Genomic DNA, 72089 nt, shown 5'->3' on the forward strand with positions numbered 1-72089 from the left:
GAGGTCACTATATAAATGTTCATATCTTGTTAATTTGCAAGTATGATTCAAAAAGACAAATGTTAATATTTCCTTTTCCTCCATATTTGTAGTTTTTACAATGAATCCATCAAATGCTACCGCACCTATAACTATTGAGTCATATCACCATGTTCTTGACGACGTATGCTCCAACAATAATTTCGATACAACTAGAGAACTTCATTTCGGGATAGGTTCGGATGGAAACCTTAATTTCATCACCACTTCTAAACCACCCACTACTACTAGACCTCGTGTGAGTCTGTCTCAGGAAGACTACCTCATACGATCTATAGGGTCTTTATCTCTGGAAGATAAGGATGCCAAAGCTAGTGGGAGCTCTAGCAATCAAGTTCTTGCTTCAAAGGGCAAGAGGTTCAAGAAGAGAGGAAAGAAAATCAAAAACTTCAAGCAAGTTAATGATGAGTGCCATTATTGCTATGGCATGGGACATTGGCTAAGGAATTGCCCTATGTATTTGCGAAATATAAGGGAAGGACTCATTACTCCAAAAGGTACAATTCCTAAAGAAATTTATGTTATTGATATAAATTATACTTCCACTACGACATGGGTACTAGATACCGGTTGTGGTTCTCACCTTTGTAATCATTTACAGGGTTTAAGAGATGTGGAGAGGCTTAGCAAGGGAGATGTGGATCTACGCCTTGGAAATGGAGCTCGGGTAGCGGCCGAATCCAAAGGAACTTATGTTCTAGCTTTGCCAAATGGATTTGAGTTGTATTTGCATAATTGTTTTTATGTGCCTACGCTCTCTAAAAACATTATTTCAATCGCCATGCTAGACATGGACGGTTTTTGTTTTGTCATTAAGAACAATCGTTGTACTATTTCTAGGAATGATTTGGTTATTGGCCAAGCTTCTTCCATTAATGGCATTTACATTTTAGAGACCTCAAATCCAACAAATGATATTTATAACATTCAATCAAAGAAACTCAAATCAAGTGACCCAAGTGAAGCGTTCATTTGGCATTGTCGATTAGGTCACATAAACGAGAATCGCATCAAAAGATTAGTTTCGACTAATGTGATTACACCTTTTGATTATCAATCATTTGGTACATGCGAATATTGCCTACTTGGCAAAATGACTCGTAATCCTTTTAGCGGTAAAGGGACACGAGCTAGTGAGCTATTGGGACTCATACACACCGATGTATGTGGACCAATGACTATCACCGCCCGTGGTAATTATGACTACTTCATAACCTTCACCGATGATTTAAGTAGATATGGGTATATCTATTTAATGAAACATAAGAGTGAAGCGTTTGAGAAATTCAAAGAATTTCAAAACGAAGTAGAGAACCAATTGAACAAAAGAATTAAGGCACTACGATCCGATCGTGGTGGTGAATACCTTAGTCTTGAATTTGATTCACACTTGAAAGGTTGTGGTATTATATCACAACTTTCTCCACCCGGAACACCACAACTGAATGGTGTTGCCGAAAGGAGAAATCGAACCCTACTTGATATGGTTCGATCCATGATGAGTCAAACCGAGTTACCTAACTCGTTTTGGGGATTTGCAATCCAAACCGCAATTCTATCTTTGAATAATAGTCCCACTAAAGCCACCGAAAAGACTCCATTTGAGACATGGAAAGGAAGAGTTCCTAATCTATCCTATATGAAAATTTGGGGATGTGATGCTTACGTCAAGGCTAAACCCGACAATCAGCTTGCCCCAAGATCCGAAAAATGCATCTTTGTAGGCTATCCTTTGACCTCTCGAGGTTACTATTTCTATAAACCTCAAGAGAACAAAGTGTTTGTGTCTTGCGAGGCTGTCTTCTTAGAACGAGAATTTATTTCTAAGAGACAGAGTGGGAGAAATTTTGAACTTGATGAAGTTCAAGAGCCACAAACCGAGGTAGAGACGCAGGAAGATGTTCCTTCGTCGTCTAACGCGGTTGTACCTCCTCCACTAAGAAGGACGGGCCGAGTTATTCGCCATCCCGATCGATATGTGGGACTTATCGAGGAAGATGGAACACTCGATGTGTTGCTTATGGAAAGTGACGAGCCCGCCACCTACAAGGCCGCAATCTCTAGTCCTAATTCCACCTTATGGCTTGAAGCCATGAAGTCCGAAATGGATTCTATGCTTGAAAACCAAGTTTGGGACTTGGTAGATTTGCCTAAAGGGGCAAGACCCCTTCAATGCAAATGGATATTCAAAGTCAAGAATGGCATAGAAGGACATGACGATGTCTACAAAGCTAGGCTAGTGGCAAAAGGATTTACCCAAGTCCAAGGTCTCCATTATGATGAGACCTTCGCCCCGTAGCCATGCTAAGATCCATACGGATTTTGTTAGCGATCGCCGCATTTCATGATTATGAAATTTGGCAAATGGATGTCAAAACCGCTTTTCTAAATGGGCATTTAGAAGAGGAGGTGTACATGATACAACCCGAAGGTTTTGTTGATTCTAAAAATCCTAACAAAGTGTGCAAGCTTAAGAGATCCATTTATGGTCTTAAGCAAGCATCTAGAAGTTGGAATCATCGATTCAATCATGTTATAAAGGAAAATGGTTTCACTCGAAATATTGAGGAACCATGTTTATACATGAAATTGAGTGGGAGCAATGTTGTGTTCCTAATCTTGTATGTCGATGACATACTACTCATTGGAAATGATATTCCAATGTTGTCTTGTGTTAAGAAGTGGTTAGGTAACCACTTCCAAATGAAGGATTTAGGAGAGGCACAACGCATATTAGGTATCCGGATCTATAGAGATAGACCCAAGAGGATATTGGCACTAAGTCAAGAGTCTTATGTCGATAAGATTCTTCGACGGTTCAGCATGGACAAATCCAAAAGGGGTTTGGTACCTATGGTAACCGGGACGATATTGAGCAAGACTCAATCTCCCTCCGAGCCCCATGATGTTGAACGCATGAAGTTGATCCCTTATGCTTCAGTTGTTGGATCAATCATGTATGCCATGATATGCACACGTCCCGATGTCTCATATGCCTTGAGCATGACGAGTAGATATCAAGGAAATCCAGGTGAGAGTCACTGGATTGTTGTCAAGAACATCCTTAAGTACTTGAGAAGAACTAAGGATTCTATCCTTGTGTTTGGAGGAGACACCGAGTTGCGTGTTCTTTGGATACACGGACTCAAGTTTTCAAACAGATAGAGATGACATGAAATCACAAGTTGGTTTTGTTTTCATGCTCAATGGTGGTGCCGTAAGCTGGAGAAGCTTCAAGGAAGTCAGAATGCGGATTCGACAACGGAGGTGAGTACATAGCAAAGATCGAAGTCGCCAAGGAAGCTATGTGGATCAAGCAATTCACGGAAGGTCTAAAAGTAGTACCTACCGCCAATGATCCCATCACTCTCTATTGTGATAATAGTGGGACGATCTTCCAAGCTAAGGAGCCAAAGTCTAGTAATAGATCTAGACATGTACTTAGAAAGTATCATGTAATAAGAGATTTCATTGAAAGAAAGGAAATTGCGATTTGTAAGGTTGGGACGGATGACAACATAGCCGATCCGCTCACCAAGCCTTTATCGCAGGCTAAGCATGATGGGCATGTTACGTCCATGGGACTTAAACGTGTACCAAATTTCTGTTAGATTTTGAAATGAAATAAAAGTGTTGTTTTTGTTCATGTTCATAATCACATTTGTCTTTTATCTTTAATATTATACTTTGTTACATCCATACGGGTTGTAGAGACAATTGAACCCCGTTAAAGTGAACACGGATTAACATAGTATTTGCCCATAGTCACTTGTATGAGGTGACGTCTCGAAGTGACTAGAGTGTGAGGCGATTGATGGCAAGTTCAAGTGCCATAGAGTCATGTGAGATGACTAGTCGATCACATAGGCAGACTGTTAGGAACATTTTGTCGGGCCTAATGACCGCTTATAGAGTTCTGGCAAATTTATATAGCTTGGTCGTGGCGAGAGCTACTATAGTATTCTAATGAGTCGATTCTTTTGACTAAAGACTATTCGCCTAAGATGGCACGATTTCAGAATAACTTTGATTTGTGTTACTACGACCTTCGTAAATGGGGTCAAATGGGCATATTTTGGGTTATGATGGTGTGGCTAGTCGAAGGGAATGAGTGCGATAGGAATTGTCCACCCCTTGTCAGGGTTATAACAATATCTCAGGGCCACTCGAGGAGTAATGAACTGGAAATGCGTGGCCACGCTCGGAAAGTATCTATGATAGATAAGTCCGGTCAATCAGTTATTCTCCAGATCGAGGAAACCACTCTCGATATGATCACTTGCAAGTACGACCTGAAAGACACCTTGCATTGAGTGGGAGATAGTAATAGGACAAGAGAATTGGTGACGCACACTTGTCGAGGACAAGTGGGAGATTGTTGGGAAATGTGTCATCAACAATAGTGCGATCACATGATTTAAATATCATTATTAAATCTCATTTTAAAGAATACAATTGGGAAGTAATTTTGTTACTGTCAACTGGTCAACATATATCGGTAATGATTGGCTGACTAGAGTTTGACATTACTGTCGTGTGACGGTGGTGATCAGTTGACCCCCTAGGTCATACCTATAGGGCAACACTCTTAATTGATTATTTAATTAATCGTATAACGTTACGAGTTAATTAAATTACTTGAAAATTGACGGACGATTTTGGAAGTAAAATTTACGTATCATATTGAAATGTGATTAAATAAGATACGGTCTGAGTAATTGAATTGTATCATTACTCGGATGAAATAATTGTTTAAAGTAACAATTAAATTGAATGAATTGTTATAAATACAATCAGTTGTGATTTATAAATTGGTAAAATTTTTGGTACAAGTAATTATGATATTACTAAGTCGATATTTGTATGTGACGTATTTTATTAATACGTTGATTTTTAATATGTTAAAAATTACATAACAAATTTATGTCACATATGACATGTGACATATTGACAAATTGACAAAAATAATATGGACTCTATATTATCCATTGTGCCGAAATTAGGGGAAGAAATAGGCTAATATTGTGTTTGATTAAGATAATGGTAAACACAATGATTACCTTATTTCCTAGCCATGCAAGCCTATTATGTATTGTAAAGAACAACACTTGCATGCATTGGCTCACCCTAAAGGCTCCTCTTACACGGTTTTGGGGAAGAAAAATGATCATTGTTTTCTCTATAATTTTACCTAATAATATACTAAATGTAGTGTATTATTATTCATTCCAATTTACTCATCAAAATACAAGTTCTAGTGAGAAGAAAAATCCTCTCTTCTTCTCTCTTAAAAACCGAAACATATAAGTGTTTTATAAAAGTTTTGGATCAATTTTCTACCTTGATTAATATTATACTAGTATTTGTAATATTAATTAAATTAAGAGAAGCCTTGGGTATAAAGCTTAGGGAGAGATCTTATACTTAGATCTTGTTCATCCATAAGGAAAAGCTCAAGATCAAAAGAGAAAGGTGATCTCTTTTGTGCCCTTAAATCCGAAATCAACAATGTAAGGACATTATTTCTCTTCTTTTATATTATTGTTTGCATGCATAAAATCCGTTTTAATTTTATGACAAATTATTTTAGACATATATGAGTATGTTAATATGTATATGAATCTACATTTCCTTCACAGTTTTCCCCAAAATGAAAATAATTAGGATTCTTCAATTTATTTCGGTTAATTAGTGAGAGGGAAGAGATGGTGCAGAGAAAAGGGAGTGAAACTACTGAATAGTTTTGTTATTAAATTTCGACCCATTACTCTTGAACATCCAAAGGTTGATTCTTTGTCGTTTCTTTCATTAATTCTTGGTATTATTAACTTAATTTGTGTTCTTAAGTTTAATTATTATGGGTTTTGTTTGATGGGTGATTTGTTGGTGTTTAGTATGAGTTGTATACTTGTATGAAATTACCCAGAAAAGAAAGAATTTTTTTTTGACCTATTTATATTATTGTTTTTGTGTCATTGCTTAATTGTGATAAAAAAAAAGGGAGGGAAATTTTGATGATGTTTTGATGTTGTTTGGGGTGATTAATTGGTTTGTGTTGAGGAGAGGTAAGAAATTTGGGCAAGTAGGCTCTCAAATAAGAAAGGGTATATCGGTCAGATTTTGACAAAATTCACCGGAATCCTCAAGTTGGTGCAATTTTAGAAGAAAAGTAATACTCCCTCCAATTTTGATTATCTTCCCTCTTTCCTTTGTTTGGTAAGTTTCATTCATTTTTTATTAATTTCTCTCTCCTAAAAAATCAACAACTCTCATTACTTTATCTATTCTTTATTCATCATTCATTTTTTATTATTTTCTCTCACCTATAAATTTCACAACTTACAATACTTGATTCTACTTTATTCCTTCTTTCTTCCCCTTTCTTAATTTTTGCACTCAAAAGAAAGGGGAAGATAAGGAAATAGGAGGGAGTATTCTGGATGTAATTTACAAAAAAAAAAATTATATAAGGCTGTAATTTTCAAAAAGTGGTTTTTAAAAAGCTGTAATCAACAATTTTCTTTTCTTGTAATTATGGTTTTAATACGAAGAAAATTAGTAAAAGAATAGTGGACGTAGGTCACGATCTATGGATCTGTTGCGTTGAACCAACTCAAAACCTATTGTGTATTTTATTGCTTACTTGTTTTACTCTTGTTGTGCGTGTTACCTATTCTATTTGAGATTAACCGACAAGTTAATTCATAAGTCAATACCTGTGATAGGGCGCCACCAGGTAACGCCCAAATTGGGTGCCACCTTCTCACAACCATTCTTAATTGAAGGGGTCTCCACTCACCTTATGTGAGAGGGTGGCGCCCAAACTAGATGTCACCCTTTCATTTTCCTTACAAGAATATATATCCTACAATAACTATTAATTGCACGATCTTAAATACCACTAAGTATATATTAACTTCCTTAAAGAATTAGAAAAAACAATTTAGAACCTCGCGAGAGTACTAAGAAAAGTTAATATCAATGATAAGGTTATTAAGATCATTGATAGAACAATTACAAAGTGAGAAATAAGAGTTTTCGACTTCCAATCTTCTAAATGCATCCTTCATTATTGAATAAATATAGTACAAAATCGAGAAACCTATTAAAAAAACTGGTAAATTAATTAGTGAATTTATGTATTGAATCTATATGAATTCGTTAATATTAATGAAATACAAAATTGGTAATATTAACGAATTTTTTTTAATACAAAATTGGTAATTTGCCCTCGAAAATCATCATAGCATTATTTTTCAACCATATGGTGCTATAAGAAAAGTTTCCATAATCAGGCACCCCTTTCCTTATTTAATTCAAATCCATGATTGGAATCCAACAAAACACATACCCTTCGCCGACTCAGATAAACCGACCTATATTTTGTGTATAAATACAAACCCACACCCCTCTCTTTATTATTTCAATCCACTTTCCCTCTTTCTTGGTACCCTAACTAATACAATAATACTCTCTCAATATAATCCATCCATCCAAAATTTATCAAGAATATCATATTATCATGGATATTATTTGTGGTGATTGCAATCGACCTACTGAAGTGGTTTTGGACCACGGTACCGGAGATACCATCTGTTCCGAGTGCGGTCTGGTTCTTGACTCCCACGCGATAGATGAATCCTCCGAGTGGCGTACTTTCGCCAATGACGACAACAACAACGACGACCCCAATCGTGTCGGTTTTGCGCATAACCCCTTATTCGACGACTTTGCCATCCTTAAAACCGATATCATCAACTCTAAGGAAACTAAATCAACCAATATGATGAACACCCGTACTATCTATCGAGCCACTGTTGCAGCTAACAAATCAATTCACCATCTCTCCGACGCGTACGACCGCCTCGCTGTCATATCCGACAGGTTAGGAATAATATCCCGTCCTATAATAGACCGCGGTTGCGAGATATTCAAGAATGTGTTTTACGATGACAATGCCAAAACTTGTCGAGCAAGAAACCTGGACGCGGTGGTGAGCGCGTGCGTGTTAGTCGCTTGTCAACAAGAGAATTATCCAAGAACGTTAAAGGAGGTTTGTGCGGTGGTGAAAGACTGCAATGTCTCGAAAAAGGAGGTGATGAAGGCAAAGAACTTGATTACGAAGCAGTTGAATGATCAAGGAGGCGATGCTATGGCTGGGTTAGGGAAGACGATTAGAGCGTGCGACTTAGTAAAGCGGTTTTGTTATAATTTGAATCTTAACGATGGTATGGTTACTAAGGCAGCGCTTGAGATTGCGGAAAAGTGTGAGGACCAAGTTGATGTAAGAAGGAGTCCAGTTTCGGTTGCAGCAGCGGTGATTTACGTAATTGTTCAGTTATCTGGCGGCGGTGGTGGTGGTGGTGCGGGTCTTAAAAGTGTTGCGAATGCGACGGAAGTAGCGGAGGGGACAATTAAGAATACTTACAGGGATATGTACCCTCATCTGAGCAAGATTGTTCCTAGTTGGTATGCTGCTGAGAGTGCGATTAACACCTTGTGTGTTCCTTGATTATTGATTTCCAGAATTTGATTTAGTATCGTTGCTAGCTTGGATGATTTTTGACATGGTTAATGGTATAATGTTGTTGATGTTTTAATTACTTCTAGCTTTGCTTTGGAGTGATTGGTGTCTGTAAGGACGATTATATTCCTTTACTGTTTGATCAACAAAAGTATTTGTATTACTCTTACATCTGTTTTGTAATAAAACCGTATTCTAGCTAACAACTTCATTCTCCGTAGTTCTGTAATAAAACCGCATTTTAGCTAACAATTAATCTTATTTAGAACCGTTACAAGTTACAACGCCTAGCTAATTATAGAGTACTCCTACATTATTACATTCATTTAATTATTTTCACCCTTTCGTATCCAAAAACCAACTTCCATTGCCTCGCAAATAACAAGGGTTTAAAGATGAAACTCTCCCACAAATCTTGATCAAATTATAGAGTACTCCTACATTATTACAATTCATGAACTAATTCGAACCCTTTTTCAAATATGACCAAATTACGTACGACTAAAGATGAAACTCTCCCACAAATCTTGATCGAATGCAAAGTTGTCTTACAAAACATTGTCAAATGCAAATTGTATCCCTCGTTATGCTTCATGTTCTTTCATTGGTGCACACTAATTTGCAATTCACTAGAGAAATTTGTCGCAAAACGCATTTAAAGATTGATATTTGTGATTAAAGTAACTCATTTTACAAAAAAAAAAAAAATCGTGTCAAACCGCCTTATATTTGCATTTTGTCATATTATTAAATTGTTCTTTTTTTTTCTTTAGGCTTCCTTTCGGTAACATGATCAAACTTTATGCACTAAAAGTTACTATCTATCTTTTGTGGTTATAATATATTATGACCCCACATTCTCTCTCTTATTTTCATTTACATCCACATATCATCCTCCCACTAAATTCTACCCAAAAACAATTGTAGAAGAACATAGAGAATAAGAGGGAGTATATAGTAGTAATAAAATTAGCACCATGACTAGCCTTGGTAAATGGGTGATCAGTCTGGAGTTTGGACGGGTTTTAAATTAGGCGAGTACGAGTGAATCTGAGCTTTTTCTGTCACTTTGGTTCAATCAGGTTATTTATTTTCGATTAAAATATTTTATTAGTTAATTTGACCAATAAAGTGTGTTTTGTCAATTTATTGCATGTTTGCAAATACGGTACATTAAGTTTAATGCTTGAATATTTTTTTAAAAAAAATTGAAGATAACAGTTGTATGGTTTCAAATTAGTTATTTCAATTCATTGTAAGTGGATAAATTCGAGTTATTTCTATGCTTGTCATTTTTAGGTTGATTGATTAGTTTTGTAGCGGGTTATTTTGAGTCTAATTAGTTACGGGCATCAAAGCTTGGATCAAGTTCGGTCATGTCAAGATAATTTGGCTAATGGAATTGAGAACAACATCGAGTCTCTAGTAAGTCTTTATAGGACGGGTGATTTTGCCAAGTTTTAGACATGTTACATGTATATTAATTAGCTGCCCAAAAAAAAAACCATGTATATTAATCAAGTTTGGATTGTATCAAGTACTCGTGAACTAAATCTGGTGAACCCAAATAGACTAAACTGTATCATGAATTTTATTTTCTAGATGTGTTGAACAAAGTAAAAATAACTTTATCAACAAATGAGGTTAGATAAATATATAAATATCAAAAACTTAAAACATAGTCATTCATCTTTCAATACACAAATTCTCATTGAAGACGGGCACTATCCGTTACAAGCTGAAGACGGATAGTACCCTTCTCACAATATCACGTGACACTTTGTTCTTTAATAACCACTTTTAACCCAAGACTACTCTTATAATGTATACACTTTGTTCTTTTTTTTTTTTGGATCGAAAGAACATTAATTAAAAAGAAGTCCAGTTCAAGAAAGATACATCAAGGGGGCGGGTCGGGGGGAAGCGGCTCAATGGCCGAAACAAAGTCTTTAGTACACAAATTACTAACAAAAGAAGGGACTAGGTCCCAAATAAAACATCCATTACAAGAGGTGGTATCATTTAAAGAAAACTTGGCAAGAGAATCCGCAACTTCATTAGCCGACCTCTTCTCAAACATTAGTTTCAAATGGGGAGAGCCTTCCAAAAGATCCCTACACTCAAGGACAATGTTAGTAAAAGGACCACACGGACGGGTACTACTCAAGATGTTAGTGACCGCAATAAGACAATCAGAGGCAATAATACACTTATCCAAAGATTGAGCGCAAAACCGGAGTCCCTCCCGAATGGCAAGGATCTCACAAACAAAAGGGTTAGGGCCAAACAAACGAGACGACCAACCCTTAACCCAAGACCCAAAATCATTCCTAACAACACACCCAATACCAGCTAAGGAAGAGAAAGGGGAGAAGGCCGCATCCACGTTGACCTTAAGCCAACTATGCGGAGGGAGAGCCCAGCTACAAGGGTAGAAAAAGGCGGAAGGAGGGGCACAAATAGGGACAGGCGGGCCAGAGTTGGCCACGGTCCAGGCAGCAGATAGGGCGGAAGTGGATCCACAGAAAACGTGGCAAGGGGTGGGCGAGGGGGTCGAGAACAGGAAATCACATCTTCTGGTCCAAAGACGCCAAAGAAGGAAAGAAAAGTTTGTGGGCCAGGAGGGGTTAGAAGAAGTACAGTTCGAATGAATCCAAGGCTGGAGGTCAAGGGAAAAGAAGGAGGGTAAGACATCAAACTGAGCCCAAACAGACGAGGCAAAACTACAATCGCGAAGGAGATGGAGAGTAGATTCCTCAAGAGAAGGGCTAGAGCAGATGGAGCAGGAATGAGAGAGGATAATACCACGTTTGAAGAGGTTAAGGTTTTGAGGTAGTTTATCCCACCAAGTAAGCCAGAGGAAGAACTTGATTTTTGGGAGAGTTGGGAGGTCCCAGAGCCATCCCAGATCAGGTGTGACAGAGGGCGGGCAAGGGGTTTGGCTGCAAAGGGAGGAGTATGTGGAACCAATAGAAAATTTATTTTTGGGGGCGAGAGAGGTAGTTAAGATGTCCAGTCGACCGGGGGAGGGGAGGGGGATGGCTAAAATGGAATTAATGATATCACAGGGAAGGACAAAATCGAGGTTCTCAAAGCTCCACGACCCATTGGAGATAATGGAGCAAAGATTGGCATCACTAGAACTTTCATTAAGGGTCAGTTTGGATACAATTTTAGGAGGGAAGGGGAGGGGAGGGGGAGTGAGGGGAGGTGAAGGGAGGGGAGAGAAGGGGAGGGCAAATGGGAGGTGGGTGTTTGGATAACAAAAATTATAAAGGGAAATGGAAGGGGAGGAAGGAGGGAGATGAAGAATGGATGGAGGATTGAAGGATGTTGGTGGTATAATTAGAGTCTAAATAATGTTTTCTTTCCAAATCTTGCCACCCTTGGAAAGATTATAGTTTGTTCTATAGAAGGGAAAATAAGTCCTCTCATTTCTCTCCCCTTCCATTTCCTTTCTCCCATATTTTTTATCCAAACGAAGAAAATTAAATCCCTCCCTTTCCCTCCCCTCCCCTTCTCTCAATTCCTTCAATCCAAACGGACCCTAAGGGGGCCATGGATGACACTCCTTAAAGGTCCAAGAGGAGACCACCTATCGGTCCAGAGAGAGATAGAAGTCCCATCTCCAATGGACCACATGATATGGCTTTGGAGAATAGGAGCACCAATGCCCACGTTTTTCCAAATGTGGGACCCGGTCCTAAAGGAGGTCAGGAAGGGGAAGTTGTATTTACTACACAAGGCTCTAGAGGCGAGGGAAGTTTTTTCATAAAGGACTTTCCAAGTCAGTTTGGTGGAGTAAGCATCATTGAGGGGGCGGGCAGCTTTAATCCCAAGGCCTCCCAGAATCAAAGGTTTGGTAACCAGATCCCAATTAGAAAGGTGAAGCTTTCGAGAGGAAGTGCCCGACCAGAGGAAGGTGCGAACACACTTATCAATTTCAGTAAGGGTGAGGGCGGGGAGGCGGATACATTGCATGATATGAGAGGGGATAGCATTTAAAGTAGATTTAATAAGGCAAAGTCTACCCGCCTTGGAAAGGAAGCGGGTTTTCCAATTTGCTAACTTGGAATGGATATTATCTAAGATGAACCGGAGATCAGCCTTCTTGGGTTTGGTTCCTTTAAGGGGAAAACCAAGGTAATTACCGAGGTTGGAGGTAGTCTTGATTCCAAGGGAAGTCTCAAACATGTTAATATTCTCCACAGAAGTGTGTTTAGAAAAAAATGAGTTTGCTTTTAGAACAGTTAATTTTCTGTCCCGAGGAGGAACAGAAGCTCAGGAGAGTGTCTTGGAGGGCGCAAAGGTTGTTCTCAGAAGCACGCCCAAACAGCAGAATGTCGTCCGCAAAAAGAATATGAGAGAAAGAAGCACCCCCCTTGCCAAGGGGAAACGGGGTCCAGTCAAGGTCAGAGCAGGACTGATGGATGAGGGTGGAAAGGGCCTCCATACAAATAATGAAGAGGTAAGGAGAAAGAGGGTCACCTTGTCTAATGCCTCTAGAGGGGGAGAAGCTAGGCAGAAGCGACCCATTGAAGGAGACATGGGTGGAGGGGGAGGAGATACAACTCATGATAAGGGAGATCGTGTCTCTATCAATCTGAGCCTCAGAGAGGCAAGAGAGGATAAAATCCCATTCAAGACGATCAAAGGCTTTTTCAAGGTCAAGTTTGAGAGCGAACCAACCTAGTTTATTTTTAGAGGTGTGCATAGAGTGAAGAATTTCAGTAGCAACGATATAGTTAGTATCCGTTCCTCTTCCAGGGATAGAACTACCTTGGTTGGGAGAAATTATCTTGTGCATCAAAGGTTTCAGGCGGTTGACAATGATTTTGGTGACGGTTTTATAGGTGGTGTTACAAAGGCTGATGGGCCGGAAGTTGGTAATGGTTTGGGGGGAGGGGATTTTAGGGATGAGAGTAATGGCAGTTTTATTAATGGCTCCTGGCATACACTTGGTGTATACACTTTGTTCTTTAATAACCACTTTTAACCCAAGACTACTTTTATAATGTATATACTCATCCACAATAATCAAAATCAAAATTCAAAATCTAAAAACGGTTAGGGTTTGAACGATTACCCCAAAAACAGTTTTATACCTGCATTTGAGATTCATTTTGACAACCAAAGTGAAATAATGGCAGTACTACCAATGGTGTTGATCACAGAGATACTCTCAAGGCTCCCTGTCAAATCCCTGGTACGTTTTGGTTGTGTTTCCAAACCATGGGATTCCTTAATCAAAGACCCAATATTTATCAAACTTCATCTCAAACATTCCTTGGAAACTGACACTAATCAAACCCTAATTATCAGAGATGGTTGCCTTTATTCTTTAGATTTCCCTGTTCTCAATTCACTCACTTTAATTGACCATCCTTTAAAAACTGATAGATTTGAAACTGAACTTCAGGGTTCTTGTAATGGCCCACTCTGTCTCTATAATGATGATGAAGAGGGAATGAATGGTACCATTTTCTACAACCCTGCTACTAGAAAGCACATTGACGTACCCGTTTCCGAAATCGAATTGCCCGGGGATCAGAATTGTTTTACATGGTGGGATAGTGAAGAGACCCAATTTGATTAAGTTAACTAGTTTTAGAGCCCGTGAAAATCACGGAATCGTTAATAATTTATTGTTTTAATTGGCTTAAAGATTATGCAATACAAATATTTTTCTTAACCAACAAATATTTAAGCGTTAGTTTATTAAATGAATTAGAGTTTTTACACCTGTACTTATAGATAGATAGTGAAAATAATTGCATATTTGATAAAAAAAAGTTGCTTAAGGTAACATTTTAAAATTATTGTGTATGTGTTGCAAGTACAAACTAAATTTTCAGTACCTAATAATGGATATACTTGTATATTACAACAATTTTATATTCCCTCAATTTCAATGGATTTTATACTTTAAAAAAAATTTCTGTCATGTTTTAAAAATATGTAGAATGCTCTGTAACACCAAATAAGCAAAAAATTTGTGTCACAAATTATTTTCGCGTACAATAGATTTATGGAAAATAGTAAGAGAGTGAAGTAAAAGAGTATAACTTTAGAATTTCGAACAATTATTGGTAAAAATGAGCAAAATTAGTTATGCATCTTATGAATGACACACATAACAAATATTTAGTCTATACAATATGTCACATAGGCGCTTCCACTTTGTTCAACCAAAAATATAAATAAATAAACATTCTTATACATTGTAAAAATAATTAGCTACAACTTAAAAATATCTCCTTAAACTATATTGGCAAAATGTCTAAGCTTATTGACTTACTCGTATAATCTTTTACACACTTTGAGTTATTTGATTTGTGACTAATTGAAGTCTTAACAAAAAAAATTAAGGAAAAAAAGGTGTTACGTGCAACATTAGTGCAACAAAGATAAATTGGGTAGAATTCACAAACTTTTGACAAAAAATCTTCCAAGAATTGGCGGATGTAATGTCTTATGTGGCTTCATTGAGATTTATACTACTATATGTAATTATAAATACTACATAGTATAAAAGGAGTACCTGTCAAAAAATAAAAAGTTAATCAAACTATAATAATGAAATGTAAACTGAAACAATTAATTTAATTCTGTAGAATGAGCTGCAATTAAATAAGAATATAAAATATATTGTAGCTACGTAAAGTTGTTATAAAGTCAAGTTGAAATGATTATTTCAATTAGGATTTTATGTGAACCAAATAATTTTGAATTGAGTGTGGAAGCTTAAAGATGACAAAATAAAATCTCAAAATTGTTTAAGGTAGAGAAGTCGAAACATTGTGGTAATGCAAATGATGATAATTGTAGACAAAAATAAGACAATGTGTATAGGTAGTATAAATGAGGAGAGGGAAGCCAAAAAATCAACTAAGAAAGGATTTAGATGTCAAATTAATAGAGTAAATTAATTATTAATTATTAATAGCTATAAATATGAGAGGAAACTAAAAAATTTATTGACATTTACATTCTTTTGTACAACATAAATTTTATTTTTATTTTCACTAATTATATTCATGTGACACATCACAATTCAAGATGACTTTTGATAGGAGACATTACTTAGTGAAATGCTTAGTTTTATCTTTTTAAAATATTGTATAGATTTTCCGTGAAAATCACGTGACTTTTCTAGCTCGTCATTAATAATTATTTGCTCACGTAATCATTTTTTTTTTTCTTATAGTGTCTTGATACTTACATCATTCTTTATTGTTTATTTGTTATTGCATCATGTTTATATTATTCTTATTTGTTATCTATAGCCAAATGATATTGTATTTATTCGACATTTAAATGATATTTTTTCTAGTTTATAACTTTATTAAAATGATGATATCATACAAATAGTAAGTAACATCAACCATAGTTATATTTTATGTTTGAAAATAATAATTATATTGAAAAACTTAACTATTCTTCACTCATTTTCACTTAACCGTTGTAAAAATTAATCAAATAAAAAAATTAAATGAGATGGATATAATAGATCGAGATAAAAAAAAACATCGACATTACTGCAATATTCTCACTTCAAAAATTCAAAAATAAAAAAAAACGTTACTATTTGATAGTAGTCAAAGTACGAGCAAAATATAAATTTTATTCAATACATATGTAATATGTTGTTAATCCCAACAAATTAACTACACATTATTAATTAATGAATACATTAAAAAATAATTCAAAACATTACATTGTTCTTAAGAATGTGTGAGACAAAAAAGTTAAGGGTACAATTTGGTCAAGCTAGACTTTCATTCACCAAAGTTGGACATTCTTTCGCCACAATGGATGGTGATATATATTCGATCATCGATCATCAATAATCTCAAGTGTCATCATCAACATTCAACAACACCAAAAACGAACAATACGATATAAATGCTTGTTAATTATACATTCTCTTTTCTTCTCTTTTTCTCTTATCTCTTCATTTCTCGTTCATTTCACCATAAAAGAAAGATAGTTTTTTTTTTAAAGTTCAATCAAATGAAAACAAATAGGTAAGCTAGATTCTCATCTACTAATCTTATTTTATAGGTAAAATTTGTTGATGGTTTCATAATTATGGAATATGAAAAGTGTGTCATAATTATGGAATATGAAAAGTTTGGTATTAAAGAGGAATAAATTGTAATTATGAAATAGAGTAATGTTTGGAAGATGAAAGTTTACGTAGGATAAATGATTATAATATATTGATTACTACTTTGTCTTTTTGTCTTTTGTTTTTAATTTATTTTTTCATTAATTTTTTATCTAACATATAATTGTAACTACTCAATCTAGCAGTTTTATGTTATTGTATAACTTGTATTACGTCATGTGTCTTTCTATTAGCTACTCAATCTAGGCTTTTTATATTATTGTATAGATTTCGAAAAAACAATTAATTTGGAATAAATTTTAAAGGATAATTAAACAATAAAAGTGGGATGGAGAAGGTCTCGTTTAAATTCACCATGAACACAAAATTATAAATATAATTATTTTAGTTTACTTACTAAATATATTGTTAAACAACGCAATTTGTGTTTTTTTTATAAAACCTTATCCTTTACGTGAAATAATTTCATGAACTAAATACATGATATTACTACCCTTTTAAAATTATATTATTAGTATATAATTTCAGTTAAGTATTTACAAAATTTGTATGTAAATTACTTAAATTAAATAAATATTTATTTTCCAAATATTTTATATTTTCCTAAGAAAATATTCGATATGATCTTTAATACTCATTTGTTGATTAATTAATTCTGTAAAACATCTTCTATATACAACAAAGTTATGGTATATTATTGTTTTTTTCTAGTAATAACAATAGTGAATTAATGCCCTTCAAAAAAAAAAAATAGCGAATTAGTGACAATACAATTTTTTTTTAACTTCATTTATTCTTTTTCGTTCTTAATTTCTTATATATTCAGTTTTTTTTTTATTTCGAATACATATAATACTACTCCATATGAAATATCTTGAAATTATTAACTTATAGTTAATGCGTATTTTTTTATTTTAGTTTTTTTTAGTTAATTAAATTTAAAACTAATGGAATATGGATGAATTTTTAAAGAAAATAAGTGAATTAAATTAATGCAATATAATAATAAATTGATAATGCATGTCATATTAGTTTGCCAAGTCATATTGTTATTGTGTATGTGGCTTTTTTTTTCATCCTATGTGGCATTATCTATGTGACATTTTTAGGCTAGCCTTTTAATAATATTTTATAGATGTTGATGATGCCTTAATACAAACTAATCTCATTGTTATTTAATTGTGTGCCTCTTAAGTTTAACCATGTAGCATGAAGCTCCAATTGTCAATTCAAGGTTATCAAGAATGTCATCATGAAGATCAAAAGATGTAGAGTGTCATTAGTGCTAAAGTCATGTGTTGTAAGGAGATCCTTAACTCGAATTTACGTTTAGGTGCAAAAACAACAGTTCAGTCAACTGTTAATTAAGGCTTGTCTTTGAAAGAAATATTTCAAAATTATTTGAATCTTTGTTAAAAAGCTTTCAAATATAACAAATGATTTCTGGAAATATTTTGAAGACTTTTAAAGAAAATTAAGCTTTCAATGCCTTGATAAGGAGTTTACTTGCACAATAAGACACTTTTTATAAATGGGTTGTTTGCTTTTTACATTTATGGAAATATTTATGGTTGCCATAAACACAACCATTTATGTTTGTTTCTTGTTGAAAAACTCAACCCATATTTATATGTGTGCACAATTTGATTTCTTGCAATCTTAGGCATCGATTTCTTGAGGAAGAATACTCGGTTTCTTGGAGAGAAATTCGGTTGACTTGTGCATGTTGCCCAAGCAAACTACTTACATTATTTTATTCACTTGTGCTTATGAGTGTAAGATATTTTAATGTGTAAAGTATACTACTTGGACATTATAAATAGTTTGCTTAATTCATTTTTATAAGTGTGCAATAACGAGTTTTAAAACTGAAAAAGACTTAAGCTTTCAATCGAGTAAATTAACTTTTCAAAATCGTGTATCATTTCAAAATCTTTAAATCATTTTGCAAGTTTGTTTATTTATCTTTTGATTCTTTTATTGAGTTATTGTATTGCACCTAGTCGTTTAGTCGTGTTCAAGGATCCCGTGTTTTGTAATTAAACTTTATCTCCTCCGTTCAATTAAGGAACAACATTGAGATAAGTGGAGTCTTGGAACAACCGGGTAAACCAAATCAAAGTCTTAGAATAGAGTTATCCTTAAGCATGAAGTCTTCGAAGCGGAGTAGCTTTTGAGCATGAAGTCTTTCGGCGGAGTAGCCCAAAGCAAAAGTCTTATTGCGGAGTAGCTTTAAGCAAGGAGTCTTTCAGCGGAGTATTCCAAAGCAACAGTCTTGGAAGCGGAGTAGCTTTTAAGCATTAGCAAACGGAGTAGGTTGGGGAGTTGTTTTATTCTTCGGGGGTGGTCTTATTTTGTATGAGTTTACTTCTGAGACGTTTAATAAAATAGCGCTGGACGTAGGTCGCGGAGTAGTGACCGAACCAGATTTAAAAACATCGTTTATCGTGTCTATTTCATTTTATTTCCGCTGCACACTCTACTCACGTTTTTATCTACAGAATCAACAGTTGAGTACACTGTAACTTCTGCTTGCTGAATCATTGTTGGTTACTTCTAACTCTCTAGTTCTAAGTATCGACTTCTCCTTTCATCTAAGCATTGTTTAAAGTGTTTAAGAGTTTTAAAAGAAGCTTTCATTAAGCTTAAATTTTAAATAGACACCTAATTCACCCTCTCCCCCTCTTAGATGCTCTCGCCCGTGACTCTTCAGATAGAACTGTATATGGGTTTGGATATGATCATGTTACTGATGATTATAAACTTGTCAGGGTAATTCAGTTTATGGGAGGTGATGAATTTGATAGTGAAGTTAAGGTTTATAGCTTAAATTCAGGTTCTTGGGGAGGAATTTGCTACTTTCTTCGCGAGTATTATCTTACGTACAAGAGGTTATGGGGGTATTATGTTAATGGGTGTTTGCATTGAGTTGTGAAACGAAACCCCGTATCTGATGGGACCAAGTTGATCATTGCATTTAATTTAGGGTCTGAAGAGTATAAAATTGTGTCGCAGCCCGAATATTCTGATACTGAGTTTCATATAGATGTGGGTGTTTTGAAGGGCTGTTTGTGTGTGCTGTGCAATTATGTGGACGTGAAGAGTGAATTTTGGGTAATGGAGGAGTATGATGCGCAGAATTCTTGGACAAAAATGTTCTCTATTGCACAAAGGGATATAATTGGGGTGTATGAGTATGTGAGACCATTGGCTCGTTCAAAAGAGGGTTCGAGGGTGCTGGTTGAACAAGATGGCAAGAGCTTGTTTTGGTTTGATTTGGAAATACAAACAATCGACAATGTTGAGGTTGCTGGCTTGAGACGCATGTTAGATGCTGAAATGATGGTGGAGAGTCTTGTTCCTCTTGAATGCAGTCAGAGAAAGGTGAAGCCAAAAGTAAAGAAAGTTCACCCTAAACTAAAGGAAAAGAAGTCTAAACAAAAGAGTTATAGCATTGAGAATTTATACTTAGGATTTAGCTATCTCAAATTCGCTTTCAATTTCAGATAGCCAAAGTTTCACGCTTTCAATGGGAAAACAATTAGTCGATACAATTCTCGTTGCAACATATAAGATGAGAAATGTTATGTGCATTGAATGTGTTTAATTATAGTAGAATATCATCTTATATATACGAGGAGATGGACCCTTATGCAAGAAATTTTAACCTAATATTTACAAGATATTTGTGTGGTTAATTTGAGTAAATAGAATGCTAAGAGATACATTGCAGATTATGTGACGATTTGCTTGATTGAGGAAGATATGGGAGATATATTGCTGATACGCCCCCGCAAGATGGACGTCAGAGGTAGGAGTCCTATCTTGTCTCGTAGTTCATGAAAGCGAGGCTTGGGAAGTGGCTTAGTGAGAGCATCTACCAGCTGATCTTTACTAGCAATGTGTTGTATACGAATGTGGCCAAGCTGAAGTTGCTCACGGACGAAGTGAAAGGACAGAGCCATGTGTTTCATTCTTGAGTGAAAGACGGGATTCTTAGCATATAGAGTTTCGGACATATTGTCACAGTATAGAGCTGGTGATTTGAGGATATCGATGTGCAGTTCAGTAAGGAGATTTCGTAACCATAGAGTCTCGGTGGTGACAGCTGCAACAGCTCTAAATTCGGCTTCTGTAGTTGAGAGCGCAAGTCCGCGTTGCTTTTTTGAGGACCAGGAGATCGGATTGAGACCAAAGTAGATAATGTAGCCGGTGGTGGAGAGATAGTTGTCTTTGTCGCCTGCAAAATCAGCATCACAGAAGGCATGTAAGCACATGGGTGAGTTACGGTGAAGCTGGATGCCATGCATTTGTATTCCTTGGAGATAGCGTAGTAATGTTTTTAATGCGGACCAATGGTTGGTGGCTGGATGGTGAATAAATTAGGTCAGTCTATTGACAGTAAAAGCGATATCTGGTCGAGTAAGGGAAATGTAGTGGAGACTACCTACAATTGCTCGATAGTCGGAGTGGTTTTCGATTGGTTTGTTATCTTCACGTACTAGATGATTGTCGATGGCCATGGGAGTTGTATTTGGTTTAGCTTCAGACATTCGAAATTTATAGAGAAGATCATGGACATATTTCGATTGGTTGAGATGAAGTCCAAGACTATTGGGGGTTACTTCAATGTCGAGAAAATAGGAGAGCGGTCCAAGGTCTTTAATGGAGAAACGAGTTGCCAATTTGTCGATAAATTATTGTAAATGATGGTGATTTGGTCCTGTGATGATGATATCATTGACATAAACAAGCATGTAAATACATATAGTTTTATTTTTGTAGATAAATAATGAAGAATCTGAAAGCGATTATTTGAACCCGTATTGTAAAAGATAGGTTTTAAGCTCCGTATGTCATGCTCTTGGAGCTTGTTTGATACCATAGATTGCTTTATTTAATTTGAAAACATAGTCAGGTTTGAATTCGTCAATAAAGCTTTGAGGTTGGGCCATATACACATCATCGGTTAGAGTGCCTTGTAAGAGCGCATTATTGGCGCCGAGTTGTCGGAGAGACCATGAGTGTGTGACTGCGAGAGAGAGAATGAGAGGTATAGTTGTGAGTTTTACGACTGGGCTAAAGGTTTTATTGAAGTCGATGCTAGGTCGTTGATGAAAGCCTTTAGCTACTAGTCGAGCTTTGTGTTGTTTTAGGGAGCCATCGGGATTGTATTTAATCCGAAAGACCCATTTACATCCAACGATATTTTGGGATGGCTGACGAGGAACGAGAGGCCATGTTTTGTTACGGTCAAGGGCGTGAAATTCATCTTGCATTACTTGTCGCCATTGCGGGGAGACCAGTGCTTGTTTGACTGTTTTGGGTAAGGATGTGGAAGTGGCGGAAGCTTGACCAAGGTACGCATATTTGGGATTGGGTTTGCGAATGTTGTGATCAAGTCGAGTTTGAATGGTACGTGGAGGAGGAGGTTGGGTGGGTGGGTCGTGAAATGGGGATGGCCGTGGCTGTGTGAGTGGGCGAGGAAGGGGTTGTGGTAGAGACATTGGAGGATGTTGCAGGGATGGGAGGTGAGGTAGTCGTGGGTTGAGTCGTAGGTGTAGAGGCGGGTTGCTCAATGGGTTTACGACGAGATTAGACTTGTGTAATGGGATGTCTAGACTGAGTAGTAGTGTGGGTAGGATTGGTAATAGGTGTTTTCACAGGAGGAGGAAGAATGGGAATAACGAGTGGACACCACTCGTCAATGTTGATGATCGTGGAGGAGGATGAAGAATGGGTTAGAAGCTGCTGATACGGGAATTCATTTTCAATGAATTTAACATGTCTAGAGGTGTAGAGACGATTGGTTTTAGGTTCAAGATAATGAAAGGCACTTTGGGTAGAGGAGTATCCAACGAAGATACACGGAGTGGAACGGTATTCAAGTGTATGTTTGGCATACGGGCGTACCCAAGGGTAGCAGAAGCATCCAAAGTTATGTAGTTTAGTGTAATCAGGTTTCAAATTGTGCAGTCGGAAATATAGTGTTAGACCATTGAGGGTGACGGTGGGAAGGCGGTTTATTAAATATGTGGCCGTACTAAATGAGAATGGCCAAAGAGTGGTAGGAAGGTGAGCATGAGCGAGTAGTGCAAGACCTGTCTCGACAATGTGACGGTGTCGTCTTTCAGCATAACCATTATGCTCCGGAGTATGTGGAGGAGAGGTAAAGTGACTAATGTCGTTATCGAGGAGGTGGTGTGTCAATTTTTGGAATTCGCCGCCATTATCAGAAAAGAATCGACGAATCGGTTTTTTGAAGAATTTTTCAACGAGTGCTTTGAATCGAATAAAAATTCTGGTTGTCTCGGATTTTTGTTTAAGCGGGAATAGCCATATATACTTACTAAAATGATCAACGAAAATTACGTAATATTTGTATTTCTCTCGTGATAGGACATGGCTTGTCCATAGGTCGGAAAAGACGAGGTCTAGCGGTGCATTTGTTCAAAATGAGGATGTTGCAAAAGGAAGTTTGGTGCTTTTGCTAATTAGACAAGAATCACAGTAAGAAAAATTCGATAGTTTAAATGGTAAATCTTTATTAATAAGTTTCATTACATCATTAGTAGGATGGCCTAGTTTGCGATGCCATGAGAGTGGAGATGAGCCGGTTTGTGATGAGTAGACGCTTTTGATTGATGGGCTCAACTCATACACGCCATTCTTAACCGGTCCCTTGAGAAGGGTCTTTCCCGTCGCTCGTGCCTTCACAAAAAAATTAGAGGAAGAAAACAGTACATAAGCATCATTGTCTTTACACAATTGCGAGATTGAAATGATATTACGAGATATTTTCGGAACATGTAAGGCATTCAATAATTTAATAGAAGAAGAAGGTAAAGTAAGTGAACCTACGCTTACAATTTGGAGCGCGGACCCATCTCAAATTAGGAGGTCATCAGAACCGAGAGAAGGCGAGTGAAGTGCGAGTGTATCAATGTCGTATGTGACATGATTTGATGCACCGCTGTCGAGAAGGTAGTTGGGGTTTGGGTCAGAGACGTCGTGGGTTGTGACGGTGTGGGCTTGAGGCGCCTGTTGGTGTTGACGGGTTGGAGGCGCAGGAAATATGATGGTGGGGAAGAGCTTTCGAAACAGAGGGCAGTCGGCTATGACATGGCCTACTTGTCTACACCATTGGCAGCGTCCCTTGAAGGGTCTAGGGTTTGGGTTGGTTGAGGGGGACGGGTTTCCATGGTGGTTTGTATAAGAGTTATTTGAAGAGGTGTTGTTGCGGAAATTTCCACGAAACTGGTTGTTGTGATGATAGTTGATGTTGGTTGTGGGTTAAAATGGATCAGTTGTGGGGTTTTGTTTGAGGAGAAGTTCATGTTGCAGTAACTTCTCGTGAAGGGCTTCGAATGAAATCGGGGTATCGCGGGCTCGGACTTCATCGATTACTGGTTTAAAAAGGTTGTAGTCAAGGCCTTTAAGGAACTTGAAAACGACATCTTCGGGGTCGAGGACTTTGCCCATTAAGGCTAATTGGTCGATACATGCTTTAATAGCGTGCATATATTCAGTGATCGATTGGTCAGCGGTTTTCATGATCGAATCGAGGTGATCTTTGAGTTGTAAGATGTGAGTGCGAGATGGGTTGGCATATGTTTGAGCGAGAATGTCGCACGCCTCTTTCGAGGTGGTTGCGCGGACGATTAACGCTTGAATTGTGGTGGATAAGGTACCCATTAAGGCACCTAAGATAAGACCGTCTTGCTTGAGCCACGTGAAATACGCGGGGTTTGGACGGTCAATTTTATCATCAAAGACAAGGGTTTTTAACGGTGGTGGATTGGTGCCGTCAATGAATCCTAATAGGCTGAAGCGCAATAGGATGTGTGTCAATTGAAATCACCAGGAGGTGTAGTTGGTGGAGGTAAGTTTCACACAATGGCTTAGGTTGAGTGAGGTGAGAGGAGAGGTGGCATCATGAGGGTTTGTGACGGTGTTCTCGGTGGTAGACATGGTGACATGTGGTGAAATTGTTTTGACAGTGGCGGGTTTGGTGTGTTTGAAAGAGGCAGAGCGTGGACAGAGGTGGGAAGCGGGTGTTTTTAGGGATCGTTTGTGGCTTCTCGATACCATATAAGATGAGAAATGTTATGTGTATTGAATGTGTTTAATTACAGTAGAATAGCATCCTATTTACAAGGAGATGGGCCCTTATGCAAGAAAGTTTAACCTAATATTTACAAGATATTTGTGTGGTTAATTTGAGTAAATATAATGCTAAGAGATACATTGCAGATTATGTGACGATTTGCTTGATTGAGGAAGATATGGGAGATATATTGCTGATACAACATTGGGTAACTATGAAACATTTTCGTTGTGTTTGCAACATAGGGGATGGTGATGTATGTATGTTTGGCCGTTTTTACTTAGCCATTGTGGTAGTCTATCCGGCACTAGGTTAATGCTGTAGATAATAATGATTTGAATGAATTGATTAGAGCCAACGATAATTACATTAATGTCGTGACATACATACATGTTCGTTGACTTAGATTTCTCTGTTTGTTGTTACCTTGGGTTTTTGATGTATTCAGTGATCGATCCGAGTAGTATCCGACTAAGCTTATACTTCTGTATTGGTTCTTGATTTGAATAGTTAATCTATTTGGCAAGTAGAGTTGAGTGCTCTCTTATAGGCTTCGGATTTCGAAGCCATTCAGGTGAAATGGTTTAGTTACGTATATGTATTTTTTTCCTGTATGAAATATATATTTCTGCATTTCCATTCAACCAGACAAGGGGTGTTACTTCCTTCCCCTAACTATTGAATTATTTAGCGTCTGTTTCACACTAATACATAGATGTAGTGACTAGTATGTCGTAGCTAAGAACTTGGTCATACTAGTAGAATGCCCAAAATTTTCAGCTTTCTGTTTTCCTGGCAAAAGGATTCAAGCTGAAGCTGTAAGGGCACTCTACAAGTCGATAGCTTCAGATGTGCATACACGCAGGTTAGAATTTCTTGTCTTTGGTAAACTTCAAATGTGGAGGCTAAAATTTCTTTTATCTGACATAAAGTTCTTTTAGTGTCCATTTATTTTTGATAGAGCCAAACATATATATGCGTTTTTGTTCTTAAATATGTGGCCGTACTAAATGTGAATGGTCAAAGAGTGGTAGGAAGGTGAGCATGAACGAGTAGTGCAAGACCTGTCTCGACAATGTGACGGTGTCGTCTTTCAGCATAGCCATTATGCTCCGGAGTATGTGGAGGAGAGGTAAAGTGACTAATGCCGTTATCGAGGAGGTGGTGTGTCAATTTTTGGAATTCGCCGCCATTATCAGAAAAGAATCGACGAATCGACTTTTTGAAGAATTTTTCAACGAGTGCTTTGAATCGAATAAATACTTGGGTTGTCTCAGATTTTTGTTTAAGCGGGAATAGCAATATATACTTACTAAAAAGATCAACGAAAATTACGTAATATTTGTATTTCTCTCGTGATAGGACAGGGCTTGTCCATAGGTCGGAAAAGACAAGGTCTAGCGGTGCATTTGTTCGTTTAGATACCTCATTTCTGCACCTCCCGCAAACCAACCGGTGATGATTGGGCCGCATGTATGGTACACGGAACGATTTATGACAATTCTTAAGTTTATCGTTAAGTGATAGCTCAAATACTTGTGTCTACCCCTTGGTCGTCATCTACGCGCCGTTACGGTCGTTTTGACAGTAATTAGAGTACATTTGGAGTCCGGGTCAAAAACCGTCTTCATTTTCTAATAACCGTTTAAAATGTCGAGTCGGAATATTCTGGAATGTTCCGGATATTTCTATTCCATATTTCAATCTTTTAATCTTTTCGCAAAGTATTTTCCGAAATTATATTTTAAATAATAAGGAAATTGAGATCAACCGCAATTCCATAATAGAAACGCAGAAAATCTTTCTTCCGCAGGAGGAAACCCTTGGGGAAAGGACGCAGCAGACTCTTTGCGCCTCTTCCAAGAGCGCGATGGGCTGCTGCGCCTCTTCCCCAACTCCTTTCTGCGTATTTTAAGATCTTTTCGAGATTTACTTCCAAAGTTTTACCGAAACCCTAATGCCTTCGTGTGATTAGTATAAATAGGGACCTTCGTTCCTCATATTCCTCATGCGAGTGTCTGCCCTTCTCTTCTCCCTTTGCATTCTAAGACCGTGCTCTTTGCTTATTGGCGTCTACGTGCTTGAACTTTCGACCACGTGAGCTTGGATCCTTCTGAGTACCAGCCTCGTTTTGCATGACCGACCAATTTGACCAATTCTACTCAATCAACTTAATCAATTTAGTTTAAATCCTCTTACAAGGGCATTTTTGTCGTACATTCGAGTCGAGCAATCACTAATCGTCAACTTAGTTAATCTCGTTTTGTCAAATGTAAGTCTGAGGGTGTAAATCCCATTTTTTATTATTGTATCTTATTTTTGTATTAATTATTGTAAGATTTACGTCGAAAGCACGTTTAAAACCGATTTATAAAACCTTTTATTCAAACCTTTTTACAAATTAACGGGAGATTGATGTCGAGAAGGAATGCAGCAACTGCTGCGCCTCTTCGAAGGGCCACAGCATCTGTTGCGCCTCTTTCTGAGGCTGCCGTAGTTCCTGCTTTCCTTTTTCTTCCTTCGCCTTCTGTCAATTCGTCTACGTTCTTTCATATTTTCTTGTTTATTTCTTATTTTATCCGTATGATAATTATAATATATAATTCATTAATAATTTATCACTTTAAATTCCCGACTTAAATCCCAAGTAATTAATATTTGCGGGTTTTCGTCATTAAATCAAATTTGGGTTTTAGATTCGATTCATCAATATCAAATCTCTAAAATTCGACTTTTGTATATTTTTCATCTGTTTACCGTCGTCATCATCCATAGTTTAACATTAATTAAACCTAATTAGTTAGTTTTAATAAATTTAATTCATAATTAATCTTGTAACTAGTATAAATCCCGCGCGAAAACGCGGTTTTTAAATAGGAATATTAAAGAATGTAACAATTATATAACTGGTATCAACTCAATTTGAAATTTACTTGTAAAATTTATTATTATTAATGTTTTGTATTAATCGGTGGAAAAGGAAAAGTTTATAATCCAGTTGTACATACAATACAATGAAAGCCCAGTTACAAATAGGATATAATAAAAGCCCAATTATGGACAAATTCATTTAGGCGGGAAAATTTGGAGATCTCTTATTCTTTTAGTATAAGGGGATTAGCCTCTAACTTGTTCTAATTAATTTGAGTCCGTCTTTTATTGTTTTTATGACCCAATCATATGTAAATAATCCATTAAATCACTTCCATATGAGTCAAATATCAATAATCGATCATTAAATTCACCGACGAATATGCAATTCCGGCTTCATAGCCAGAACTCACCTCAGAAATAGACGCAGTGACCACTACGCCTCTTCCAAGAGACGCAGCTCTGCTGCGCCTGTTCCGGGTTGAGTTCTGTCTCTGAACTTCCGTTGTTGCTTTGACCTAGTTTATGTTTACGTATTAAGCAACTATTACTCGTATTATCACCCTTTAATCTGTTCTTTAATTTATTTTCCTTTTCTTTCTCCAAATTATCCGTTTTAAATGTGTTTTCGACGTAAATCAATCAAACCAATGTAATTATTGTAATTTTAATTATTGTATTTTCTCGTATTCTTTATTATCGTTTATTTGTATGTTTTCACATGTAATCAACCTTAAACCCTACTTCGACCTAATGCATGCTAAATTACATGTTCACCGACTTAGTTAATTCTCACATTCTAGGATTAATTTATTGGATGTTGCATTGCATGCATATAATCGACAACATATCGAGTATAGATGATTTCCCTAATCATTAGTAGAGGCCTATATCGAGGCGGGCGGGATTAGGTGTTCGATTAAAAGAGCTTCCTAATACGTACCTTCACCCCTTACTCCAGATCTCTGTGAACATCCGTGTTCATTGGCATCCACGAGAGTCATTCTAGACATAGAATGTTAAGGGTAACGAGTTCTTGGTGTTCATGTCACTACTTTGTGTCTTGACATGGCACGAGGTATTCGAACGGTTTCCAATTTTCCACAATAAATTGGTGGCGACTCCACAAATGCAAACTCTTGTTTCCCAAGCGACCCCGTGGACCCGCATCCACGGTTTGGCGACTCCGCTGGGGAGTAATACACTTACGTGTTGCCAAGGGTGAAACTTGAACAAGGTTAGGGAATAGTTTATACGAGACAGTTGTCGGTTTTCATAACTCGGTTTTCCTAGATCGTTTTATTCGGCCATCCTAGGCCCAACCCAACCCATTCGACCAATTATCCCGTCTATATGGTCCGAATTCTTATCTAGGCCTAAGGATGGATAGCGATTGACGTCAACCATACCATGATGCTTACTCCTGTTTGTGCCAAGGGCTTTCACTACTCGAGGAAATAGACTAGGAATCGGCCTTACCCCTGTTTGGTACGAGCCTCTCCACAGACCCCGTGTTTGATTGCTCGGTATGGCAACCCACCCTTCAAACCAAAACCCTTTAAATGCACTCAGCATACTGTAATAATGCATGTATGAATGTTTGTACCATATGTGATCACCATTTTTTAAACAAAACCATGACGAATTTTGTAAAAATCCAAAACCTCTTTTAAAACGTAAGTATTTTCGAAAAAGGCCTAATTAGCGCAAAATCAGTCGAAACTCTGTCCGAAAATCGAGTCAAAACTCGGGCCTTTAAGCCCATTTCAAAACCTCACTTCGAGTCCACTCCTACAACTACACTATAGGTGACTAGGACCAACATTTCAAAGCTTTGCTGTCTTTTCAAACCTCACTTGACACAAGTGGCACTCTCCCACTTCATAAGTCGAGTCTTTTCTTTGAGTAAGTGTGCTAGAGTGGTCTATCGTGTTTTGATTCGTCGTCGATCTCTTGTCCAGTTTCCACGATGCCTGAAACTAGCACCACAAGCGACAGTCAACCCTAGAATGGTAATGATCAAATCCTAGCTGCGCCTGCTCGTCTCCAAACTAGCCAAGACCAAGTGTATGATCGCCTCAACACGATCGAAGGCCGAATTATTGCTGTAGAAACTAGGTTACCTCCTTCATAAAATGAAGTGTCTAATGAATTTGTGAATGACTTTGTGAATGACAACCCTCCACCTTATGTGGGACCACAAGAAGGCAACCCTCCCGTAGGTCTTACTGAAGCTGAAAAGCTACTCAAATACTTGGAGGATCAACTAATATACCTCAAGGGAGATGATATCTATAGGGAAAACAATCGCAAATATGAGGTCGTGAGTGCCAAATTGCCAACCAACTTCAATATGACGGATATCTCGAAATTCAAGGGGCATGATAACCCTTTGAACCATATCCGTGGTTTCAAAGACTACATGTCTATCAAAGGCATCAAACCCGAGATGTTCTTAAGGATCTTTCCCTCATCTATTGACACATCCCTAAGCAATGGTTCTATTCCCTAGAGCACAAGAAGATTGCCACCCGGGATGACGCCGCAATTGAGTTCGCTAAACAATACGCGGATAATGCCGAGATCCAAGTCAATATGCGCACTTTAGAGGTTCTTACCCAAAATGAGAAAGAAGGTTTCACCGACTTCCTAAGTAGGTAGAAGAAGACTAGTACCCAACTTGTCGAACGTCTAGATGAAGCTACCCTCGTGAAAAAATTCGTGGATAACTTGAAGCCCATTTATGTAAGTCACTTGAGGTACCAAAACATTAAGACCTTCAAGGATTTAATTGTACTACGGACAAGAATTGAAGATGACATACGTAAAAGACTCTTGTCCAAAATGGTAGGTCGTGGATATCAAGGCTCAACGAGTCGTTCCTACGGCTCTACTAGCAAGAATGATGAGGTTAACCTCCTTGAATCATCAAAGAAGAATAACCCACAAAGTAAATTCACGAACATTGGCGATACGTACTCCAATGTATTAAAGAGGTTGATGAAACAGGGTAAACTCCAACCCATAGGGCCTACACCTGATCCAGAAAAGAAATCCAAGTTCTGGGACGAAAATTCATACTGTGAATATCATAGAGGTAAGGTACACGATACAGAGAAATGTTACAAGCTAAACATGTCCTTCAGGACATGATTGAAGATGGTCGCCTACCCATACCGCCTGGAGGTAAGCCTAACAATACTCAGAATCCTCTTGCAATTCTGATGATCACAACTGAAGAATCTACCTTAGATTGTTCACACCTCATTTCTCCAGTCGAATAAGAGATCCATGCAATAGAAAGTGAAGGGAGTTACTCCACCATTTCCCCTACTATCACCGACTTTATTGCATGGGCAAAGAGTGTGAATAGACAAGTCTCGGAACTAGAAAGTGTAATGTCATCCCTACGTAATCCAAGTACAACACCTAAGGAACACGCGCCACTAAATCACTCTTAAAATTCTACCATGCAAGAAGTAGTAGCCGTGGTTGATGAGCTAATCGACCAAATCATCCACTTGGAAGCCGAAATCATAAGGTTGAGAGAGCTTGCTACTATCAATGGAGTATGGGCCGATGACGATGAAGATGAATACCTCACCGAACACTACCTAGTCAAAATCAGTGAGGAAATAGTCAAAAACAGTGAGGAGCAAGATATAGATAACCTTACTCGTTCAGGGCGTCCATATCAAAACACTTCTAAAAATGGTCTCATAGCTAATGGTCCAATTACCAACACCAACATCGTCACACCAAATGATGGCGAGGATACCTCTACTGATCATTTACTAAAGCAACTACAGAAGACAAAGGCTGATCTTTCAGTCTGGCAACTAGTTGCAAGTTCATTCCCTCATCGCCAAGCATAGCTGCAAGCATTGGCTAAATTAAACATGGCACATAACTCTATACCTGATGACGTAGTCAACTTGGTCTTCCAAGATTCAACTAAGCTAAGTAACCCAGTTACTTTCTCGGATGAAGATTTGCCACATTTCGGCGCTAGTCACAACTTGGCTCTATACATTACTGTTGTTTGTTTAAAGAAGAATGTGCCAATGACTTTGGTAGATGATGGCTCGGCAGTCAACGTCATACCATGAAAACGGCATACAAATTGGGCATGAAAGAGTCCAATTGGACCCTTACCAACCAAGGTATTCGCGCATATGATGGTACACGACGAAAAGTGATAGGATTAGTCAACCTTACCATAGCCACAGGGCCGATCGAGCGAAAGGTTAGCTTTCAAATAGCGGACATCGAAGTATCCTTCAACATGGGAAGACCTTGGATTCACGCTTCCAAAGCGGTAACATCCACCCTCCACTAGAAAATCAAGATCCCACTGGATGGCAAAGTGGTGACGATCACTTCGTCGCCTATCAAAGCAGTAATAGAAAAGATGTCAAGCAACCAAGTAATTGCAGATCCAGTATATGAGCTTGGGGGCTTCTATAGCGTAAACCTTGTAGAGAGCGAGTTGGCACCTTTGTACTTCAATCCTTACTCTAATTTAGTGGTCAACCACATACTCAAATCTCAGGGATACTTCCCGGGAATGCCATTGAATCCTATCCGAAGAAATACCTTCGCACCTTACAAAGAAGGAAACTCTCAAAGGATACTACTAGGATTAGGATACAAACTTACCAAAGAAGAAGCTCTAGAGATGCTCACACAGTTCCAAAATCGCAAGAACGTGGGAATCCAAATGCGACCCTACCTCCTTACCCTAAATGGGTACTTCGTTAGAGAAGGGAGTCAAGAATACTTTCATGGGTTCCCCGAACCTTGGCACTACAAAGGAAAGCAACTAGCTGGAATCGAGATCTTTCACGATTGCTTCTTCATTACTTCAGAAACGGTTCCTACAGTCAAGACTCGTCAAGCACCTTGCTTGGACGAACAAGCTGTTAGCTTATTGTTTGGAGAATATCGATTTGTTAGAGCCGCGCAGGACGAGATCATTACCATGATACTTCAGGATGACCACTTCAACCCTACCGCGTTGATCACAGAAACCAGTTAGAATCAGCAGAAAGGATGGAGGAAATCAATCAAATGGACAAACAACAAAGGAAGACTCTTCAAGCTCACCACTGGAGAAGGAGAGATGTTCAAAGGAGAACCAGAAGATAACGAAATCGAGTCAGAGTCAGAGTCGGAGTCTAGAGAAGTCCCTAGAGAGTCTCCTCCTGTCGTCACTCCCACTCCCTCTGTTTCTCCTAGCTTAGCATCAAGTAGTAACAGTAGTTCGGGAAATGTCCCGACAGCTGTCCCTTTGCCGCCACTGACTACTAAACATATGGCTTCCTTGTTTCAACTCTTTTCAAATTTTAATATGAATAAATCAGATTCTGCTTACTCTTTGTGTTATTTTGAATGCAATTCTATTTACGATGATAATGAGGATGACCCAAATCCAGACTCAATCGAACTACCTCCCTATATAGCTAAAGAAATACTACAAGAGGGATAAGGGACACCAGTTATAGAGAACACCGAACCCATCAAAGTAGGAACTGAACTAGAAGCCCAAGAACTTAGGATAGGGACAACCTTGAGCCCCACTGAAAGGGCCAATTTTATAGACCTCCTGCACGAGTTCAAAGACGTTTTTGCTTGGTCCTACAAAGACATGCCCAGGATCGACAGGGATATTGCCGAACACAGAATTTTGATCAAACCAGGTTTCAAACCTATAAAGCAGAAGCTTCATCGAATGAGGACAGAATAGGCTCTTAAAATAAAGAAGAACTCGATAAACAATTCAAAGCCGGGTTCGTCAAAGTTTTCGAGTACTCAGACTGGGTAGCCAACATAGTACCCGTGCCCAAAAAGGATGGAGAATCCGTGTTTGTGTTGATTTCAGAGACTTGAACAAAGCGAGTCCCAAAGATGATTTTCCTCTACCACATATCGACATATTGGTGGATAATACAGCAGGTCACGCGTTTTTGTCCTTCATGGATGGGTATGCCGGGTATAATCAGATCAAGATGGCCATAGAAGACATGCACAAGACCGCCTTCGTCACTCAGTGGGGTACCTATTGCTACACAGTTATGCCATTTGGGTTAATCAATGTTGGAGCTACGTATCTGTTGGAATATGTGTCCTCCGACAATAATGCGATCACAATTGTCGATCATATTGATCACATGTTTAAATCTCATTTTTAAGAATACATGTGGGATCACTACTACAGAAATCATGAAGGACATCGGACTTCTAGACACATGGACATCGGATTATAGGCCGATGTAGAGTTCAGTCCCGTCCATATGGGGTGTAATGGACATGGGACTTTAAACCGATGTCCATTAATATATGCACATCGGATTTTTAAATATATCCGATGTCCATATGAGTAATGAACATCAGATTTTAACATTAATCCGATGTCCATATGTGTAATGTACATCAGATTTTTATAGAAAGCCCATGTCCTTTGAAGCTAGAATTACATCGAACTTTTATAAATCCGTTGTCCTTTATATTGTTTTTTTTTTTTTTTTAAATTTGAAAAGAGCAGGCCAATTCATATTGCATTACACCAATTTGAATGCCAAAACATTAATACAAAACATGCCAACTGTCATTCAACCAAAATGATCGATTTCAATTAATAAAAACCGATCCCAATCAACATACAACGCAACCGTCTCCGTCATCCGAATTCAACAACTAACGAACAACAACAAAGGGCATAACAAATCCCAGCCAACATAACATATGGTCTTGCAGATCATGTAATAAGTTTTTCAAAATGCAACTACCTAATACATTACTACGCTAGCTAGCTATCTACAGCTAGATATTGAGAAAATAGTTCGCCCACAAGTCCCGAACCTCATCTAATTCTTCTTGTGAATATGGCGTGGTGTCTTGAAAAACCTGTAATGCATATTAATGACAATGGGGCAGTCAGACATGGCCTCACAAGGGCAGCTTCATATAAGCTAATAATTAAGGGAAGAGGGTGCAGCAGCTAGCTCATTGAATTGGCAAAGCAGTTCGCCCACAATGCGTATAGGCAGCAGGTCAAAGTAGGATAATTACTTGAAAAAATACCGAGTTTTGCTATAATGTCGAAACTGACCTCATTGATAGCTTTTGTTGGATTAGAACGCGTGACGATTTCAAAGCATGTACCTCATGACGTAGTACCCGCATTCTACAACACCTTGTTGACGAGCACACTAAAACAACAACTCGACAAGAATTAAACCAATAACATGACTTTGTCAATTAAAAGTGATTGATGATCAGACATTGAATTTGTCGTCATAATAAGCAACAACTTACATTATGTTGCAGCCATTGCGGTGCTTGAGAACGCATTCTTTCCCCACCATTGTAGCCGTATACTCTTACCGATCTAAATATAAACATGGTTTCAAATAAATGATTGTCAGCCAATAATAGTTGCCATTTTTAATGTTCTAATCAGTTGAACATTTATTTATGTGCATATCAATAAATGAACTATTAAGATGAACTTACGCATTAATTAAAGATCTCAACTTTTGGATCTCGACTTTCCTAGTGAGTCGAACTAATGCACTTGATTATGATCAGCAACGTCAGTCACAACGAGCATCCAATGATCACTGTAAATAATTTGTAACTTATTTACATGATAATCAATAATAAATGGTGACAGTTTTGTTTATTTAAAAGGCAAGGTTGATCAACACTTACTCATCGTAATATGGAGCGATGTACAATTTCCTTTTCAAGTCTTTCATCCTTTTAGAAAGTATGGTTACTGCTTTATCTGAGGCATAGCCTATTTGTGAAATAATTTCTGGACATAAGAACCCGTACATTTGCTGGTCACAGATGTTATCCAAGTACCTATAACAATATACGTATAAGTATAACCAACATTTACGGTAAATAATCAACCTTTTCCATGGAAGCAGATTAAAAGTTAAAGGAACGAGCGTAACGAGTAGCTTCGCAAACCTACTCGACGTGGTGGGTAGATGTTGCGTTTGAATAACCAATACAAGTAGATGTTCTTTGATTGAATAACCAATGCAAAACTAAATAATGAGATGCAATAATTGTAGTATACATACCCAAGAAAAGTGTCAATGACTCCAAGGGAGATCTTATTCATGTTCAACAATGAAGCTATGTCTTCCTTAGCGAGGAGCAACCTTTTCTTGGATCCTAGGACATTCTCGATCAAATTAACATCGGTCACTTGATTATCGCGCATCACACTAACTACCCTTGCCAGTAATCGTCTACAATCGTAATTTTGGTCCAAAAGCGCTTTCAACTGGTTGTTTGATCTTGTCACTGATCCACCACCACTTATCTTACTTTTACCACTTTCTACTTTTTGGGAATTAGAAGTTCCAGATGTCTTCCGTCTTTTGGGTTTAGGTGTCGTCGCAGTCTTTTCCGTAATCTTTTCCCCAGTCTTTTCCCCCATCTTCTCCCCTGTCTTCTCCCCTCTCTCTGATTCCAGGTTTTTCCGACATTCCTGGGAAAAAAGAATTACACCTATAATTATTAGAGCTTGCTTTCAGTGGCAAGAACTAAAAAAAGACGGTTAACTGTATGGCTTTCATACCTTTACGTAGCGTAAAGTGATTCCATTTTTTCGGCCAAAGTACAAAGGAACCAAGGGCATCACCAACAGTAGCAAATTCCTCAGTTGGTATAGGTAATGGTGTGTCATCCTTACCTTCCATGAGAACGTAAATGCATACCCTGAACGTTTCTGCTCCAATTTTTTTACCGTGACAAACTGATGCCTGACTTGTGGTCTTGAATACTCGTCCAAGTGCCACCTTAGTGAAGTCATCGGTATCTTGCACAGCTAGCTCACATTCAAATCCCCTGCGGAGCGATGGACAAGCAAGCAAGCAACCAGAAAGATAAGTAAAATATTTATTATCAATTCAGAAATATATATATGATCACTAACATAGTCAATTGTTGCTAGATTTAATTACCTTCTCAGGTATGGCATCAAATGGATCAGAAATATGATCACTAACATTCCCACTGTTGCAATTCATCTCGACCTCAGCTGCGTCTTTCTCATTGTGAACGGAATAACTAACATTCCCATTTGTCTGTTTCTCCCCCATCATTTTTTCAAAGTCTTTATAAACCTCTGACCTCACTTGTTCTGTGATCTGCTTTGTAAGCTTCTCTAAAAACTCTGGTGAAATGACAGTAGTACTCTCATCTCGAGTTCGTTTGCATCTGCCAAAGTACTGCTTATGCCCGACTCGACCCCCAACACCTCTAACACGACCATAATGCTCAGCAGTTCCAAGCGCTTTTGTCAATTCATCAACTTTTCCGCTAGGTACAAATTCTCCTTTCTTGACCTTTTCCTTCAACACTTCTTGTTTGCAATTATTTTCATTAAATTGTAGCACATGGCATGGAGTATTATATATGATTTTTACTGAGTAGTGATAAACAGAAATGGAGTACTCACCAGCTCTTCAACTATTTTTTCAGTCTCTGAATTTATACATGCTCCGTCATTGCCTACTCTTCCCTCTATCCATAAGTCACCTCGTTTTATGATAGTTGGGGTTTGACTACTTTCTTCTGCTGAGTCGTCTATCCCCGTTCCTTTCTCTTTTTCTTGTTCTTTGATCTTCAATTTTGCTTTCAATTTTTCTTCCAATTTCTGCTTGGCTTTTCGATATCCTCCACGAGACATTCTGTGAGGGTACTTGTTCTTACTCCGCTCTCTGCAAAGCAACCTTACTTATAGCCTGCAAAAATAAAAGAGAACGACTTATTAGCAGAATACGAACTTATTTATTACTACCAAAGATGATACTAAAATATAAACGAATCGAATCTAAGTACTTACTTTAAATTCTTTCGACAATCGAGACTCTTTAAACTCCTTCCATACTTGATTTGATGTAAGGATACTTCTTTACCGGATCAGTCTCAACAGGCAACTTTCGACCTTTAGGGGGTTTTCGATAAACATACACTGCAGTCAATTTTGACTTAAAGTTTGTCCACGTGGTATTTGCAATTTTGATAACTTGCTAGTACTTTGTCTTTGGAATGTCAAAAACTGACTACAAATGCCAAAACATCATATGTGATTTCGAATGTCCAAAATTTGTCATTAATAATAAGCGGGAAAATTAATTAGTATCTTACCAAAACCTCATCCCAAATCTTCAGCTTAAGCTCCTCTCCCACATGCTTCTATGTACGAATGGTAATTGGCACTTTCGAGCGTCCAAGTAGACCAACATAACTCGTATACTTAGCACCAATCTTCTCAATTGGCTCACCATCAGAATCAAATTCTACTTTAAGCTTTTTACCTTGATCACGTAATGCTGTCAACTCCTTCATAAGCACCACGCTTTTGATCTTTCTTGGACGAGTTGTACTACTACATGGTACTGATGAAGCCATGATGACCTGCATCAAAATAAATTAAAACAGATCAGAAAATGGACAAAATACAGCGAACATGTACAGCAAGAAAACTATTTTACTGAAACAAGGTAAACTTAATTACCTCCTAGCAGCTAGATGTATGCAATTGCTCTCATAGATATAAAAATCATAAGTAATTGAACATAAGGAAGACATTAGGTCAGATGTTAAAGTAAGGAACAGGTGAAAATAAGTACAGATTGAGAGACGACTATTACTTAAAATAACGACCCGTGCTCTGCAGGATGCTTTTTAGGGTGAATTGACTCTCCAAATCAAATTACTCCAAAATACAGCTCTAATGATAAATGATAAGTACAGTGACTTAAACAACTAAAAATAGGAAAGACATTAAAATGAAAATACTGTCTTAAAATAAAAACATAACAAACAAACAGAAAAATGAGTGAGAGCAATTGTCTTAACATAAAAGTCAACCCATAAAGTTGCAAACAAAAACTAGCTACTGATTTTTTCTAGGTCAACCCATAACCCTTCTTCATGGTCATCTCGTAGATAAAAGTCATCTACATCATCAGTAGTCGTAGGCGGCAATCCAGAAGAAAAAGGAGGCAATTCGTCATCCACTTCATCCATTGCTTCTTTACCCACAAATTGCTTCTTACCATGAAGGACAATCGACCACTTCTCATCCGCTGGATCTTTAATATAAAAGATTTGTCTTGCCTGATTAGCCATAATGAACGGCTCTGATTTGTATCCTTCACGTGAGAAATCTACCAACGTGAAACCCATCCTATCAACTCGAACGCCCTTATTATGCTCAACCCACATACAACGGAAAACAGGTATCCAAATCGAACGTAGTCTAACTCCCAAATTTCTTTGATGACCCCAAAGTATGGCTGAGCATCATAAGGTGTCTAGTATCTTTAGCACTAGCAACACTCATTGACATAGCCATCAAAGCTACTCCACTATTTTGCATAGTACTTCTATCATCTTGATCCTTAGTGTAAAAGGAGTACCCATTGACGTCATAACCTTGATAAGTTAACACATGAAAACTAGGTCCATGTGCTAACCACCTTACCTCATCAGAGAGTTTCTCACGCTCAAGTAACAGCTCGTTATCTACTTCATCAGAGAACCATTTACGAAATAACCGATTATGCTCCATTGCTAACCACCTTTCTCCTTTAGAAGGATTTTGAGCACTTAGAAGGGTTTGATGCTTCTCTAAATATGGATGCACATCCACCATGTGTTGGAGAATATACAAGTGTGCCTGATCAAGGGTTTCTGGATTAGCAGTTACTACTTTTTTCCCAAGAGTACCTTGTCTCTGTAGTCTTCCTTCATGTCGAGATGTCGGAAGCCCAATAGGTTCAACATTGGACATGTACTCATTGACAAACTGTAGGGCCTCTTCTGCAATATAACCCTGAATCATACAACCTTCTGGCCTGTTTTGGTTTCTTACAGAGGCGGCTAAAGGCTTCATATATCGCTCAAATGGATACATATTTCTTAAAAATACCGGTCCACAAATCTTAATTTCCCTCACCAAATGTACTACTAAGTGCTGCATTATATCGAAAAAGGAAGGAGGGAAACATCTCAAGTTCACACATAGTAGTAATAACATCTCGTTGTAATGTATTCAACGTATCTGAGTCAACAACTTTGCTAAATATTGCATTGAAAAAATAGCAAAGTCGAATAATAGCTCCCCGAACATGATTAGGCAGAACTCCACGAAGCGCAACGGGTAGTAATTGTTGCATTAAAGTGTGACAATCATGTGATTTCAAACCCACCAGTTTTAAGTCTTTCATAGACACAAGATTTCTTATGTTCGATGAATAGCGTTGCGGAACCTTCACCCCATGTAAACATTCACACACACTTTTTTTTTCATTTCGTGACAAAGTATAACAAGTTGGGGGTAAATAGGTCCTTGACCCTCTAATTTGTGGTGCTAGTTCTGGTCGTATATTTTGAGCAGCCATATCTTGTCTTGCTTTGACACCATCCTTTGTTTTACCAGGGATGTTGAGAAGTGTGCCAATAAGGCTCTCACACACATTTTTCTCCACGTGCATGACATCAATACAATGTCTCACGGACAAATGTTTCCAATATGGTAAATCCTAAAATATAGACCTCTTTTTATATAAGGTCCCATCACTTCTCTTATAAGGTTTTCCAAAATTATTTTCAATGTTTTTCACTTTCTCATAAACCTCTTTCCCACTAAAAATTTTTGGAGGGTTTCTAAGTTCTTGTTTTCCATTAAATGGCTTCATTTTTTTCCTATAAGGGTGTGAGCGGTGGAGCAACCTTCTGCTACAAAGGTACACATTCTTTCCTCCATGAACTAAACGATCAGAAATTGTATCCTCCTCACAAATTGGGCAAGCTTTAGCCCTTTTCACAGTATAACCAGATAGGTTGCCATATGCCGGGAAGTCATTAATGGTGCGAAATATCATGGCACGTAGTTTAAAAGTCTCACCACGATAAGCATCATATACCTCTACCCCTTCATCCCATAATAACTTTAAATCATCCATCAATGGTTCCAAGTAAACATCTATGTCATTTCCAGGTTGCTTAGGCCCGGAAATTAGTAGTGACAACATAAGATATTTACGTTTCATGCATAACCAAGGAGGCAAATTATAAATTGTTAGCAAAACAGCCACGTACACCATGACTACTTAGATTACCAAATGGATTCATACCATCAGTACATAGTCCAAGCCTTAAATTTCTAGCATCAGACCCAAATTCAGGAAACAAATGATCTATGCTTTTCCACTGAGTTGAATCAGCAGGATGACGAATTTTGTCATCTAAAATTCTACCATCACCACCAGCATGCCAAATTAAGTTTCTCGCCTCTTTTAAATTTGCAAACATTCTTTTAAATCTTGGGATAATGGGAAGATACCACAAGACTTTAACTGGGACACCTTTACTATTTGTGGAATTCTTTTTCGGCAACTTATAACGTGAACTCCCACACTTTGGACATTTGTCTAATTCTTTATAATCTTTCCGAAACAAAATGCAATCGTTACGACATGCATGTATTTTTACATAATCAACTCCCATTGGACACAAAATTTTCTTAGCATCATACGTACGCCTAGGGAGTTCATTGCCTTCCGGTAACATCTGACCCAAAAACTCAAGCAAAGTTGTGAAACTTTTATCACTCCATCCATTTTTAGCCTTTAAACTATACAATTTTAAAGTTCCTGATAGGCGTGTGAAAGTTGAACCAGGGTACAAGGGTTTTATTGCATCACCAAACAGCCTATCAAACATCTCAATTTCACTTGGGTCTACAGTGGATTTTTTCAAATCATTTATAAGATTGTCTATTCGATCAACATTTTCATCAAAATCCTCTCCCTCAAAGTCGCTATCATCCCCTAAATTACTACACAAAGTGGGCAGCACATCCTCCCCATGCCAAATCCACCTTGTATAACTCTTGTCAATACCATTAATTAGGAGGTGACTTTCCAATTCTACCGCATCAACATACTCATTATTCCCACATTTAACACATGGATGAGAAAAGTTGTTCCACATTCTCTCGCACGATTATTCATAGCATGTCTAACAAAATATTCCACCCCTTCCCTATATCTTGAATCCAAACGATCAACAAACATCCATTCGCGATCCATATCCATACTCCAAATTTACTGCAATAATAGGGAAGAGGGTTAAAATCTGCTTACTATTTTCAGAGTTCATCACGTCACCTAATTACTTAACTCTCTACTCCTTAATTAACATTCTACCTTACTTTTACTCCTTACTTCGTTTATTTACATGCTTTTTATGCTACAGCGTATTGACTGAAAATAGTAAGCAGATTTTCAAACATGCTAATCACAGACCATACATTCACTACACATTCACACATGCTAATCACAGACCATAGAAACCCCCAATTTGAGCATACATTCTTTCACAGACCATACATTCACACAACTACCAACTAATCTGCTCATACAACCACATCAAAAGAGACCCAATTCAACTAAACATTAGAATGATAAGTTTGATAATCTAATAGTCAAGTTTCAAACTTTCGAATGATTATTAAAAAACTAAATGGCAAAATTTCAAAAAAAAGGTGCCAAAATAATTAATACAACGGCTCATCTGCTTATACACAAATTCATCACTTAAACAAACAACAATTCAACTAACAACGAGTATCATTCATATATAAACCAGGAATATAAATGCATGTAATACAATAATAGCAATGTATAATAATAAACCCCCAATTAGATTATCAATTAAATTATAACTCTATAATTCATTCTTCAGTCAAAATTACAACCAAATCAAAAACCATTTCAGTAAAATATTCAAATAAACCATAAAATGATCGAGAATAAATATATAAATGATAGGGGAAGATTAATTACCTAATAATAAAGAGCGAAGAACGAAGCAGCAGCAACTAGGGTTTGATGTCGCGAGGTGATGAGAACGAAGACTGATGATATCGCCGGTGAAGAGAAGAAGGATGATGTCGCCGGTGATGAGAGAAGAAGGGATGAACGATGAAGCAGCAGCAGCAGCTAGGATTTTGGGTTTTTGATCAGGTTTTGAAGTGAAGAAGCTAAGGGATGAAGGATGTATAGAGAAGAAAGGGATGATCGAGTAAGCTAAGGGTTTGGGTTTGTCTCAGTATGCTAGTGAAAATAATTTGGGGCGGGGGAATTGTTTTCATTTTGCGCCCAAATTGAGGATTATATGGACATGGGTTGAAAATAACAACCGATGTCCATATAATATAATTACATCAGACTTTTATAAAAATCCGATGTGCAAACTTATTACATCTGTTTTTTCAAAAATCCGATGTCCATCCACTGATGTCCTTGATGAATTCTGTAGTAGTGGATGTAATATTTTACAGTCAACTGGTCCACACATATCGGTAATGATTGGCTGACTAGAGTTTGACATTACTGTCGTGCGACGGTGGTGATCAGTTGATCCCCTTAGGTCACACCTATATGGAAATACTCTTAATTGATTATTTAATTAATCGTATACCGATACGAGTTAATTAAATCGCTTAAAATTGACGGATGATTTTGTGAGTATAATTTACGTATCTTATTGTAAATATGATTAAATGAGACACGGTCTAAGTAATCGAATTGTTTTATTACTTAGATGAAATCATTGTCTACAGAAACAATTGAAACGGAATGAATAAATTATTATAAATACAGAATGTTGTAATTTATAATTTGGAAAAATTTTGGTACGAGTAATTACGAATTACTAGTCGATTTTGTAAATGACATATTTTATGAGTATGTTGATTTTTAATAAGTTAAAAATATATTACATTGTGACATGTCATGTAACATGTTACATGTGACAAATTGACAAATGACAAAATAAAATGGACCATCCATTTTATGTTGAATATGCCGAAATAATGGAGGGAGTATATGATATACATTGTGTTTTTATCTTGAGTGGAAAACACAATTATTATACCTAAGGAGTAGCCATGCACACCTATGCTTTTGAGAAGAGCAAAAATAAAAAGGATTGGGCTACCTACCCAAGGCTCCCTCTCTCTTCTCTTTTTCGGCCATATCAAAAGAAAGAGAGCATTTTTCCTCTCTATGTTTTTCCATTCATTCATTTTGTGATACACAATAAAATTTCTAGAGTAAGAAATCACTATTCTCTACATCTTATGATATTTATAGAGAAATAATAACCTCACAAAAGCTCTCTCTTGACCGAAATATTCAAGAGTAAAAATACAATTATATTGTGTCAATTTTATAGTAAAACTAATATTATTACTAGATCTAAATAATTTTGGTTATTAAGAGATTCCTTGGGTATATGCTTTTGGGAGGGATTCTATATTTGAATCCTTGTTCTTCCATTTGGAGAGCTCAAGAACTAGTAAGGTAGGTGACCTTACTAGTGCCCAAATATCCGAAACATGCAATGTAAGGAACCGATTTCTTCTCTTAACTATTGATGTTTGCATGCATAAGATCCACCATTTAATTTTATGACAAATTAATATAGAACATATATGAATATGTTGAGTATATAGATCTACTTTTCTTACAATCGGTATCTAGAGCCAAGGTTGTTTGCATGCAAATCGGTTAAAAGTTTTTCCGAGTTATAAAGATTAACATATAAAACTTGTATAATTTGTGTTATTATGATATATCACGAAATTAATTTTTTCAGGTTAAAATTTCTGGTCCTAAAATGTTTTTAGGATATTTTAGTTATTTTATGGATTTTTATTGTTCATATTACATAATAATGACATTAAAAATATGATTTTATGAATAAAATGTCATTTTCGGACTAAAATTAGCTAAACTTCGAATTTTCCAGTGATTTTTGGATATGTTGTCACATATATTATTTTGAGATAACCTGTAAACTTTCATAATTTTTGGACTTATTATGCTCGAAAAATGGATTTTTCATTATTAAATTCGGATTTAGGTGAAAAATAGGTTAATATGAGATAAATTTCGAATATGGTCATAGAAATTTAGTATGTTGTCACATGCAAATTTATAAGATGTGTGTAAAATAATTGGCCTTATTGAAGTCTTTATGCATGATTTATGATTTTTTGAAGAAAAATAGCATAAATAGTGACATTATTAGTGAAATATTAATATAACATACTCTATGACTAAGGAAAAACATCATATGTTGCATTTTATTACCTTTTTCAGATCTAAAATTGAAAAGTTGATGAATATAATTTTTCTCATGTTTTTATGATTGTTTTGTTAAAACCGATAAACCGCAACATTGTTTTCCGGATAAATTTCGAAATTTTTAACCTAAGTTTTTGAACATTATGAGTGTCATGGTATTTTTCCAGAATGTTCATGAGTTTAAATTTCAAAATTTTGAATTTATTTGAAATTTTTGTGATTTATTTGAAGTTTATAGCTTATTTTGTAATTTTAAGTCCATTAATGAACAAATTTTAGAAATATGAGTTAATTATGGTCAAATAATTAGTGAAAACTAAATTTTGAGTCCTAAGAGGTTAGGGTAATTAACTTATGCATAAATATGTATTTATGTAATTTTTGTGATTATAAAATGTTAAAATCACGCAAATCCGTAAAAACTGAGTAATATACGATATTGGCTATTTAAAGGCGATTTAGCATAAAATTGGGCATGTTCATACATATTATAATGCTGCATTTTCTTTATGATTGTCATAATTTTATTTATGTAATTTTGAATTATGTAATTTTACTTAGTATGGCCTTAGTTTTTAATTGGTATTACCCGAAATGTATGGGAATATCGATTCGGTTGTAATTTATTGTGATCTCGTATCACCGTTTTGTAATTTAATAGATTTATTTTTATTTTAAGTACAAATGTATAATAGGAAATTATGTAATTTATTATGTAATTTTATTCATTCCGGAGTTCCCAAAGACGGATTGCTTCAAGATGGCGATACATAAAGACGGTGTTACCTCGAGATGCGTGCCACAACCGAAGTTCAAGGGACCAATGGAGTTGGTTTCCGAATATGTAATAGTTAATTAGATTTTCTATTTTAGGAAGGTCATACTAGGATTTTTTTATGCTTTGCATTCTATTTATATGTCGCATGCATCGCTAAATCGCCATAACTAAAACATGCATCTTCTTTCATCGAGTTTATCGACCGTGTCAATTAAAATTATCGTAGTTCACCGCTTTAGTTCACTTAAAACGTGATAGATAATAAATTGACATGACCTCTCGCTAAAACAATTAATTGAGACATAGCCTTAACAAATAGTAGAAACCATGAAAACCTATTTCGCGAGAGAGTGCACTCGGCCCTACCGGGGTACAAATCTTGTTACGTAGGGGAAGTGGGTGATGAGTGTTAATCCACCGAGTTCATGTTAATGAGGGTTTCATCGGCCATACCGTGCCCAAGTTGATGTGGACTTGGATCATGGACACATTTATTCGAAATTTGGATTGAACTCAACAAAAGTTTTTTGATAAGGGTTTCATCGGCCATACCGTGCCCTTGTCGGGTGTGTTTTGGGCTATAGATAATTATTAATGTAATTTTATCGACCAAGAGTTCTAAAAGTAGAATCGATTAAAACGTTAATCCACCGAGTTATATTGATAAGGGTTTCATCGGCCATACCGTGCCCAAGTTGATATGGATTTGGATCTTGGAATCATTTATCATAGTTGGGTAGAGGTCACTATGTAAATGCTTTACTTGTTATTTACAAGTATTAATAAAACTATAAATGTTAAGTTTTCCACTATTCCGTTTTTATATTGTTCTATTTCTTTACCACAATTCATATACGATATCATTTCGATTTTGATACAAATCTCCATTAAAACAGCGTAACTAAAGACAAAATTTGAATTTGCTTCTAAAACCTCAAACGAACCATTGCTAAGGATCTCTTGTAAAGAGTATAGATTAAAGTTATTCATTATCAAACAGGTTTTTGATTCTTGACTAACACTTCTACTTATAATGGATTATGTTTCATATACTTAATTGAATTAAGTACCTTGAAGTGATAAATTGTTTTGGTGATTAGATTTTCAGAATTCGTAATTGACCAAAATAACGCAACCACTTCAATGAAAGTTTTAAGACTAAAACGAACAAATGAAGAATAATCTTCATAAATTCAATTTTGCTTCTCAAAGCAAAGACTCATTGAAATGAGTGGGAGCATTCTCTTAAACCGTTAAGAAATGGATGAGGTTCAAGAAGTAAAGATTATAATGGAATTGATACAAGGTAATGTTAAAGGTAAAGTTGTTGAGAATGACGATACTAAACCTATCAATCCCGACCGATAAAGTTTCCATTGTCTTAAATGTTGGACACGAGAAAGGAAACTACCCCAAATTATTGAAGAATCAACAAGTTAGTTGTGGGACATCTAATTGGACCTTCTTCTTTAAATGTTTATTTGATTAAACATAAATTTTGCTAGAACTATTTCGTCGATATTAGAAACCAATGGAGGTTTTCATCATACTTGGTACATAGGATGATTAGAATATGACGACTAGCAACAATAATGTCGAGAGATAGAGTAATTGTGTACTCAATCTAGTTTTTTGGATTTAAAGTTGTACTTAATTGTGACTATTAAGTGCATAAACTCTAAATAAGAATATAAACTTGTTAAGATACAAAAGAGGTTTCACTTTTGTGACCCTATGCACCACGATTTGATGTATGGCTGGCCCATTATCAAGGTGATTATATTCTAAACCAAACTAGAATGATATATCATGAAGATGATGCAAGACTCAAATTGGTAATCCAAGATTAAACCTTAGATTCTGGAATGATTAACGCAAAGAGTTATCGAGTACCCTTGAAACCATTAGATTGTTAATGGTATATGCGTATCTTGTATTCAAAGCAAGATGTCTCGTGCCTTTTGGTTGAAAAGGAGATCGAGGTTGTAAATCATTGATCCATAATAGGTTGATCATTTTCTTTTACCAACAATTTAAGTTGACGCTAATATGTTCACTTAATAAGGTAAATAGAGAAATCTTTGAAGAAGTTCAAAGTGTTCAAAGAATCACGATTTAGTCGTGATGGGATTATCAAAGTAAAGACTTTGATATAAGCCAAAAGAAATGTGATATAGTATCACAAGTTAATCTCTCTTAACACACATTATGGGATAATGTGTGGTCAGATAAGAATTCAAATGCTATTCGATATGGTTTGAACTTCAATCAAGTTACTTTGAGTTACTTGATCCTTTTGGGGATTTTATCATATGAGATATGGTTTGTCTAAAATATTTTTCCACTAAATCGAATCATATGAGATATGAAATGGTAAGGGTACCATGTTTGTAAGTTTTCACAAGAAACAAATGCTCATTTTTCCCTTTTCAATTATCACGAGTACGACGGGTTTGCGGCTCGTAAAGTCGTCTTTCTAAAAATACAAGTTTATTTCTAGAAGACAGAGTGGGAGAAATTATTCAAGAGCCACAAAAATGTTAAAGGAATGATATGTCGCAAGAAACTGGTCTTTCTTAGCTACATGAGACGTTTTGTGTAAGACGTTGTTTCTTCAAAACCTAGGAGGTTAAATTCGTCAATTGTTAAAAATGATGAATTCATGCTACTTTTAAGAAAGTAAAGAGCTTATAACTTACAAAAGAAATTGTTTGATTCAAGTTGATTACTTCTAGAAAGTAATGAACATATGACTTACATAAGAGTGTGTAGACACCTCGTTTCTGCACCCCTCGCAAACCACCCGGTGATGATTGGGCCGCATGTTTGATTCGCGGAACGATTTGTGACAGTTCGTAAGATTATCGTCAAGTGTTTGCTCAAATATTAATGTCAACCTCTTAGTTGTCATCTACGTCCTGATACGGTCGTTTTGGCAGTAATTAGAGTACATTTGGAGTCCGGGTCAAAAACCGTCTTCATTTCCTAAAAACCGTCAAATCCCGAGTCAAAGCAATGTCCTTGTCTACCTAAGGTTAGGATGCCATAAAATGTTGAGATTATATCTCATTTTGAGTCTCATGTCACTTCATTAGGCTAAACTAAAAGTTTACATTACAAAATGTGCATTTCATTTAGTTAAAATGATAACCCGGCCTTTAGGCCCATTTTACGAGGTCATAACGAGTTTTTTGGGTCGGGCCTATTTCAAGGAAAGTTCTATATCTCTTTCTTAGCTTTCCAACGCCACCGAAATCACCTTATTCCGAGTCTTGTAGAGAAAGTTATGCCTAAAATACGACAGGCTGTCAAACGCGTTTTCTACGCGCAGAGGAACCTACCCGGGAAAGGACGCAGCAAGTGCTGCGCCTCTTCCAAGGGACGCAGCATCTGCTGCGCCTTTTCCCAGGGCTTTCTTTTTGTCCAAGTTTCCGTGTTTTAACCTAAGTCGGTTGTTTCCGGATCTTTCCTTCCGTATCCTACTCTTACCATAATTCCGTCGTGTGATTAGTATAAATAGGAGCCTTCGTTCCTCATATTTCTCACGCGAGTGTCCGCCCTTCTCTTCTCCCTTTGCATTCTAGACTTTGTTCTTACTAATTGGCGCCTACGTGCTTGGACTTCCGACCACGTAAGCTCGGATCTTTCCGGGTACCAGCCTCTCCGTTACATGACCGACCAATTTGACCAACTACACTTAATCAATCTTAATTAATCAATCGTTTTCCTCTTACGAGGGCACTCTTTCCTTGCATTCGCGTCGAGCATTCACTAGTCGATTCTTAGTTCATCTCGTTCCGTCAACATGTAAGTCTGAGGGTGTATAATCCTCTTTTGTTTATTGTATTTTTGTACTTTTTAATTATCGTATCACCTCATGTAAGATTTATGTCGAAAACACCGTTAAAATCGATTTCTAAAACCGTCTTTCAAACCCTTTTTTACGGATTTTCAGTAGACCGACAGTCGAGAAAAGACGCAAGAATCGCTGCGCCTCTTGAAAAGCGCAGATTCTCGCCGCGCCTCTTCGTGAGGGCTGCAGATTGATTCGCTTCTTTTCTTCTTCTTCGTCCTCTGTAATTCGTCTTTCTTATTTGTTTCCGTATGTTTCTCTTTAATTCTTTCACCTGATAATTTAATAATCACATGTATATTATTCATTCATCATTAATATGTTTTAATTGTCATAAATCCGACTTAAATCCCAAATAATCCAATATTTGCGGGTTTTCGTCATTAAATTCAATTCCGGGTTGTAGGAATTCAATTTGTTCATATTGAGTTTCTGGAATTCGCCTTTGATATATTTTCATCTGTTTATTCGCATGTTCGTCATTAATTTGTCATCAATTCATCATGTTTAGTCTAATTAATTTGTTTAGTTTGTTTAATTCGTATATCAATTATTTCATCACGTAATTAATTCATTTGCATCCGTCTCACTCGTATTTGTACTGTTTTTATGACCCAATCATATGTTAAATAACCTATTAATCACTTCTATCCGAGTACATAATTTAATCAATCCCTAAAATCACTAAATTGTATTAACGGCTTGCAATTACGGCTTCACAGCCAGAACTGAGCCAAGGAACAGACGCAGCGTCTGCTGCGCCTATTCCAAGGGACGCAGCTCTGCTGCGCCTGTTCCTGGCTGATTTCTGTCCCTGAACTCCGTTTCTGCCTTGACATAGTTTAATTAGTCTACGTATTAACTAACTATTAATTGTATTATCGCTTAATTCCTTTTCGTTCTTTTAATTCTTTCTTTTATTCTTTTTTTTTTTCTCAAATTATCCGTTTTAAAGGTATTTTCGACATAAATCGCCTAATCCGTTGTAATTATTGTAATTTTCATTATTGTAATTTATAATCATTGTATTGCTTTTATTGTTTGTATGTTTTCACTTGTAATTAAGCATTAAATCCTACTTCGACCAAATTGTATGCTAATTACGTGTTAACCGACTTAGTCTAATTCTCACATGCTAGGATTAAAACTTGGATGTTGCATTGCATGCATATAGCCGACGATATATCGAGTACGAATAACTTCCCTAATCATTAGTAGAGGCCGCTATCGAGGCGAGCGGGATTAGGTGTTCGATCAAAAGAGCTTCCTAATACGTACCCTCACCCCTTACTCCAGATCTCCGTGAGCACCCGTGTTCATTGGCATCCACGAGAGTCATTCTAGACATAGAATGCTAAGGGTAACGATTGCTTAGTGTTCATGTCACTACTTTGTGTCTTGACATGACACGAGGTATTCGAACGGTTCCAATTTCCCATAAAAATTGGTGGCGACTCCATACAAAATGCAAACGCTTGTTTTCGAGCCCCTTCACCAAGCGCCCCCGTGGGCGGCCCGCTGTCCACAGTTTGGCGACTCCGCTGGGGACAATACACTTACGTGTAGCAAGGGTGAAACTTGAACAAGGTTAGGGAATAGTTTGTACAAGACAATTGTCGGTTTTCATAACTCGGTCTTCCTAGACCGTTTTATTCGGCCTTCCTAGGCCCAACCCAACCCATTCGACCAATCGTCCCGTCTAAACGGTCCTAATTCTTATTTGGGCCTAAGGATGGATAGCGATTGACGTCATCCATACCATGATGCTTACTCTTGTTTGTGTCAAGGGCCTTCACTACTTGAGGAAATGGACTAGGAATCGGCCTTACTCTTGTTTGGCACGAGCCTCTCCACAGACTTCGGGTTTGATGGTTCGGTATGGCAACCCACCCTTTAAACCAAAACCCTTTTAAATGCACTCAGCATCCCGTTATAATGCTTGTATAAATGTGTATACCTTACGTGATCACCATTTCTAAACGAAACCATGACGATTTTTTCAAATCAAAACCCATTTTCAAACAAAATTTCGAAATAGGCTTTCAATTAGCACAAAATCCGGTCAAAACTCTGTCCGTTTGTCGGGTCAAACTTCGGGCCTAAAACCCATTTCAAAACTAAATACAAAAAAAAAACGTTTTTTTAAAAAAAAAAAGAACAAAAAAAAAAAAAAAAGTTTTAATCAAAAGATTTTCAAACTGTGTAAATGTATATATGTAAATTCAATTGGGCTAAGTTAGAGTCAAAATCCAAACCGACTATGTCCTAATCGGAATTCCGTCGAGTCATAAACTCGTTTTCCCTTACATTTTGGGTCTTTTCAAATTCAAGTCAAGTCCTAAGGCGTCACGCCGTCATTTTGGACCCCCTACCCCAATTCAGTTAGGATCTAAACACTCGAGTCACACGTTCCGAGTCTCAACACACGAGTCTCAATGGGCCTCATATTTGAGTCTAAACTACAATAGTCTTCTTAACACCTATAAGCAAACCTCGAGTCTAGAATCAACACGTGTCTTCAATCCCGTCAATAAGGTCAATCATATGAATGTCACTCCGTCCAAGTCAACACTCGAGTCTAAATTTAAGGTCAAGCACCGTGAATCCAAACACGAGAAGTCGCTCACGACATTTCACGAATTCACAAGTGAAAGTCTAGATGTGTCATCTTATCCCTTCCTTTGTTTGTTGCCTTAGTATGCGTGATCCCATGTCGAACCGAGTGTAATGCGCGTCATTTCTGTCAAGTAGGAATCCAGCAAGTCCTGTCAATCAGCAAGGTCACGAAGCAGATCAAGCCACAATCACCATGTCCCTCCAAGACGTTTACGCCATGGTCCTACGAGTTCAAGCTACAGTGGAAAATTTGAGCATTCGCGTCCTTACTCTTGAAAATGGAATGGTGGAAAAGAACATCCCACCTAGAGAAACCTCTAGTCTAGGTCGTCCAAAGCTTGCCTCTTGCAATAATCATCGTCCTAGAAAGCCAAAAACAACTGAAACGAAACCTGGGAGGCATCAAAGGGTGCTTACCGATTTAGGCATGTCTTATGCCGATGCTTTGAAGAGACTTTCTGCCCAAGGTAAGCTACATCCAATAGGACCGACTCCGGATCCACCATTAGAGAAACAGGTGAACCTCTGGAAGGGCAACAAATACTGCTTATACCACCAAGGTAGAGGTCATGATATTGAAGAGTGTTTTCTCTTGAAACACACCATCCAAGATATGATCGAAGGGGGGATGCTTCCAGAGCCACCTTCTGTCAAGAAATCCAGGAAAATCGACCCTCTTGGGTCTAATATCATTAAACATGACGAAGAATCATCTCTAGACTGTTCTCATCTCCTCGATCCTTATGACAACGGAGATGTCAACATGCTTGAAGACGACGATATCCAAAATGGAATGCTCATGCTTTCCATGGCCTTCAACAATAAATTCTCCAAAATACAAGGAGCCATTGATAATCTAAACTTCCGACTTTCCAACATGGAGAAACAGTTTGCCGAAATGGGTAAGAAGCTTGATGCCCAACCTCTCAAAATGAAAAGTGTCCAGACAAACCCTCAACTTGACAGTCCTAAGGAGAAAGAAACAAGTGAGCGATCTATTCCTAGTTCTTCTCATCCAGGAGTCAATAAAGACATCCTCATGGATCCTTCGTCAAAGAAACCTAACAACCCTCCAAGGTCATTTACAAAGGCTTTCGAAAATAAGGGCACATCTCCTAGGAAATTTACCAACATTGGTATTAGGTACGCCAATGCCCTTCAGAGACTCATGGAACAACGAATGTTGAAGCCTATAGGACCTACGCCCGAACCAGAAAGGAAATCCAAGTTCTGGGACGAGAACTCACACTGCGAGTACCATAGAGGCAAAGGGCATGATACAGAGAAATGTTACAAATTAAAACATGTCATTCAGGATATGATCGAAAGTGGGAAGTTGTCCCTCTCAACTATTAACCTACAAGGTAGCTTAGGCAATCCTCATGGATATACCACTTATCAAGAAACTCTTCTTGACTGTTATCCTTCCAGTGTTCCCAATGATGAGGACGGGGTGCTCAAATGGGTGAATGCTCAAAGTCAGATGCCGAAGCCAGTTGCTAGAAGAGTAAACATTCAAGCGTGGGCCGATGATTACGAGTCTGGGTTTGAGATCACGTCAAAGTCCGAGTCCGAGTCCGAGTCTTAGGCTTTCTATCCCATATTTGTTCTAGTATCTTTCTTCGTGTCCATTTCCATTTCTAGTGACAACCTGGGGGCTGTCCCATGAGTCACATGTCTTCTCGAGTCTATGTTAAATACATTTATTATCCATTTCAATAAAAGCACACTTTTCAATCCACATATTCTATCATATCTCTCCCTTTACCCTTTTCCTGTGACAACAAGAATTGGTTTGAGACATTTTTTTAATGAACAACAACACATGTCAGTCAATCTGAGTGCACTTAGATGATGATCCATTCTAAGTTGTAGAGGACCTGAAACTCCGTGTTCTTTTCTTACCTATTCCATGTCTGGCAATAGAAACCACAATATAACCCTAGTCTAGGACGAGCCTATCTCAAGAGATTCTAGGACAAATCCACACCATCTCCCTTGTTAGCGATCCATGACGGAAGGCAAGCCCATTTCCCACAATAAACAACCCGTGTTACTAAAAAAGAGCAACCCGTTTCACATCAAAAGGTGCTAGTCTGACCCAAGTCCATCCAAGACAATACGAGCCATGATGAAAGACAAAAGGCTCAATCATGAGAAATGACCAAGATCAATATCCAAAGCCGTAGTTATGCCCATAATCCAAGACGAAAGAGTCAAAATAAGAACAAGGCTCAATCAAGCAAGTCATGTCAATATCCAAAGTCAAAACTATCCTCAAAAACCCGAATCAAGAATCTGGGCAAAAATCCGAGATATATTCTAGACCAAGAATCCAAATCTGAATCAAGAACAAGCCTGGAATCAAATGCTATACAGAATACTGCCGAAGTCTAGGTAGAATCAAGACATCAATGAAGATGGTCAGCTAACACCCCCACTTAGCCTTTCACACATCATACACCCTAAGTCCTTCTCGAGACCGTTACGGGGAGATATTTAGGAATTTTGAGAATCCTCTCAAGCTCGTCAAGTATACCCATCCTTTAGGGCCAAGACATGGAAACTTGAACCCACATCATTTTAACCTACCCTTTATGTGCTCAGGCTACATCAAGCCAAGAGACTCCATTTCCAAGCCATATTACAAGCCATAACCCCATCAAGCCTTAACTCCAAAAAATCAAGCTCCAGAGATTTGTTTCATCAAAGCCTCTTATGTCCAAGCTCCACATTCCAAATATCCAATCCAGTTTCGCCTTGACCCATACACGGAGTCTTCAATACTTTGCTACCCAGAACGGAACGAACCCATATCATCCTTAGGGTCCACTGTAATTTTAGGTGTGCTCACGCGACAAGGAAATTTTTACAAACTTAATTATACCTCTTTGGTCTATGATCAGAGGGAGTTATCTCAAATCGATTCTTCGAGTCACCAAAAGAAAATACTCTCCTGACCCATGCACTTTAACGCCCTAACAACATAGCTTAGGCACACACTTGAACTACGACCTGGTTTGATTTCACCTACTCAGGTGGATACGTAGGCAGTCCTTTCTTACACAAGAGGGATACAACCACAACACCCAAATAAAATTAACCAAACCTGAACTACGATCTGGTTTGATTTCACTTCACGTGAATACGTAGGCAGTCCTCAAGGACACAACCATCCCCACTTCCAACTTTCAAATCTCAATTATCAACCACCTCAACCATCAACTTTCAACCTCTATTTTAACCTTCCAACCTCAATTAACATCCTTTCCACAACCAACACCTCTATACTGGGGGCTCCTTATTGTCGCCCAGTCTCTTTTACCAAAATTCTAGAGTCATCTTCTCATCCTGGGGGCTTCTCTTCCGAGATGCCACCCTTCCTTTATTCCTTTCTCATTTGAGTCAAGCTAGTTCTCGGTCCGGACAATGACAAAGATCTTAGATCAATCCTCCAAGTCATCGTGCCTCGAGAGGGGTCTCTTTTACAGCAAACGGTGGTGAAAGATGTCCTAGTAGACAGATGATCCATGGCTCATGCCATGCCTTTAATATGCCTTCATCATCCTTGCAATTATTATACCTTTGGAATCGATACGCGTTATCACCCATATTTGGCTAGGGGTTGCGCATACTTAAACGAAGTCTGTCAAAGTCATCCCTGTGTCGCGTCAAACCTAAGTCTATATTTTACGTCCATATAAGGTCTGTGTCATGACAAGCCCTATGTCTAAAGCCCATTGAATATGCATAACGTATTACGAACGACAAATTTCCTTTACACAAGTTTTTGAACAACTTTTATAAAGAAGCGCCTTTTGCAAAACCTATGTGTTTCCTCATTCGAGGTCCATGTGATAATTACTTACGTGCATATGTGTTTATGTTCTATTTGTATATTAGATTGCATTCTTGTGTGGCTAATATCCATGCAGGTAAGTATCAGAAGCAGTGCTCGCTCCGACTAGGGGCTTCACCCAAGTCTTCATTTTCCCCAGCGCAGCAGTATTTTGCAGTATTGCTCACTCAAGATTTCTTCCATGACTATCAAGATGTTCCTAGTCGTCAAAATATTTCTCCCCAGCGCAGCAGTATTTTGCAGTATTGCTCACTCAAGATTTCTTCCATGGCGATCAAGATGTTCCTAATCGTCAATATGTTCCCCAACAAGAGTTCGCTTGAGACCGACGCAAGCAGATTGAACCTCAAGTTTTTGCCAGAGTTCGCTTGAGACCGACGCAAGCAGCTTCCCCAGCAGTTTCTACCGACGTCCTGCTACCCTCAATATTATTGTTTCCTCACGGAGTTCGGCAAAGGTGTCGTTCTCCGAAAGTTCCCAAACCAAAGCCTCCTTCCTTAGGTTCGTAAACCCAAAGTTAGGATTCTTACCCCTAGATTCTTAGATCCCAAAATGGCCTCCTTTAGGTTCATAAACCTTTAAGCTCCCACACCAACATCCTTAGGTTCATAAACCCACAAATCCTTTTGGAGTTCTCATACCTCAGAAAGCTTAAACGCACGTGTTTAAAACAAGAATTAGTAACCCAGTAGTTCCTAAACTTAACCCTAGGATCCCAAATCCTCTTAGGTTCACAAGCCTTTAAGTTCTCATACCAGCCGTCCTTTTAGTTTCATATACCCAGGTTCGCACACCTAGCTCTTTAGGTTCCCAAACTCCCTAGAGTTCACATACTTATACCCTTTAGGATCATATTTCTTTTAGGATCATATTCCTTTAGGGTCACCCTTCCTTAGAGTTCTTACACCCAAACCTTGGTTACCCCTTAAGTTGAACTTATATTTGACCTCCTTCCCGTCGATGCTTTCCTTTAGGGTCCCATACCCTAGCACAATCCTTATATGTCCCTTAGGTCTTACCCTTAGCTCCTACGCTTACCCCTAGCTCCTATGCACCTCCGGAAGCATCTCGAGGAAGAAGTCTCAGGTATGGTCTCTTCTTATGGCTGGCGAGCCTCCTTACGTAGTCTATTGGACTTTAAACGACCCTCCCCGATAGTCGACAGACTCTAAAATGTTCCCGACGACAGGTCCTTGGTTCAGACCCCTTGAACCGCCTCGCGTCGCCATAGTCGTCAGGTTGTAATCTTCGATTGACCTGATGGCTATACTTTGACTTTCGCCTTGTCCAAGCCTCAGTCAAAGTGGGGGCTCTGTAGACACCTCGTTTCTGCACCCCTCGCAAACCACCCGGTGATGATTGGGCCGCATGTTTGATTCGCGGAACGATTTGTGACAGTTCGTAAGATTATCGTCAAGTGTTTGCTCAAATATTAATGTCAACCTCTTAGTTGTCATCTACGTCCTGATACGGTCGTTTTGGCAGTAATTAGAGTACATTTGGAGTCCGGGTCAAAAACCGTCTTCATTTCCTAAAAACCGTCAAATCCCGAGTCAAAGCAATGTCCTTATCTACCTAAGGTTAGGATGCCATAAAATGTTGAGATTATATCTCATTTTGAGTCTCATGTCACTTCATTAGGCTAAACTAAAAGTTTACATTACAAAATGTGCATTTCATTTAGTTAAAATGATAACCCGGTCTTTAGGCCCATTTTACGAGGTCATAACGAGTTTTTTGGGTCGGGCCTATTTCAAAGAAAGTTCTAGATCTTATTCTTAGCTTTCCAACGCCACCGAAATCACCTTATTCCGAGTCTTGTAGAGAAAGTTATGCCTAAAATACGACAGGCTGTCAAACGCGTTTTCTACGCGCAGAGGAACCTACCCGGGAAAGGACGCAGCAAGTGCTGCGCCTCTTCCAAGGGACGCAGCATCTGCTGCGCCTTTTCCCAGGGCTTTCTTTTTGTCCAAGTTTCCGTGTTTTAACCTAAGTCGGTTGTTTCCGGATCTTTCCTTCCGTATCCTACTCTTACCATAATTCCGTCGTGTGATTAGTATAAATAGGAGCCTTCGTTCCTCATATTTCTCACGCGAGTGTCCGCCCTTCTCTTCTCCCTTTGCATTCTAGACTTTGTTCTTACTAATTGGCGCCTACGTGCTTGGACTTCCGACCACGTAAGCTCGGATCTTTCCGGGTACCAGCCTCTCCGTTACATGACCGACCAATTTGACCAACTACACTTAATCAATCTTAATTAATCAATCGTTTTCCTCTTACGAGGGCACTCTTTCCTTGCATTCGTGTCGAGCATTCACTAGTCGATTCTTAGTTCATCTCGTTCCGTCAACATGTAAGTCTGAGGGTGTATAATCCTCTTTTGTTTATTGTATTTTTGTACTTTTTAATTATCGTATCACCTCATGTAAGATTTATGTCGAAAACACCGTTAAAATCGATTTCTAAAACCGTCTTTCAAACCCTTTTTACGGATTTTTGTGAGACCGACGATCGAGAAAAGACGCAAAGAATCGCTGCGCCTCTTGAAGAAGCGAGTTTCTCTTTTGCGCCTCTTCGTGAGGGCCGCCGCATTCTCGCTTCTTTTCTTCTTCTTCGTCCTCTCGTAATTCGTCTTTCTTATTTGTTTCCGTATGTTTCTCTTTAATTCTTTCACATGATAATTTAATAATCACATGTATATTATTCATTCATCATTAATATGTTTTAATTGTCATAAATCCGACTTAAATCCCAAATAATCCAATATTTGCGGGTTTTCGTCATTAAATTCAATTAGGGTTGTAGGAATTCAATTTGTTCATATTGAGTTTCGGAATTCGCCTTTGATATATTTTCATCTGTTTATTCGCATGTTCGTCATTAATTTGTCATCAATTCATCATGTTTAGTCTAATTAATTTGTTTAGTTTGTTTAATTCGTATATCAATTATTTCATCACGTAATTAATTCATTTGCATCCGTCTCACTCGTATTTGTACTGTTTTTATGACCCAATCATATGTTAAATAACCTATTAATCACTTCTATCCGAGTACATAATTTAATCAATCCCTAAAATCACTAAATTGTATTAACGGCTTGCAATTACGGCTTCACGATAGGACCGAGCCAAGGAAAGGACGCGGCGTCTCTGCGCTATTCAAGGGACGCAGCTCTGCTGCTGCTTTGTTCTGGTGATTTACGTCCCCGAACTCCGTTTCTGCCTTGACATAGTTTAATTAGTCTACGTATTAACTAACTATTAATTGTATTATCGCTTAATTCCTTTTCGTTCTTTTAATTCTTTCTTTTATTCTTTTTTTTTTCTCAAATTATCCGTTTTAAAGGTATTTTCGACATAAATCGCCTAATCCGTTGTAATTATTGTAATTTTCATTATTGTAATTTATAATCATTGTATTGCTTTTATTGTTTGTATGTTTTCACATGTAATTAAGCATTAAATCCTACTTCGACCAAATTGTATGCTAATTACGTGTTAACCGACTTAGTCTAATTCTCACATGCTAGGATTAAAACTTGGATGTTGCATTGCATGCATATAGCCGACGATATATCGAGTACGAATAACTTCCCTAATCATTAGTAGAGGCCGCTATCGAGGCGGGCGGGATTAGGTGTTCGATCAAAAGAGCTTCCTAATACGTACCCTCACCCCTTACTCCAGATCTCCGTGAGCACCCGTGTTCATTGGCATCCACGAAAGTCATTCTAGACATAGAATGCTAAGGGTAACGATTGCTTAGTGTTCATGTCACTACTTTGTGTCTTGACATGACACGAGGTATTCGAACGGTTCCCATTTCCCATAAAAATTGGTGGCGACTCCATACAAAATGCAAACGCTTGTTTTCGAGCCCCTTCACCAAGCGCCCCCGTGGGCGGCCCGCTGTCCACAGAGTGTTTAAGTCACAACTCAATACAAGGCTTAGAGCCATGAAAATAGGAAACAAAAGGGCTTGATTAGTGACAAAGGGTTTTGCACTAATAAAGAGAGATTTCAAAGCAAGATTGGTTGCAAAGGGTTTTGCACTAATTGAAATGCTTAAGTCTATTTGGATCTTCTTAGGGATTGTGTTTCATTATGAGGATATGCATACAGCAAGTGAATCTAAAACCCACTTCTTCAATAGAAGAAATGTATTCAATACATGTCATGAGTTTTATAAATTCTTGCAATCCTAAGATAATGTGAAACTTAAGAGAGGATCTTAAGTAGGACATCAATGAGTTGGAATCAATGTTTTGATCATGTTATAAAACTTTTCTCGATAAGACGAGAAGTTGTTTTTATACATGGAGTTTAGTGGGAGTTACGGAAATTTTATTTAGTCCGATATGTGGATGACATATTGATCATTAGGAATGATTTAAGACTTTTGGAGTATTATAATACATCTTTAATATCCGGATTTATGAAGATAAATCCACATGATATTGGCGTCAATAAGAAGTCTTATGCTGATAAGATTCATGACTAGTTCAATTAAATTGAACATATTTGATTGATTCCATTTGCTTCCGCTGCCGGATCAATTAAATAAGTAATGATGTATAACACTTCATATACCTTGAGTATGATGAATTGTTTTCAAAATCGAATTTAAGTAATCTTTACCAAGTAAGCCATAAAGATTACCCTTAAGTGCTTGCAGAAGAATTAATGAAGTAAAGCAAAGTGTTTATGATGCAATTTTGTGTAAGGGTGTTACACAAGTGACAATTGACAATTGAGATTGCGCATGGTTTCCGACAAAACCATAATCAAAACACATTAGGATGGTTAAGATACCATTGTGGCTATGTTAATTAAGAAGTATATTTTCTAGAATCGTTCTAGGCAATAAAGAACAATGAGAGATATTTATAACGGAAATTGAGTACACTTGCAATCATGGGATGTGCAAGAGGGATGGGTCTCGTACACTGTGAAAACAGTGGGAGTTATTCTAAGACTAGAGGGACTATGTCTTGATTGGATCTCGACACGTACTCAGAAAGTTTTGTAATGCAGATGTATACATTACAAAGGAAAACGAGTATGTGGTAAGGTTGAGTAAGGTACAAGAAATTGATAAAACCTACTAACCAAAGCCTTCTCAAAGGCTAAACATGATGAGTCATGTCATTTCAATTGAATTGAAATGAACAACTACATACAAGATCAAATTAGATTATAGAACATGAAATAGTAATCAGGCATTGACTATTTATATGTGATAATCGCATTTGTCGTTCGAGTTTTTCCTTTAAAACTCTTTTATTATACTTTGTTACATCCAAACGGGTTGTAGAGACAACATTGAACCTCGTTAAAGTGAACACGGATTAGCATTGTATTCGCCCATAGTCACTTATATGAGGTGACGTCTCGAAGTGACTAGAGTGTGATGCGATTGATGGCAAGTTCAAGTGCCATAGAGTCATGTGGGATGACTAGTCGATCACATAGGCAGACTGTTAGGAACATTTTGTCGGGCCTTATGACCGCTTATAGAGTTCTGGCAATTTATATAGCTTGGTCGTGGCGAGAGCTGCTATAGTATTCTAATGATTCGATTCTTTTGACTAAAGACTGTTCGCCTAAGATGGCACAGTTTCAGATTAACTTTGATTTGTGTTACTACGACCTTCGTAAATGGGGTCAAATGGGCATATTTTGGGTTATGATGGCTGTGGCTAGTCGAAGGGAATAAGTGCGATAGGAATTGTCCACCCCCTTGTCAGGGTTAAAACAATATCTCAGGGCCACTCGAGGAGTAATGAACTGGAAATGCGTGGCCACGCTCGGAATGAATCCATGGTGGATAAATCCGGTCAATCAGTTATTCTCCAGATCGAGGAAACCACTCTCGATATGATCACTTGCAAGTACGACCCGAAAGACACCTTGCATTGAGTGGGAGATAGTAATAGGACAAGAGAATTGGTGACGCACACTTGTCGAGGACAAGTGGGAGATTGTTTGAATATGTGTCCTCCGACAATAATGCGATCACAATTGTCGATCATATTGATCACATGTTTAAATCTCATTTTTAAGAATACATGTGGGATGTTATATTTTACAGTCAACTGGTCCACACATATCGGTAATGATTGGCTGACTAGAGTTTGACATTACTGTCGTGCGACGGTGGTGATCAGTTGATCCCCTTAGGTCATACCTATAGGGAAATACTCTTAATTGATTATTTAATTAATTGTATACCGATACGAGTTAATTAAATTGCTTAAAATTGACGGATGATTTTGTGAGTATAATTTACGTATCTTATTGTAAATATGATTAAATGAGACACGGTCTAAGTAATCGAATTGTTTTATTACTTAGATGAAATCATTGTTTACAGAAACAATTGAAACGGAATGAATAAATTATTATAAATACAGAATGTTGTAATTTATAATTTGGAAACATTTTGGTACGAGTAATTACGAATTACTAGTCGATTTTGTAAATGACATATTTTATGAGTATGTTGATTTTTAATAAGTTAAAAATACATTACATTGTGACATGTCATGTAACATGTTACATGTGACAAATTGACAAATGACAAAATAAAATGGACCATCCATTTTATGTTGAATATGCCGAAATAATGGAGGGAGTATATGATATACATTGTGTTTTTATCTTGAGTGGAAAACACAATTATTATACCTAAGGAGTAGCCATGCACAACTATGCTTTTGAGAAGAGCAAAAATAAAAAGGATTGGGCTACCTACCCAAGGCTCCCTCTCTCTTCTCTTTTTCGGCCATATCAAAAGAAAGAGAGCATTTTTCCTCTCTATGTTTTTCCATTCATTCATTTTGTGATACACAATAAAATTTCTAGAGTAAGAAATCACTATTCTCTACATCTTATGATATTTATAGAGAAATAATAACCTCACAAAAGTTCTCTCTTGACCGAAATATTCAAGAGTAAAAATACAATTATATTGTGTCAATTTTATAGTAAAACTAATATTATTACTAGATCTAAATAATTTTGGTTATTAAGAGATTCCTTGGGTATATGCTTTTGGGAGGGATTCTATATTTGAATCCTTGTTCTTCCATTTGGAGAGCTCAAGAACTAGTAAGGTAGGTGACTTTACTAGTCCCCAAATATCCGAAACATGCAATGTAAGGAACCGATTTCTTCTCTTAACTATTGATGTTTGCATGCATAAGATCCACCATTTAACTTTATGACAAATTAATATAGAACATATATGAATATGTTGAGTATATAGATCTACTTTTCTTACAGTATCAACGCACTGCGACTACGCTACTACATGACATGATGCATAAAGAAGTCGAGGTGTATGTAGACGATATGATTGTCAAGTCCAAGGATAGAGAGGGGCACATTGATAACTGACAGGGCAGTCGTATACCTATCAAAAATAACCAACTGGCTCTAACTAATATAGCTAGGGAAGTCGGGTCGATCTCCACAGGGAGATGGGAAATTGTCAGCTTTGTCTAAGTTCGTCTCGGTAACCAAATTGGGGGGTTTTAATCGATTGATTCTAAACTAATGATAAGGATAGGGAAGAGAAAATAAGAGAGTAAAGATTAACCAAGTAGAGAAAACAGCTAAGACAGACGGTTCACCATAATCATTCGGTCAAGTAATCTAGGTCTCAGGTCAATGCAAGTACGGTCTGAGGAGCAGTGAATATCTCCTTTCGGTCTCAATTCCCCCTAAAGCACAAATAGCTTAGCTTTCGCCCTAACTATAATGCCCTATTGTTCGCTACTAGTCTCGCCTTTTCCAACCTTTCGGTCCAGGTCAAGGGTCACTATGATATAAATGCCTAATCGCGTCGACTCAATTAAACAGATACAGATAAATGCAGCAGTTAACAACAGAGATTATATCAGCATTAACCCAATAAATCGATTACTATCCCTTCATAATTATGGATCCCCCTCAGTCTTAGCAAAAGGGAATTAGCTACGCATCATCATTGAATTAACAACAACAACATATAGGTAATTGAAATTAAACATGATAACAAAATTAATGAAGATTGAATTAAAGTAATTATGATAACAATAAAGGAGAGAAGGAATTAAAGAAGTAATTAAGATTAAGGGATTAAGGAAGAATAATAGTACCAAACAAATCCGAATCCGAGTAGCAAAAGTGTAAAGGAAGAGCAAAATCCAAGAACAGTCGAAAGTGATAGAGTAAAAGTGAATGAGAGAGGGAGTTACGTTGTTCTTCCCTCTGTCTTATACGAAAAATCCACTCTAAACCTAATCTATGGACTAATTACAAAAGCCCATACGAAATTAGGCGGAAAATAGTCTATATCAGGATAAACTACTCGATCGAGTGGAAATAAACCACTCGATCGAGCAACTATGCATCAATCCTCTCGATCTAGTGGAAATAAACCACTCGATCGAATACTCCTTGCAATGTCTCCTCGATTGACTCCTCGAACTGCTCGATCGAGCAACCTTAAGCATATAAAGCATTCGATCGAGTAGAAAATCTACTCGATCGAGCTATCTTGGCACGTACGACATTAAAGCACCTTCCGAAACCAGCTCACGCGTCTCCAAAATGTTAGATTCCAAGCTCCGGCTCCTTATTCTCCATAAATGCATGCAATTGGGACGAATTAGGCTCGATTTAGCTCCTCTTTGGTTTATTCCTGCAAATTACATAAAACGAACCAAAGTAGAATATTCGGGGGTATTTGTAGCCAGATGCTACATAAATAGTACAGAAATGCGTGTAAAAATGAGGTAAAAACGTTATATAAAATACACGCATCAAATCTCCCCAAACCAAACCTTTGCTTGTCCCCAAGAAAAATATGAATGCAACTAAGAAATAACAGTGGAACGGGACCAACACATCAGCTACAAATCACCCACCAAAACCAATTTAATGCAATAACTGACAAAGTGACAAATGAGAAATGCAAACGAATTAAATCAATGTTTCAAACTTACTGAACCGTCGACCTTGCAAGACTCAAAAGATATCGGACTCTCACGGGTCGCTCATCACTCAAAATTAGGCACAAGGTGAGTATATATGTGAAAGATAGAAAGAAGTAAAGACACTCACCTAACTCAACCTATAAGAACATGCATGCAGTTAACATGAATAAAGTCTCTACAACCGTACATATGCATTCCAACCATACTAATGACCAAGACACATGCCGAGGACTTACATTTGGGTAAGTGAGGTAATGGGTAAGAAGGGGCTAAGATGAATTTGGATATGTGGAGTTAATAGCCAGGCTAGCAACAACGGATCCAAATATAACTGCATCCCAACTTCGTACTCAATATAACAAAGCAAAACGGTGCAAATACCATGCACGCTACTCACGAAACACCAAAACTCGTCAACTCCCCATAAGATATAAGTGAAACATGGGAGTGAAAATCATTATACAGTTCCCATTTTTTCTTCGCACATGATTTTTCTTTCTTTTTCTTCTTTTCATATTTCCATTTTTTTTCGTTCTCTTTTTTTTTTCTTTTTCACTTCATTTTTCATTTTTTTTCATTCAACATTTTTCTTTCATTCCCTTCAATTCTTCCACCATCTTCTGAAATCAGATAAAATAACCATATTGCAATAAAACATTCCAACAACTACTCGTCACTAGCTCGGCTAGGGTAGGAAGTATTATAGAAAGTAGCTAATAGGACAAAAAGGCAATTTGGCTATGTGGGGCTCATGGGTAGAATGAAATAAAAGGAACTGCCTCTCCTAACATGTGTCACCATCCACAGACCGAATGCATACAGGTATTAAGAAGACTAGACTCATGCTTATGCAAATTGATGTTATGCCTTAAAGAGAGTACTACTCACATCCTAAACGAAACCGGTCATGAATGTCACCAGTTTATAAAGCTCTAACCTCGGAATGTAATATAGCTTGCCGACATATGAATCAAGTCTGTTCGTTCAGATAAGAGAGAAATAAAAACTCGCAGATCATGCACATAATCATGCCAACTAAATGTCAAGAATATGCAAGGCTCAAGTAAGGATTCAATGTAGCGTCAAAGTTCAAACGTTCCGACTCAAATTAAACGTGAATTTTTTTTTGAATTTTATGATTTTTTTGAATTAATTAAAACAACAATGCATGCGAAAATAAATAAACGTGCAAGCAAAAATGCAAGAAAACATGCAGACACAGATATGGATGCATACCTCCCCAAACCAAACCGTACAATGCCCTCATTGTACCAAAAATAGGGAAAGAAATGCAAACTGAAGAGAATAGGAGGAGTGGAGTCGGAAAACTTACAAAACATCGTAAGGAGGGACTTCCCCAAACCGACCATGAACATGGGAGGTCAAAGAAAGTCAAGCAGTAGCTCCATAGATGTAAAATAGCAGCTGGAAGACATAACCACTCGATCGAGCAACTTGGAACAGCTCGATCGAGTAAACCGGTGTCTGAAAGGACTCGATCGAGTAGAAAACTACTCGATCGAGTAAACGTGATTTTGCATCTGGTCGATCGAGTATAAATATCACTCGATCGAGTGAATATTACCCCAGAAAGTGCTCGATCGAGTAGAAAAACTACTCGATCGAGTGACTGGACCTGCAAAATACGCATTTAAAGCAAGGAAAACTATAGAGTTCGTAAAACATTGTCTAAGGTTCAACAATAAGCTAAAGAGAAATAAAAATATCAACAAAAGTACAATAAAAACAGTCCGGGCTGCCTCCCGGAGAGCGCTGGTTTAAGAGGTCCCGCACGACCTTTCTGGCATCAATTAACTGGCGTATCGAGCTCGTCAAAGTACAAGACTTCAACACGATTGTCTGCTTCATTTGCCTCGTGATAATGCTTCACGTATTGCCCATTCACCTTGAACCTACTACCTTCGGAATCTTCGAGCTCCACGGATCTAAATTTAGTGACAGCTGTCACCGTATAAGGACCACTCCACCTGGACTTCAGCTTGCCAGGAAATAATCTCAATCGGGCATTAAACAACAGCACCTTTTGCCCAACATGAAACTCCCGAGGTAGAATTCTCTTATCATGCCATCTTTTCTTTGTAAATGCGCGAGCTATCATAGGCATTAAGCCTAAACTCTTCCAACTCATCTAGCTGCAAAAGACGATTCTGACCACACAACTTAGGATCAAAGTTAAGCTCACGAATTGCCCACCAAGCCTTACATTCCAATTCAACAGATAAGTGACATGATTTCCCATAAACTAACCTATAAGGTGATGCACCAATTGGTGTCTTAAAGGCAGTTCTGTAGGCCCATAATGTGTCATCTAATTTAAGACTCCAGTCCTTCCGTGATTTAGAAACTACCTTAGACAAGATCCCTTTCAAGTCGCGATTAGAGACCTCAACCTGACCACTAGTTTGGGGATGATACCCCAAACCACGCCGGTGTTGGACACCAACTTTAGACAGAATAGAAGTTAGTTTCTTTTCTTTAAAATGCATTCCCCCATCACTAATGACGACCCTAGGGACACCAAATCGGGGAAATATGACCTTTTTGAACATTTTTATCACGGTCTTGGCATCACAATGGGGTGAGGCAATTGCCTCAACCCATTTTGACACATAATCTACAGCCACTAAGATGTACCTGTCACCTTTACTAGACGGGAACAGTCCTTGGAAATCAATGCCCCAGACATCGAAAACCTCAACCTCTAAGATGCCATTTTATGGCATCTCATATCTCTTGGAAATGTTCCCTGATCGTTGGCAGGCATCACAAGCTGAAACAAAAGATTTAGCATCAGCAAACAAAGAAGGCCAGTAAAAACCAGACTGAAGTACCTTTGCCACGGTGCGCGATGGACCGTGGGGACCACCATATGAAGAGGAGTGACAGCCCTCCAGGACTACTTTGGCCTCCCACTGCGGAATACACCGTCTGTAGAGACCGTCTGCACATTCCTTAAACAAATAAGGATCATCCCAGAAATACTGCTTAGCGTTATACAGAAAACGCTTCCTCTGCTGATGAAAAAGGTCAGGTGGCAGCTTGCCACTGAAAACCAAGTTAGCTATATCTGCATACCAAGGCTCTTGGTTAACAATAGACGATAAAACAGCAAATAAAGTATCGTTAGGGAAAGAGTCATCAATAGGTAGAGAATCTTCCCCTTCCTGTCGCGTCAGTCGCGACAGATGATCAGCTACAACGTTCTCAGCTCCTTTCTTATCCTTAATCTGCAAATCAAACTCCTGAAGAAGGAGTATCCATCTCAATAGCCGCGGTTTAGCCTCCTTCTTAGCAAGGAGATGCCTCAAAGCTGCATGGTCAGTGAAAACAGTAACTTTTGACCCTATCAAAGAAGAACGAAACTTCTCTAAGGCATAAACTACAACTAGCAGCTCTTTTTCAGTGGTAGTGTACTTCACTTGAGCCTCATCCAGAGTTCGGCTCGCATAGTAAATAGCATTCAAAGCTTTGTCTTTCCTTTGGCCCAGCACCGCTCCTAGTGCATAGTCACTCGCATCACACATTATCTCGAACGGCAAGTCCCAGTCGGGAGGCTGTATGATCGGCGCAGAGACTAAAGCCTGCTTTAACTTGTGAAAAGCAGAAAGACACTCATCAGTAAACACAAAAGGGGCATCCTTAAGTAGCAGCTGTGTAAGTGGTTTAGCAATTTTTTGAGAAGTCCTTGATAAACCGGCGATAAAAGCCGGCGTGGCCAAGGAAACTCCTCACCCCCTTAACATTAACAGGAGGTGGTAATTGCTGAATCACCTCCACCTTTGCTTTATCAACCTCTATTCCCTATCAGAAACTAAGTGCCCTAAGACAACTCCCTCGTTGACCATGAAATGGCACTTCTCCCAGTTTAGCACAAGATTAACCTCAATGCAGCGCTGCAACACTTTCTCAAGGTTAGACAGACAGTTAGAAAAATCACTTCCATATACACTGAAATCGTCCATAAAAACTTCCATAATAGACTCAATATACTCTGAAAATATCCCCATCATTCACCTTTGAAAGGTGGCAGGGGCATTACATAAACCAAAAGGCATCCTGCGATAAGTAAACACGCTCTGAGGACAAGTAAATGTAGTCTTAGCTTAATCGTCTGGGTGAATAGGGATCTGAAAGAACCCGGAATACCCGTCTAAATAGCAGAAAAACTTATGAGAAGCTAACCTTTCTACCATTTGATCAATAAACGGAAGGGGAAAGTGATCTTTCTTGGTGGCGGCGTTCAGCTGTCTGTAGTCTATACACATCCGCCAACCAGTCACTACTCGGGTAGGTATTAACTCATTATTATCATTCTTAACCACAGTTGTCCCTCCTTTCTTCGGGGACCCATCTTTGGACTCACCCATTTAGAATGACCAAAGAATAAATAATACATGCGTTGAGCGACTTCATTACCTCGGCCATCACTACATCCTCGCATCTTCCGGTTGACCTGACCGACCCTCGTCTGCAAGGTTTGTGATCTTCCTCCAGCTCTATCCTGTGCATACAAATATCGGGACTAATCCCCTTGATATCGTCCAATGAATAACCCAGTGCTTTCCTGTTTTTCTTAAGTACAGCTAACAAAGAAGTCAGCTGATCATCATTAAGCTTAGCACTAACAATGACTGGATATTGCTCTGTATCGTCTAAGAAAACATATTTGAGATGAGAAGGGAGGGGCTTACGTTCCGGTACCTTTACCTCAATGGAGCAAAGAGTGCTAATCATCTAATCCACTTGCTCTCCCTCAGCGTCGGTGAGTTCACGCTCATCTAAATCATCTACCAGCAAATCCATCACAGCGTCATCGTTATCTGGGTTATCTGCACACTCATCAAAAAGCATAAGGGCTTCTAGTGGGTCCTTCATAAAAGAACCCGACCAGAAGTCATAAATAGACTCGTCAATAATATCAACTGAATAACAAGTATCCTCTATCATTGGCCGAGCCAAAGTACTAGGCAGACTGAATGTTATCTCGTCATCCCCTACTGCAAGAGTCAAACGCCCTTATTTGACATCAATAACGGCCCCAGCTGTACAAAGGAATGGTCTTCCTAAGATAATTGGGGTCCGGGTGTCCTCAGCTATATCTAAAACAATGAAATCTACTGGGATAAAGAGCTTGCCTATTTTCACAGGCACGTCCTCTAAGACACTTAAGGGCTTCCTAACAGCTCTATCAGCCATATGTAGGGTAATGTTAGTCACTTTAAGATGACTCATGTTCAGTTTCTTGCAGACAGATAGGGGCATGACACTGACGCTGGCTCCTAAGTCACAAAGAGCCTTATCAATAACCACGTTGCCTATAATACAGGTAATAGAGAAGCTACCCGGGTCTTTCATTTTAGGTGGAGCCTTGTTTAAAAGCAAATTACTAGAATCTTCCATAAATGAAACTGTCTCAAACTCACTTAAATCTCTCTTACGCGTCACAATATCTTTCATAAACTTAGCGTAAGTAGGTATCTGGGTAACAAGTTCGGTAAAAGGGACAGTTACCTGGAGGTTCTTCACAACGTCCACAAACTTACCGTACTGTCGCTCGATCTTTGCGTCCTTCAGACAACCTGGGAAAGGCAATTTGGTAGCAATGAGTGGACCCGCGACTTTCTCTTTACCTTTATCAATGCGTGACGTCTCCACAGCAGGGGAAGATGACACGGTAGCGGAATTAGATAGTAAAATAGGATCTCCGCCGCTTCTGGTACTCGATCGAGTACTTTTATCACTCGATCGAGTGATTTCATGTTGGGAAATACTCGATCGAACACTTTCCTCACTCGATCGAGTGATCTCCTTTTCTGACTTACTCGATCGAGCATTTTTATCACTCGATCGAGTGATTTCTTCAGAAAACTTACTCGATCGAGTAAGAATATCACTCGATCGACCATCTTCAATTTGTGCACTTCTCGATCGACCATAATTATCACTCGATCGAGTGATGGGATGAATTAAATCACTCGATCGAGTAGATTTTTCACTCGATCGAGTGTCTGGACCACACGCAGCAACGATTTCGTCCAAAAACTCATCTATATCATCCTCCGGGGTATCTTCAGCTATCAAAACCCCGTCTTCTGGTACTTTTGGCCGTTCATGAGTAAGGCCAACTTGGAGATTCGTTGCATTGGTTAGATTGCATGTCGGTAGAAGCTTGGCTTGGTCTTTCGCGAGTGTTAACTGCGCGACTTGTTCTCTTAATTCCGCTATGACAGTTTCTTTTCTATTGCACTTCTCATCAAACTGTTGTGTTATGCTCAACATAAAGGACTTCAATTCGGCAATTTCCTGATTTGCAGGAGGAGAAACCGGTTGCGGCGCTGGCGTAGAAAGAGTACGAGCATTCTTTATTTCTTCATACAGTTGAGAAAAAGGAACTCCTTGCTTGTATTTCTGATAAGCAAGGACGCGCTCTGTACTTGCCAGGCATCAAATAGGGTCGTGCCCTTCCATGCCACATCTACCACATAGCTCCACATACTCAGTAATCGAACAAACCTGAGCACTCTTGCCTGAAGCTTCTGTAATCTCCACATTACCTAGACTTTTGCTAGGACCTTCCACTGCAGCAGCTGCCGACTCAATAACTTGCTCACTACCTCGGGGATTTCCATATTCAAAGACATGAATAGCCATCTCCTCAATAAGACGCCACCCTTGGTCATCTTCAACATTCTTCGTGAATCTCCCTTTAGCTACGCTGTCAAGAATAGCTCTCTCACTCCGATATAGTCCGTTGTAAAACTGAGTACAAAGGAACCATCGTTTGAACCCGTGATGAGGCACAGAGCGGACAAGCTTCTTGAACCTAGTCCAAGCCCCGTTCAAATCTTCAGTAGGTAGCTGCTCAAAAGAACTAATCTGAGCTCTCAAGGTATTGGTGCGTTGCGGTGGGAAATATCGCCTGTAAAAGGCCAAAGCAAGGGAGCTCCAGTCGGTTACACCGGCTGCTTCCCTATCAAGATCTCTCAGCCATTCCCGGGCATAATCAGCTAAAGAAAAGGGAAAGAGGGCTCCCTTCACTTTGTCCTGTGTCACCCCAGCAGAAAGAGGAATGGTAGAGCAATACTCTGTAAACAGCTCTATATGCCTGCATGGATCCT

The 72089-nt window shown here is 38.0% G+C and overlaps 2 protein-coding genes, 1 long non-coding RNA gene and 1 pseudogene across 3 annotated transcripts; 2 read left to right on the forward strand and 2 right to left on the reverse strand.

Moving 5' to 3' along the window:
- The first annotated feature begins 7561 nt into the window (after positions 1-7561).
- LOC141639805 (transcription initiation factor IIB pseudogene) lies at positions 7562-8551 on the forward strand (annotated as a pseudogene).
- Positions 8552-13682: 5131 nt separating this feature from the next.
- Positions 13683-20204, forward strand: LOC141639810 (F-box protein CPR1-like). Its single transcript, XM_074448854.1, has 3 exons — positions 13683-14118; positions 19384-19601; positions 19710-20204. Exons 1-3 carry the CDS (start codon positions 13707-13709, stop codon positions 20202-20204), a joined length of 1125 nt encoding a protein of 374 aa, XP_074304955.1. The 5' UTR covers positions 13683-13706.
- Positions 20205-34257: 14053 nt separating this feature from the next.
- On the reverse strand, positions 34258-35294 carry LOC141629318 (uncharacterized). The gene is made up of 4 exons (XR_012537267.1): positions 35188-35294; positions 34990-35062; positions 34784-34883; positions 34258-34578 (listed from the first exon to the last, which is right to left on the reverse strand). It is a non-coding gene; the product is annotated as an uncharacterized LOC141629318 (long non-coding RNA).
- Positions 35295-40776: 5482 nt separating this feature from the next.
- On the reverse strand, positions 40777-41700 carry LOC141639823 (uncharacterized). Its single transcript, XM_074448866.1, has one exon. The coding sequence runs from the start codon at positions 41698-41700 to the stop codon at positions 40777-40779; it is 924 nt and encodes a 307-aa protein (XP_074304967.1).
- Positions 41701-72089: the final 30389 nt, after the last annotated feature.

This window comes from Silene latifolia, chromosome 2 (assembly GCF_048544455.1).
Source record: "Silene latifolia isolate original U9 population chromosome 2, ASM4854445v1, whole genome shotgun sequence".
Taxonomy (NCBI): Eukaryota; Viridiplantae; Streptophyta; class Magnoliopsida; order Caryophyllales; family Caryophyllaceae; genus Silene; species Silene latifolia.

Bases quoted from the DNA above. Each gene is read 5' to 3' on its own strand.
- LOC141639810 (XM_074448854.1), top strand. From the start codon at position 13,707: ATGGCAGTACTACCAATGGTGTTGATCACAGAGATACTCTCAAGGCTC. The intron at 14,119-19,383 runs GTTTTACATGGT...TCCCCCTCTTAG, and splicing joins ATTGCCCGGGGATCAGAATT to ATGCTCTCGCCCGTGACTCT. The intron at 19,602-19,709 runs GTTAATGGGTGT...ATTGTGTCGCAG, and splicing joins AGAGGTTATGGGGGTATTAT to CCCGAATATTCTGATACTGA.
- LOC141639823 (XM_074448866.1), bottom strand. From the start codon at position 41,700: ATGTGGAACAACTTTTCTCATCCATGTGTTAAATGTGGGAATAATGAG.